General features: G+C 35.9%; 5 protein-coding genes across 5 annotated transcripts; all 5 read right to left on the bottom strand.

Annotated features, from left to right (window-relative positions):
• Positions 1-11,472: 11,472 nt before the first annotated feature.
• Positions 11,473-15,961, bottom strand: LOC130712101 (histone deacetylase 6). Its single transcript, XM_057561940.1, has 6 exons — positions 15,299-15,961; positions 13,439-13,879; positions 13,203-13,345; positions 12,538-12,628; positions 12,336-12,457; positions 11,473-11,892 (listed from the first exon to the last, which is right to left on the bottom strand). Exons 1-6 carry the CDS (start codon positions 15,851-15,853, stop codon positions 11,838-11,840), a joined length of 1,407 nt encoding a protein of 468 aa, XP_057417923.1. The 5' UTR covers positions 15,854-15,961; the 3' UTR covers positions 11,473-11,837.
• A 13,116-nt stretch (positions 15,962-29,077) lies between these two features.
• LOC130712878 (uncharacterized) lies at positions 29,078-30,459 on the bottom strand. The gene has a single exon (XM_057562692.1). The coding sequence runs from the start codon at positions 30,206-30,208 to the stop codon at positions 29,237-29,239; it is 972 nt and encodes a 323-aa protein (XP_057418675.1). The 5' UTR covers positions 30,209-30,459; the 3' UTR covers positions 29,078-29,236.
• Positions 30,460-34,234: 3,775 nt separating this feature from the next.
• Positions 34,235-36,115, bottom strand: LOC130712958 (uncharacterized). Its single transcript, XM_057562769.1, has one exon. It carries the CDS (start codon positions 36,113-36,115, stop codon positions 34,235-34,237), a length of 1,881 nt encoding a protein of 626 aa, XP_057418752.1.
• Positions 36,116-43,950: 7,835 nt separating this feature from the next.
• LOC130713561 (histone deacetylase 6-like) lies at positions 43,951-47,185 on the bottom strand. The gene is made up of 2 exons (XM_057563333.1): positions 46,299-47,185; positions 43,951-44,487 (listed from the first exon to the last, which is right to left on the bottom strand). The coding sequence occupies exons 1-2, from the start codon at positions 46,863-46,865 to the stop codon at positions 43,975-43,977; spliced, it is 1,080 nt and encodes a 359-aa protein (XP_057419316.1). The 5' UTR covers positions 46,866-47,185; the 3' UTR covers positions 43,951-43,974.
• A 4,335-nt stretch (positions 47,186-51,520) lies between these two features.
• LOC130712957 (uncharacterized) lies at positions 51,521-51,928 on the bottom strand. Its single transcript, XM_057562767.1, has one exon. The coding sequence runs from the start codon at positions 51,926-51,928 to the stop codon at positions 51,521-51,523; it is 408 nt and encodes a 135-aa protein (XP_057418750.1).
• Between the last annotated feature and the right edge of the window lie 20,161 nt (positions 51,929-72,089).

Raw genomic sequence — 72,089 nt, 5'->3', positions numbered from 1 at the left:
CAAAGTATATCACCTTACCATCAGAGAACAATTTATACACAAACATGTCATCACCATTTCACACAAAATAAATTTATCGAAAAATCACCACAGGCTCCAGATTAAGAAAAACTTAATTGCGTTGTGAAAGGAATGCATCTAACCTTTGAATTGTGTCCTCAATTAGTTTGACAGGCTCTTTAAAGTAAGGACTTTGACCAAAGCTTTAGCACGGTTAAGCTCAATCTGAATAGATTGCAAGAGAGAAAAAACAAAATGGTTAGAAACTCAGGGAGAGTGAATGATACCTATAGAGAGATTGCAAGGTTGATCGGACGAAGGAAACTGGTTATTCTACTCTACACTAAAACAATTTGTATCTTAGAAAAACAAAATGAATACAATTCAATGATAACCCATTGAAGTACAAAAATCAATTTTCTTAAATTAGAAGTACTACACTCTGCAATTGAAGTGCACAAATCAAATGGAGAGGGAAAATTGCTTTTCACTTTACAAGGATCACCTATGATCAGTGAAAAAGATGTTTCACTTAAAATCTATATAGTAGGATAGCAGACTAGCCGACCCCAAAACACTATAGTAGGATAGCAGTTAGATGGCTGCTATACAAAATATTAATAGGCACAGAATTATTTAGCACACATTTAAATGCTCAAAAACAGATAATTGCACAAAACCAAATACAACCAGGGATATGGGATGGAAATAGAACTATGAGCAGGAAACTAGTTGAAACTAAGATAATAATGAATGAAAACATGTGAAAAAAAACTAGCTCACCAACAAGGTAAACTTGACACTTCATTTTCCATGTGCTAAGAAACCATGAATCTTGTATTATCCTTCCTCACGATATCAGGTTGTTCATGTTCACCAAGTAAAAATAATCAATATGATTAAAAAATTCAGATAATAAATGTAAAAAGTCCATTAGAAAGGATAGCTAATACTTGAACCAGAAATAGTTACATTAATCATCATTCATGAGTAGTGAGGTAGGTACATGATTGGGCAGAGATAAGTAATTTAATCTTTCCTATAGTACTCACAAGTGCTTTCATGGAACCAGCCTTCTTGTGATGTTGAGATCCTGGACATTTTTCACAATAGACAAACTAATCGTAGAAATTCATTACCCTCAATGTCAAGTTCATCTTTGGTCAACGCATAAGCCGACGCTAGGTTCAACACCACATGCTCTTAAAGAAGAACCAATATGCAGAACCGCATCATAAACTTCCTAATATGTGAAAACATATGGTCCTAACTATATACCAAGAATAAAAAGCAATTTCCTTGTCTTCTTGACATGCACACACAATAAAATGAATTTCCATAACATACCTTTCCATAAATAATTTAACGCCATCCAAACATATGGTTCTGGAACACTTTTTGACAGCCACACTGCAATTATGAAAGAATACAATGGACTGAGTTGAAATTTTATAACTAGTAGATAATTGAATGCATCAACATAAAGTTGTTTTGAAAACTTATTTGGACACTTAATTAGATATTTGGTTAAATATAGAAAAATAACTGATGAACGGCTTGTTAGCCTTTTTCTAATTTTTTTAATTAGCTTGATTACTTAAGGTTTCCATGAATATTACCTTCCACATTCCTCCATTACTTCAGGTTTTCTCTGATCTAGATAAGTATGGCGATAACTATGAACCTCTAAAACACTCAAACATCATAATGAGTCTTAAAAAATGCAAAGGAAGAAATAATCACAATTTCATATTCTAACTACAAAATACTAACTTCACTTTTCAATTTCATAAGAGATTTGCATCTATGAATCCGTTTAGAAAAAGCACAAATCACATGGATATTGGGTTACAAATTACAATCATATATGAAAAACCATATGGAGTTCAACTGCTACATAAGAAATTGAATATAATCAGGAACCAATCCACAAATACAAAATCAGAAGAAACAATCGATCTGGAATCTAATTGAAAGTAAAATTGAATATAATACAATCGAGGTAACCTAAAATCAATTGCTAAAATTGAATCTAATCAGAAATTGAAATGGAAAGCTACTAAGAATTTAACAATCAAAATCAATTGATAACCAAAACCACTCAGTAGAATTGAATCTCAAAGCAACAATCGATTTCATGATTACAGGGATTAGCAAAAATCATGTGAACCTTACCTTCCAAATTCCAATGCGAGAAAGCTGAATGAAGGTAGAGAGCCTCATGGGGGAAGAGTGAGCAAGACGAAAATCTAGGGCGAGAACTGAGTCCAAAACGAGAAGAAATGGTTTCAGAGGAAAAAAAAGTTCGCACGATCTCGCCTGAGTGAGTCTTTTGACTGTAATCTCTAAATGCCGGTACAGAAGAAATTATTACGAACATTCTCTACTTAACCGAATTTTATTAATTTAGTGATTAGGTTAGCGACAATAAGGTCATTGCCGCTATATAATTGTCGCTGAAAGCAATTTTTGTTGTAGTGTATATGGGAATTTCATCTCTCCAATAAATGGTGAGAGCAAATGGCCAAAACAGAGTCAGGGAACAATGCTACCTCATGTGGGGCCCTGGAAAACCTAAAAACATTGAGGGGGAACCTGGTGAAGAAGCAGAACCAACCATAATAGGCAAATGGGGATCATCCTAAACTTGTTGTATGTGCAATAAGAAAGGGCATAGCCAAAGAAGTCTCCATTTGCCTAAACCACCACCACCTACCCTTGAGGCCACCGCTTAGGAGAATCCTCCATAGATTGAGAATCTTTCACAGGTAAAGATTGTTTAACAATTAGATTAAAGAAACTCTATGGTTCTTAAAGATTTCAGGTGTGATTAAAACTATCCTCATCTCCATGAATTTGACAAGTGTTTGGATTTTCCACTACAGAAACTGGATGTGCAAGTGGATCTGCGTCTACTACTCCACCTCCAGCAGGTAATTCACAGCCTTCATACCCAACTTCCAGAACCAGATCTGGTGCTCAACCACCACCAATTGCGACTTCACAGCCTGCAGTTGCATCCAGAACCATATTTGCAGTTGCTGCTCCACTTTCAGCTTCACAACCTTCAGTTGCTGCTACCACTAAGATGACTATTGTCCCAACCTCAAAGCCTGCACTCCCAGCTTCACAATCTTCAGTTGCTGCTACCACCAGGAGGACTATTGTCCTAACCTCAGCCTGCAGTCCCAGCTTCTCAACCTTCAATTGCTGCTACCACCAGGAGGACTATTGTCCTAGCTTCACAACCTCATTTCCAGTTTCAAAGCCTTCCATTGTTGCTACCACTAGAAGGACTATTGCCAAAGCTTCCCGACCTGCAGTCCCAACTTCAAAGCCTGCAGTTGCAACCACAAGAAGGTCTGCAACCCAATCTTCACAGTCTGTAGCTGGACCTGTCTAAGAGGCAAGAAACAGATGTTGATACAATGAGGTAGACCATTGAGTTGTGAATACTAGTCAACATGGTGCAAGTGGATCTTCTACAGGAGGGAATCAAGCACATGAGAAGAAAAAGCTTATGACAAGTGCAAAATAGAAATAAAGGAATCTTGACTTCACATGGTTAGTGCAAAACAAAGAGAAACAAGTGGACCTGACTTTTTTTGTAATAGCTTTTAGTGGGGAATAGCTTTTAATCAATTAGTGTGGGGGACCATCACTAAGTTAATGTAATGACATGGGTACTATATTTACTATTGTTTTATGATTCTGCAATGATATTGGTACTTTCAATTTGATTCTTCTTGGTTTGTGGTTCATGTTTTGTCTTGTGGTATTTGATGTGCTATATTGATGTGGTTCTTTTCAATTGTTCAAGTATTGTTAAGTCATTCCTTTATATCAATCATATAACTCCCACAAAAAAGTGACAAAAACATATTTCAATTGATGTTAGCAACAACCACATATGATTCAATTACTTCACAAAGGCAAAATGCATTCATTACAGAGGTAAGAATTGAAAACAGTTCAACAGCAAATACATTACATTGCATTGCATTTGCATTCATTACAGACCTAACAATACACTCCATGCCTAGAAGTACTTTTCTAAAGCTACACCCCAACTTAATACAAAAACTATCCACATCATATTGATCTTCAATCTTTCATTTTTAAGTTTCATCTTCAACTTGGTAATCTTCTTATCCTTCATCTCATCCATGTCTTCCCTCACCTTGGCAAGCTCCTCCTACATTATTCCATCCATGTCTTTCCTCAACTTGGCAATCTTCTTGTCCATCATGTTATTCATGTCTTCCATCAACTTGACTCCTTCAATCAAGTTCGAAGATTCTTCAAGACCATCTTCAACACAACCTATGTCCCACTCAAAGAAACCACATGTGCCCTTCTCCTAAACACATATGATTCAATCATTAGAAGGGAAATGCGAAATCATACTAAATAGTTTCACAACAGACATACCTTCCAATTAAGACACCTCCAAAAGAGTTTTCATGGGTTTTTCTCGCTATTGGATTTGTACAAAATAGCCTCCTTCCCACAGCCACAAGTTTTTGATGTAAATGGAGTGCACGACGAGGAGGAACGAATAGTGAACCTAGACTTCATGGGTGAAACGCGATTATGGGAGTTCATCATCTCCAAATCGCACATGTTCGGGTCTGCACTTTGCGTTTCGAGTCCTCTTCTTCCTCTCGCCTCTGCACTTCGCGCTTACTTCTGCCTCGCGTCTCGCCTCTCCATACCGTGTTTCGGGTATTCTTCTTCTTCCTTCTCCTCTCCTCTGTTGTTCGAGAGATCTTCTTCTTCCTCCTTCCCTTTTCTCTGCAATTAGGGATTATGGTTCCAATTTCCCCTCTCATTAATCACTTTTTATCTGATTTCACAAATAAAAATAAAAGTAATTAATTATTATCTGAGATGGATAAATAAGAAAGCCACTTGAAAATGTTGAATGAGCTAAATTCGTGCTAGATCATGATTAAACACACTTTGAATTCAATTTGATTAAAAAATTTGAGGGATGACATTTCAAAGAAAAAATTTCCAGATACCCAATCAATATATATTAGAAAAGAATAACTTCAAGCATGACGTGTCTCTCTCACAGGCCAAGTTAGTGACGTGTCGCTCCCAGATTAATTCTCACCTAATATTTTACATGTAAGCTCTTTCTCCTTGGTCCCACTTGCCACATGTGCCCTAATTTTTCCTTACCTTATTTCTCCTTAATAAAAAAATACATTTTTAAATTTTAGATTTGATTAGGATTTAGGTTTTTTATTTCTTGATTTTATCTTAATTTATTTTTGATTTATTTTTAGAGCATTAATTAATTTTTATGGTATTTTTATTGAATTTTCGGATTTTTAATTAATTCCGGATTTTATGAGTTTTTATTGTGATTTGCTAGATTTTGATAGTTTTTATCTATTTTTATTTAGTACATTTTTAAATTTTATATTTGATTAGGATTTATGTTGTTTATTTATGTATTTTATCTTAATTTATATTATTATTTATTTTTAGAGTATTAATTATTTTTTATGGTATTTTTATTGAATTTTCGGATTTTTAATTAATTCCGGATTTTATGAGTTTTTATTGTGATTTGCTAGATTTTGATAGTTTTTATCTATATTTATCTCCACTGAACGGAACCACCCCCACAAAATCGTCTCATCTCTCAACGGAACCACTTTGCCATCGACTTGCAATAGCATCCCTCCGATTTGCTGCCTTGGACTGATTGAGAAGGTTGCAGATGGAGGTTTCAAATTATTTTCTTCCTTTGCTTGCATAATATGTTATGGTTTTTTTCAATTTTATTTTACTTTACCTTTAACTTTCATTCACTCATGTTTGACTTCAAGGTCAATTTGTTCATCACTTGCCATGCTAATTTCAAATTCTTTTCTTCAGGTTTTTTTTATAGATATTCCACCAAAAGAGATTCTTTGGAAGCCATGGATTGTGAGTCCATTTTATATTCTATATGGAATTTTGCAATATTTTGATTTGTTTTTTATGTTTTCTGATTCGCCTTTGTATGTGATTCTATTTTATTCGTTTTTCTTAATTTGCATCTAAAATTTGTGTCCTATGTTATAGGAGGTGAAACATTGATCTGTGTATGTTTTGATTAACCTAATCATTGTCAGTGAAGTGGATTGAGGGAGTGAAAGAATTGAGGGGAGAGAAAGGAGAAGTTGTAGATTTTTTTCCTTGCAACTTTTTTATTTGGTAATTTTTTCTTTTTGCCAGCTTCTTGCAACGAGGAAATTAATTATTATTGTTGGTGCTTGCCGTTACAACTACAGAACTACATATCATGGATGAGATTTTACTGCTTATCTTTGTTCGCTCAAGCTATACTATTGAGGTTAGACTTTTAAAACTGGTGCTATCCTTTCTAATATGCTAAACGCCTAAACCAATGTTCTAACAATAAATTGATTTCCTTGGCTTCCCTGGAAACATTTGACATGAATTTATCCGTAGGTACAGAACGACAATGAGGTGCATACCTCTTTCTGACTACACTCTCTGATTCTCAGCTAGCTGAAGATGAAACATGATTGATGACTCAAGATCTTATCTTGCTCTCATTTCAAGTAATCACGAAACATGTGAGACCAGTACTCATGGAGGTTTTTCTCAGTCCATTATATGTATATATTCACCAGATAAGAGATAGAGATGTGTGTTTAGTGTTGCACTACTGTGATGCATATGTATATATTCACCAGATAAGAGATAGAGATGTGTGTTTGGTGTTGCACTACTGTGATGCATATATAGTTTTACTGACTTAGTTCATCAATTCTACATCTATCTATCATCATTACATATATTAAAAGTCACTTTTCGAAGGCAATATTAGATTTTATAATTAATCATTGTTCTACTATGGTTCAATCAATCAAACTTTAGTGTGTTTGGAAGTCTTGCTTGCATGAGTGTGTAATTATCACATTACGATTTAGTATCAGCATATGTTTTTGATTTGGTTATTGTACTTTCAACAACAGTGCTACATAAAGCAAAGAGTTGTTTTAGCCGTTCAACAAATATAATGGGTCTAAAATTTCTTGAGGGTTTTTCTTCCATTCATCTTCTTTAGTAGCATGTGATTAGTTTCCCCTAACAAATAGATCTGATTGGTTATGAAAACCACTAGAAGGCCATAGCCAAAAAGTGGCTTCAATTCATTCTTTGGCTTTCATATCTGTCTGCAAATTTGATTGCTATCTTTGCACTATCATAGCTAGATTGATGTTGCACATATTGCTATTATGTTTGGTGGTCTTTAGCCTATCCTACTCTAACATGTCTATCAATCTCACTTCATGAGTTCTTGATTTTCTGTTACTTAGAATGCAGATACGACTGGAAGCTGCTGATTTGGAAGCAAGTTTCATTTGAATTAGCATGAGTTCATATTAATTCATGTTAAAGTTGGACAACAATCAGGAATAGCACCTAGGATTGCTGCTGATTTGGAAGCAAGTTTCATTTGATTTTTTAATTAGAAATAAATATTTTAATGATTTAAATTCAAAATGTGATACATTTTTACTTTATGAAGTGTTTTTTTATGCCAGAGAACAGACTCTGGTTGCAGTGAAAACAAAATTTGCATATGATGTTAGGTACTGTGTGGAATTTGTGAGTGTGTTTGTGGATAATTTATAAAAAAAACGGTGGTGATAGTGAGGTAGAGAAATCTGAGAGAGATTTTGATGTAAATGAAGATTTTTCTTTCTTATGAGATTGGACTTTTAACCCTTATCCACACCATTCGAAATTTCCATTACTATTATTTTCGACACTTATGTCACTGACAAATAATAATTAGATTCTGATGTAATGTATATTCTTTGTAATGGAGAATTAAGTAGTTGTTTTTAAGAGTCTTTTATATATAATTCAGATGGAAACAGTATGCACTCAGCTATCACTTGAGCACTAGAGCAAGTAAAGGGAGCATACTACGAATGCTTTACTATTCTGAATTTTTTTATCGCAGAAATGCTCCGGTAAGTACAACAAGCTCAAAAGCAGAATAGCATGATGAAACTACTAGATATTATTAATGAACCAAACCTTTCAGTTCCAAACTGTCAAGACCTTCGCTAGAAATTTGTTCTAAAGTACGCCCATTAGTACTACTATAAGAGCAAAGCAACATGCTTCTTATATTGGGAGATAGACAAAAGCAGAGGTTGCCTTAATAAGCTTTCTCACCTGGATCAACAGAAAAAGCAACTGAAACTCGATCGATGAAAGTTGGAATGACAAGGTTTACTCTTAAAGTCTTCGGCAGGAGGAGGATACAAGAGATCGACCTTGAAGCAAGCAAGGTATGGTGGGTGTCATCATCTTCATCGATATTACCCACCAGATAGACTTGAGAAAAGACGGCATCCTGAGAGTAAGGAGAAGCTGGATCTAAATGTATTAGAAAGAGCCTAAAATCTTTTATATATAGGAAGAATATTTTACATGAAAATACTTCTACATAAAAATAAATGTTAATAAGATTTCATCAGAGTTTTTTTTTTTGTTACAAGAAAAACATAATATAATATAGTTTGATGTTAATTTTTTACTACATAATAATATAGTCCACTTTAATTTTTTTGTACAAATTATTATAGGACTTAAATTCTCCTACGGGAAGAAATATATTTTAACAAGAAAGTACCTTCATTAAGTATTAATTAATGTATCAAATACAATAACAAATTTCGCGGTACATTCTTTTTTTTTCTAAGATTAAAATGTGTTCTGAATGCTTTATTGGTGATTCTTCATATCTATAATTTGTGTTATTGCCTTTAGGCTCATGAAGAATGTGAAACGACTTCATGTTGATATGGGTCAAACTTAGTTTATTTTATTGTGTAAAAAATGAACTCGCATAATCACGTACATAAAGAATCTTTTCTTTTTTTTTTCATTGTAGATTAAATCAACTATTGTTTATTAGCCATCATTAAACCACATTCCCTAATATGTTTTGCATAATTTGAGATTTGGTTAACCAATTTTTTTATTAGTTATTCAATTGTACGAAGTTCAATCTATGCAACAAGAGTTTTAATTTAAGACTTTTTGTCCACTTTGCTCATCATTTCATACTCTTCTATTTCATCAGTTGTTTATTATATTTTTAATGATCAAGGTATTAATTGACCTATCAAATATAATAGATGTATTCCCCGTGCAATGCGCGGGTAAAAACACTAGTTTAATTTATTTTACAATGTTAGGGACATGACCATATTCTGCCTAATTATTATATATTGAGTTTAATAGATATGCAGTGTGGGTGTAAAACAATTTTACACTGACAATCAATCACAACATGCCACGTAGGAGGAATAATAACTTTCATTTTAAATTTTAATTAAAACAAAGATATATTTTATCATGTGGTGAAATTCAATTAGATGTCTGTGTAAAATCATTTTACCGTGACGGTGCATACCCTTTAATTCTTATATATTTTTGTAGAATTTGTGTAAATTACACGTCCACGCCAACCTTTTCCATTCGCCACTAGATCAAATGGAAAAGTTCAATACAATACCTGTGTATTTGTATGTAATCAATTAGCTAGCGTCCTAGGTATTATTGCCGCGTAATGAAAGCTAAAATGCTTGTTTTCGTGGGCTATATTTTAAAGAAGAAATGTTATCATCAAATGAATAATCCTCTCAAAATAGTTTAATGTATTAGAAATTGGAACGCCGCTTCTCTCTTGATTCCTTGTGCACTTTTTCTTTTTTGGTTACATTTCCTTGTGACATTTCTTTGTAACCTTGTAACATTGTGCTTTAATATATTCTTGCTTTTTATTAAAAAAAAAACTATACATGATAATTAAACCCGAATCCATTGGTTTCTCCAACTACGACCTTGACTTTTATGGAAGAAAGCCGTTGTAATCGAGTTTAGGAAAAAGAGTGAAGCTATATGCTATTTATTTGAAAACTGTGGAATCTTTATGCTCAAAATCCAAATTTCAGTAGTCATTTATTTGAAAACTTCCAAGGGTCGGGAACGGCTATTTAAACACTTCTCGAGTGATAATATCTACAAACGCAAGTTTATGGCTTATCCATATTGCTTACCATCATTTAGCTATTTTTATTTTGTTTCTAGTAACTAACTTCAGTATTAGACACAATATAAAACTTTTTTTAGCAGCATTTATTAATTAATTCCTCTTGGGGTTAGATTAGGGCCTGGACATAAGAGTCTTTTTGACACAATTAATAGTTCAATTCATTTGCAATGAGGCCTCACCCTTGCCTCTTTATGAGTGATTACTTCTTTAATAGCTCATCACATGTATTCTTTACCTTTTTATACGTTTATAGCGCAAGACTATATTACTCAAGCTGCGTTATATACTCATCATCTATACATCACAAGATTCATGGTAACCGAGGCATTTGCTCATGAAACTATCTTTTTTGTATGAGATTAAAGTCTTGAACATAATGAAGATAACTTATTGGCAAGGATGTTAGATCACAATGAAGTATCATATCCCATTTAAGCTGGGCCAATCTATTTTTGGCTTCCATACTTTGGGACTTTGCGTCAAAATGTTATGCTTGCTTTTTGTACTCCAGAGAAGTAAGTCTTGATTAAACTCATATCTGCTCAATGGATACAATCTACTCATTGGAAAACTACATGTGTTCAATGTACTTTATCTTCAATAAATCGTCCGACGTTCAATGCAGGGAGAAGCATATGGTAATATACGGATTAGCCAACTTTTATGTGGGTTATATATTTACTTATACAACTTCTTAGTTGCCTCTACAGCTAATTTTGTTTAAATATACTTATTTATTGTAGAGAAAAAGGATGATGCACCGACGGTGAAAAGTTTTTTTACACCGTCAACCAATCAAATTTCAAGGATGTGCCACGTCAATTAGTGAAATTAAATAAAAAGAGAGATTTTCTCACATCCTTGAAATCTGATTGGTTTACGGTGTAAAAAAACTTTACACTTTAATTTATGTGAAGAGGAATCACTTTTTTAGATTTATATACCTAGCCGACTTCTATCACTGATACCAATAGGGAATGAACAATGACAAGGAAAAGTTTGATCCAGAGGGAGAAGAAAAGGAAAAAAAATTAGAACAAAAAATTCATTGGATTCATCAATCCTCAAAAAAGGATATGATTAAGGTAAAAATATTTTCAGCTGAATAAATCATAATCGTTGAATAGTATGAATAAATTATGATTGTTACTAAATCTAAAATCATAAATGTCAAGATTAATAGTTATTCAATACTCATGTTATGGTCATTTTAAAAGTCAAATGACTTAATATTTTAATCTTGATAATTCGATTAGATAACAATGAAACTAAAGATTCAGGAAGAAACTTTCCCTGCTGTCTTGTGATAAATTAGCAGAAAACTTTGGAGGCACTTCATTCTATCCTTGATAACAATATAACAGAGGTGATGGGCAAAAACTGCAAGTCCCAGTCTTTCTCTCTATAAAAGGGAACCTTCCCAAAAATTACAAGTAGCTTTCATAGCTTGCAGCAGATTACTAAGTTTCAGAAGTATAATGAAAATTATAATTTTCCAGAAACTAAATTCTGGAGCGTTTGAAAAACCTTGGGGGCAATTTGGGCCCAAAACCATGTTTCTCTATGTTACACCTGCGTCGGTGATCAGTGACATTATATTCGCGTTCTCGAGAATTGTTTAATATCTTTTAACTCGATAATTACCACCCTCATAAACGTAATAGTTCATGTTTAAATAGCATAATACAAAGTACAAACATCTTGTGCAGGAACTGGCATTGTTCCATCAACATCAAGATGGTGGATGCACTACTGGCTTCTCTTCTTCCATGTCATTTGAAACATCCCTGCAACAAAACACAACATAATTTTTAGCTTTCACAATAGGAGCCAGATGATTATTAAATTCATTAAACGGCCAAGACTGCTGCACTGTCAAGAACTCAAGATAAAACTACTCAAACTGACTCTAGAGTACTTCTCACTTATCAGGATAGATAGAATCACAGTGGTCACAATCTCATGAACAAGTTACAAACCACATCTTTGTGGACCTTAGACCAGATATTCTAACAAAGATAACCAACTCTCACTAATCTTCAAGTAGAGAGTGGTAGACAGGTAAGTAAAACCCTCCTCAAAGTGATAAGTTCATGATTCAAAACCTTGATAAATATCCACTGCAACTAACCACTATTGGGTGACAAACCTACAATTCACCTACTGAATAAAGGGACTAATAAACTAAATGGATTTTTTATTCAGATTCCAAACAATATATAACCATTACCTCATATGGTCAGTTAATTTTGAGTGCTTGAGGTCATCCTTTTCATCTTCATCAAAATCAGAATCATACTCTTCACCATTCCACTTGCGACACTGTGGTCTTCTATCCATGCCCTCTTCCTCCTGAATCCATACTTAATAAATCAAACAAAAACAAGAGAAAAACAGGAAGACAATAACTGCGACTGTCACTAAGTACCTACCTCCTCTGGCACTTCTGTGGTTGATGGTGTTGTCTGAAAAGGTGCACTGGGAGCATGGGGAAGTCGGGAAATCTGTTCTAGTAAAGTGTTCCTAGAAATAAAGTAAAAAAGAATCCATTTAGCCAGTGCTGGCTCCAAGGGAAATGTAGCAGTTATATTCAGCCGCAAAAGTGACACATGATATGAGAATGAACATAAAATCCCTCAATTAAAAAATAAGACCATACATATGAAGCTCCATGTTGGACAGAACAGAACAGCATTCAGTACCAGAGACCTTCCTTTCCATCTAAAGGACTATCTGTATTTTAAGTACATTAAATAGCAAACTCCCCCCTTCGCCCACAAAGAAGGATTATCTCAGACAATACAATGTCCTCACAATCAACATGAAACAACAATGCCAGATATAAACTATAGATTGTTTATGCAATTATTCATAGTATTCTGAAAATATCATCGATCACAGAAGGGATGACTGATGAGACTTGGCTGCAACATAATGCATTTGAGTAAGCAACAAAATACAATCCATTTCAATAATTACATTCGTAGCTACTTATGACTGTTAATTTATACCATAATTATAATAAATAAATAAATAAATAAGGAGATCAGAATAAACAATTCTAATCCAAACAAAAAGAAATTAATAGTAAAAGCACCTTATTCTTTCCAAATCCTTGGGTGTGTTTAGGTTCTCCATGTTGCTTGGATCAACATGGAGAGTATAATCTGGGCCAAAATACTCATAGTATTCATTGTAAGGCAGCTTGTTATCAGGCTCCACTCCTACTGCTACTGCAGTCTAAAACAAGTAAACAGTATGTGATCAAATAAGAAACGTTAAAACTAATACCAAATCACATTTAGTCCTGCCCAAGAACAGAAAGAAAGAGACCTCATAACACCAACAACGAGCCACATTCCGAATCGTATATCCTCCGCCACCAACAATCATTAGAGGAACATTGAAAGATTTAACGAAACGAAGGCAATCTGCATGACCTTTCACAGACAAGTTGAAGCAACCCAACCTATCACCAGACAAGGAATCAGCTCCACATTGAAGAACAACCGCTTCGGGCTGATAAACCTCCATGACTTTTTGAATGACAGCTTGAAACAGAACACGGAAATTTTCATCATCCATTCCATCATTTAATGGGACATTGAGAGCATAATGCTTTCCTGAGCCCACTCCAATGTCCTTGATGTGTCCAGTGCCGGGGAAAAAGTCCCCAAACTTATGGAAAGATACTGTCATCACTCTATCAGTTGTGTAGAAGGCCTCTTCCACACCATCACCATGGTGAACATCTATGTCAATGTACAGCACACGCTGCCAAGTCATATAGAACAGATAGTGAGAACAATAAATATATGAAAGGAAGAAAACACATGACATGCAGAACAAAAGAAGAACTCACAATACAAGTAATAGTAAGCAGAAACATAAATTTGATTTTCACACAGAACTATGAAAAATTGAAAAGGACAAATGTGCACTGTTAAAGGACTTGAGCCAAAAAAGATGTGGCAAGGATTATGTTGAGAGGAACCAGCCAATGCAGAAGAACAGAACTGATGTTATTCAAGAATATCAATTGAAACTATGATTTGGTTTGCTGAGTAATTCCGCAACACCACTCCCTAATTGTCAATTACAATTATCCCAAAGATGATAATCCTCCTCAACTTTCTATTATTAATAATACTCCCTCCCCTATACTCTACCTATCTCTGTCAATAAACTAACTAAACTATTAATCTGCCCCTGAACATTCACCTTGTCCTCAAGGAGAAGGTAAGTTATCATCAGTTTTCCATATACTGAAGGTGCAAAAGACACACCGGAATCCGGATAAAGCCGAGGTCACCAGTTAGGGCTCGAAGCTGATTGGAGAAATATGGACCTCACCCACTACGCCAATCAGAGTCAATTTGAAATTCAGTCTCTGATTTGTCCTCTCCTCCTTTCCATGTGTGCTTCCACTGACTAAACTACTAACTACTATGGGAACCTACCGCTCCATCTCTCACTAAGGCTGCCACTCCCGTACGATGGTGTCATTGTGGATGGTTCCTCATGCCAAGAATTATGTTCGAAGCACATGAAGGCTCGTGTAGCAGCCAGGGTGACAAAGTTAGCAAAGAAGAAGATGGGGACGAACAAACATCCGCCACCAAAACCACCTGATAATAGTATTGGAGTGGTAAAATGTTGTTGATCACATATCGCAGAAAATAGCAGAAAGCCAAAAATCCGCTATGGAAAGCCCTCTGAGTGGACAATAGCGGATAATGGCAGAGCACTACCCTAAAGCGCCGCTATGTCGGCTATTTGACAATACTGGTGTGGTGGTACAGCTGTGGTAGAGAACTTAATCCCTAGGTCAATGAAGTATCATGGGTGCCCGGCTAGGAACACAAGACACCCCAGAAACTGGGGCTTGTGAAGATGCCTTTTCTTTCTCTTGTGCCAAGCTTAATTCCTTGCCAAGGGGTCCCAAAGTATATATCTGGCAATTTTTACAACAGCATTAACATGTTTGGCAAATTCATTCCAGATTGAACATGATTTTGGGTGGCTGGGAGTATAAATGGGAAGAAATTCAATTAGGGTTAAACCCTGGTTTGCAAACTACAATTCAACAACATAAATTTAAAAAAACAGAGCCTAGGTCTATAATCCACAAGGCAATAAACTATGCATCACAAGCAGAAAAGTAAACAAAATCGCTGTGAAAAAGAGGATTACCCTATGAACTTTGAGAAGCTCGAGGATACCAAGCACAATGTCATTGACATAACAGAAGCCAGAAGCTTCACACTTCTTAGCATGATGCATGCCCCCAGCCCAATTGATAGCAATGTCAGCCTCACCGCGGTTGAGCTTGACGGCGGCGCCGAGGGAGCCACCGGCGGAGGCCTGGCAGTAATTGAAAAGACCATCAAAAATAGGACAATCCTCACCAACGTTGAAGCGCTTAAGCTGGCGGGCGAAGATTGGCTCCGAGAGAGTCTCAGGGGTGACAGAGGCAAGAAACTCGACGTAGTCGTCGGAGTGGAAGCGGCGGATGTCGTCAGGGCCGGCGGGGAAGGGGCGATTGATCTCCATGCGGCGGTGGAGGGAGTAATGGACGATGAGATTGTGGGCCATACGCATCCGGTGGGGTTTCATCGGGTGGCCTTGGCCGTAGTAGTAATCGCCGATCGATGGTTCGTAGAAGTAGGTGACTCTCTTCTTCTTCGCGTCTGGTCCCGATGGAAGGGAAGCACCTTCCTCTATCTTTCTCTCCTCCTCCATAACCATTTCGCTCTTGCTCACTCTCACTCTGCAACAACAACACAAAGCGCCCGAGAATTTGAGAGATCGAATGCGCAAACAAAACCCTGCGTCAGAATTGGGGGGTTTTATATAGTTCAACTATTGGGCCAGTTTTCGTTATAGATTTATAACATCTTAGTTGGATTAAAGAATGGATAATCTAGTTTGGGGGATTTAAGTGGCTTTAATTCAATCATCATCATCAATATCAATATCAATATCAATCAATCAATCAATCAATATATATTAAAAAAAAAAGAACTTTCTAAGACTGATTTAGTGAGATGGCAGCACCAGATTAATTTATTAGGAAAAGTCTCAAGCTTACTTTACTGCATATTTACAGGAATCTCCTGATTTCTCCTTTTTATTCTTTCTCATGATCTATAATATAAAAATAAAATATGTAGTACTGAGATTATAATTCATTAAAATTTTAAAAGATTTTCCATAATTATCTAAGATACTGCATCAGTCATCTCTTCTCCTCCCCTATATATCAATATATATTAGAAAAAAAATTAGATAGCTTCTCTTCTGTTGACACATGTTCCATGATTCCAAAACAAATCTTGAAACCGAATTTTAAAAGATTTGTCTTAATTATCTAACATTTGCCTAGATTACTCCTTACTAAATTTATTTCATCAATCTTGATTTAAATAGGTTATAAATATGTTAATTATTTTGGAGAATTAAAGCAGTTATTATTTGATGGATACGGGAAATATTACTATAATTGATTTGATTGGTTTCCAAATATTTAAGAAAATGAAAGGTTTTAAAAATCATTTCAGAAATAAGAAATTATTCTAGAAAAAAAATGGGGAGAGAGGAATTTAAAAGAATGGATGAGAGGAGAGAGAGCAGCGAATTTGAGGGGGAGGAGGGGGAGAGAAGGACAATTAATGGGGAAAGAAAAAAAAGATATAAGAAAACTGGAAATTTAAAATGTCTGATGAGAGAAAAGAGAGAGGAATGAAATTGGGGAAAAAAGACAATTAAGGGGGAATTAATGAGGAAAAATGAGAGCACATATTGGGAACAACTTTTAAAAAAAATTAAAACATAGATAACTTAGAATTTAGTAAATAATAACTGAAAATGAACTCGCATAATCACGTTCATGATTAATTGATGTATCAAATACGAGTTCAAAAAAAAAAGATGTATCAAATACAACAGACATATTTGGACGGGAAACAAACACTAGTATATTAGAAAAGAAGAACTTCTATCAGACTAATTTGATGAGGTGACAGCTCCTGGTTCAATCTGGAAGAAATATTCTACGTGTCAACTCCTGGTTAATTCTCAAGTGAAAAATTTCACGTGTCAATCCATTAGATAACAACCATGATTATGTTACATATTTAATTTTACAAAAAAAAGTCATTATGTTAAATATTAAAATAAATAAAATCCAACGTGATCATGTTCCATTTATAAGAGATTCACGTCAAGGAAAAAACAAAAAAGATATTCAATGGGTAAATATTTTATATCTTCTTTTATTTTAACTTTTAAATTTCCTTGAAAACAAGCTATTTTAAACAAAAACAAAATCTGTGATAAGTGATTTAAATCAATAATACATCTCATCAGCAAAAACCCTCTTAAAAACCTGCCTACCTCCACCATCTCCTCCATGGAATTCTCATCCCACGACCTCTCCTACCTCGCCCAGCTCCACCACTTCCGGTTCACACACACATCGTCTCTTGACTCAGTTCATTAGCCGCATTTCATACCATAAAAACCCATTTCTCAACCTCCTCTGTCGACTCACCATGTCCACCTTCGACCACCACGTCGCCATCGTGCTCCCCTAGACCTCCGTCGTTACCCCAGGTGCACCATCTCCTCCATGCAATTCTCATCCCATCTCTCCACCGAACGGAACCACCCCCACAGAATCGTCTCATTTCTCCACGGAACCACTTTGCCATCGACTTGCAATCTTCATCCCTCTGCCACATCTTTGCCATCGACTTGCAATCCCCATCCCTTCGATTTGCTGCCTTGGAGTGATTGGGAATGTTGCAGATGGAGGTAATTTCAAATTATTTTCTTCCATTGCTTGAATAGCTAATTGTACTCTGTTTTGGAGTTGTTTCTGTTTGGCTACGATTCGTTGATGTGCTTCTAAGCATATTATGTTATGGTTTTTTCATTTTGTGGTGTTTCATGGTGATACCAAGGGTTCAGGAGCCAAGGGTGGAGATTCATCTGCCAAGAAAGATGTTCAACCGAGTCCTAATGCTCAGGTGATACACGCTCATTCGCACACCCATATCATGTTTGATTGCATTAGTGGAAAAATATGAGTTTAATTTTGATGCACTCACGGGATTTTTAAATTAAATAAAAGAATTGTATTTCTCAAATGTGTATAGAATCAAATAACTTATGATGCTGACATCTTATGTTCTGAAATCCACACCTTGTTCATCAGGGTTCTTTCTCACAAAGTGTTAGTTACACAAATTCTCAGGTAACACTACCGTAAACTGTGCTGGTTTATTATCATCTTATGTATTATTGTTAATTTGTTACTCCAATTATTAGATAGATAGAACCAACCTCTCCAATTAACCAATTTTCAATTAGTATTCACTCAGTTAAAGTTTTGTAGACTGCACAACACAACTCTTTCTTTTATGTTTTTATAGTATGCATGTATTTATTGGAGAAAAAGAGGATAGATTGATGCTCACAAGGATGCTTACTGTGGCTGACATTTTATGTGTGGGTTATGAATCAATTGTGGGTTGGAGTATGATTTTTATCATTGTTTAAGAGTATAGTTTTTTCTATTTATATATAGCATGAAATTTTCCTATTGTTTTATTTCAGTATACTGGCCATGAAAGAAATTCAAAAGTACAACGAAAATCTGTTCTTGAACGGTTAATAGAAATGTTATGTGAGGAGGCATTGTCATAGCATGTTTGGATCAACTTCTCTTTAAGAATACTAACAAGTAATTGTTTTATCATTGTTCTGAAGCAGGTCACAATGAAGCTGGAAATACAGCCGCAGAAACTGCCATAAGTAAGTTGTAAACATTAGATTTCCTTTATGTTTAATCTTCATTAATTATCTTTTCAAGTTGGTTGTATGAAGCTTGAAGCTTAATAAAAAAAAATTGGACTTGATTCATCAGTTTATTCCCTTGAGTTAGAGTTTACATCCACACTAACAATCATGTTTAAATTGTACTCTTCATGCTATTTAAGTAGATTTGAGTGTCCAAGCAATCATCAACTGAATATTGTAGTGTGTGAATGAATGTCTTTCTTGGAGAGCTTCGACATGACCAAATAGAGTTACAGATTGCTAACGCTTGAGCTGCAGTGGTAATCTTAATGAAAATGACAATTTGGACAATTTAGTATCTATTAATATAGTCAACCTGAACATACACAGGCGAGACAAAAGCTCAACAATGCTTAGAAATGGAGCAGAGAATCCAAGCATAACATAGTGGTATAATCGGTGACCGAATGAGAAACTGGAAAGGAAGTTTGTGTGGAATAAAGCCAGATTGTGTTCTGCAATTCAAGAAGTCAGGGTAAAGGAGAAGGTTCACATTAACATTGTCCCCATTGGAGGTTCACCTTTATTTTATTCTCATTAAATACTATGTTCACTTTTATTTGTTCTACTCTGTGCCTGGGTTGATTTCTCTAATTGCTTTGTCAAGATTTTTATTCTCTGCACAAGCTAATTTTTCTTTTTATGTCTATATGTAGCATACACACTGTCTATTACATGACAACTTACAACTTTAATATCTTATGCAGTCAATAAATTGTATTTTTCTCAATGAGTCATGGTCTGGTGCTTGCTTGGTAAACTTCAGAGAGAGAAAAGAGGGATGTTTTGTTAATTTCATTGTTGATGTATAATTAGTGTGAATGGTTCTTAGAAGAGCATTTATGCTGGAAAATTTTAGATTGCTTTTAGATATAGTTATAATCTTTTTTTCATTTTTCTTTACTCTCTTAATAGCGTAAGTTTTTTTTTATCTTTTTTGCATGACTCTGATTTGCTAGTGTTTTTTCTCTATGTTGGTTTTACAACAAAGGTTGATGTTAATGTTCTTTGGACTCCCAATCTAGGCACAGTCTTAATAAATTGAATTAAATCTTAACACCTTTTAAATTGCAGACAAAATTTGCAGCAATTTATGTATTTGTTTCACTATGGAAACTGATGCAATATATAATATAATATATGTTACTGAACCTAAGCAAGTGCGCAAATTTGAAAAGGCAATACACAAACACATATGGGAGGCAATATTGATCAAATTGAGCAAATGAAATACCAGGTATTGCTTCTACATACTAGGCAAGCTTGACACAGAACAAGCTGAGCTCAAACAATGGTTACAAATTACTCTTAAAGTGTTGTATAATGTGGGCTGGAAATTGGATGAGATGATTTTGATTAAAGAAAAGTTAACAAATTGCAACTGATATTTTGTTTAATGAAGTTGTGTTATCTTCATGTCTTATTTCAAGTACCATTGAAGTAGAAAGTACCTGCCCAATCTGCCCAATTGTGGGTTGGACATATGTATGATTTATATAATTGCTTCAAGAGTATGTGATGATATACTGTCATAGCATGTTTGGATCAACTTCTCTTTGAAAATACTAACAAGTAATTGTTTTATAAATTCTAAGTAGCAGGGCACAATGAAGCTGGAAATCCAGCCCAAAACCTTGCATAATTAATACAACCTTCCATATCTAACAATTAATTGTTTTCCATCTTCTTTAGCTTTCTTACTATTTGTGTTTATAGAGTGAATTCTAGATTCTTAATCTATATCAATCTTCCTTTTGGTAAGCTTTATCCTTGGAAGAAGCATTTGGTTTACAGGTGCTGCTCACTATGATAGATGCACATCTTTTTTAATTTTACATATTTGTTTTCAATGATGAAGCAAGACTATACTTGAATAATTTACTTATCAACTTTTTAAATGACATGATTGCAGGTAGTTTACGAAATGATAAAGAACAAAGACCAGAATCCAACTATTGCAACTATCACACTTTAGACAGTTAATGTTGGCGTTATTTCATGAAGGATATCAAGTTCCAGGACTTGGAAGATAGGAGCATAAAGCTTGAAGACATCATAGCCTAAAAAGACCTCTGTTCTGCTTATTTGCCTGCTATTTCTGTGAGATTCCCATGTAACAATAACCCTCGTGTATTAGACATGCTTTTACAGTTATGATTATTTTAACACTCACTTGCTCTAATTAATACGCCTATTGTTCTCTATAGCAAAAAATCTTATTAAGAATTGTTTTAAAAGAAAGTAATGAAAAGTGTTTTTCCAAAGGTTTTGATTTTTCCAAAGTAATTAACATGCCTATTTTTTTTTTTATTTTTCCAAGTTTTTCTGTAGAAGTTGGCAGGTTATCTGCACTTTCATCTCAATATCACTAACACCTCAAACTATTTTTATATATTCTCATTTCTCAACGCATTTAAAAGTCTACTTTCAATTTTTTCATTTCACTTTTAACAATAATATATTATTATTATCGAAGTTATAAATATCTAAATTAATATGATTAGATTAAAATAAGTTAATAAAAATCATAACACAGAACTATCATTTACAAGAAATTACTTTAATATTATATTTATTATTTTTTAAAAATTTAAGAGAATATATATGTGTGTGTATAGAAATGTCTGGCCGCGATTAGAAAACAATAATATTTATATAACCTATATTATTTATATTTAAATTACAAGATTAAAAGCTCTCACTAGGATAAATTTTTTTTGTACATCGAAAAGATAAATTGCACCCGCCAGGAATCGATCCATGGACCTTCCTTACCCAACCCATATGTCTTCCAACTCCTACCACTTGAGCTATCCTACGAGCACTGGGAGAAATATTTTACATGAAGGTAATTCTACATAAAAATTAATATAATTTTTTTTTTAATAAGATTTCATCAATTTATAATATAGTTTTACGTTAATTTTGCACTACATAGAAATATAGTTCACTTTCATTTTATTTTATACAAATTACAGGGGTAAAACTTCTACGGGAAGGAAAAATTAAAAAAAAAAACTTTCTTAAATCTAATAAAAAATAAATTTTCATATAATTTAGGTATATTTTTCATAATTTTTAAAATAGTCTTAGGTAGTTAGGTGTAAACTATATAAAAGTTTGTGAAATTTTGGAGATTGTGTGATATTTGTTGTGGTTTTTTTTAGTGCTTATATTTTTTTAGTTTCTTAATTCTTACGGCTAAAAAAATTGCAAATATTGATTTTAGTATATCAATTTTGTTATACATATTTATTACGTACTTAAATAATAAATTTCTTTCCAATGTACCATAAAAAAAATAAAGCAAAATTCACTGTGCGTTAATTTGACGTGCAACGCACGGGTAAAAACCACTAGTTGTTCTCAAAATAAAAACTGTTATTAATATTTACAAGGTACATTGTATGAACTTTTAATGGATAATGAGATTGGTTGTTGGTGTGAATTTTGTCACTCGGTTCAGTATTTCTTTTTTATGATTATGAGAATCATATTTGCAGCTCGAGTGTTGTTCTCGCGTTGCAAATCTCTAAAGGTTCCCAGCTTTGATAAGCTCTTCAATCTTCTTCTTAGACATGCAGAGATTATATGTATTGTAACCTACGACCTTGTGGTCCAACAGTTATAATTGTGACCCATATTAGCTGTTGGACGAATGGCTAGACGTGAAAACTTTAACATGTATCGAGGACTTGACTCGCGTAGATTGAGCGACGTATATTATTCTTCTCCCGTTTTTTTCTTGATATAAAATGAGCTTCTTGGCATCACCTTTCAGGTTTGGTTGGCCGAAATTTGGGCTAAGAATTTTCGAGAAAATACTAAGACATTGTTAATCAACTATGGAGGATGTGTCGTTAATCACGTCATAATAGACTTCGTATAAGTTGCCAAAAATATTTTGCACTTCACCACATTTATTTCTCTATTGACTATCATCTTGGTGTTGAAAATCATCAAATGTTTTTTACGATATGTCATACCATCATAAGCATCAAACACCAACGATTTCAACTATCCAAGAATACCGTTTTGGCAATCTCGTTTGAAAAGGTTGAAAATCTATAACCACCTCAACCAGCCGGCCTACTTTTTTCCTCTGTTCACGTTTTCTAGTCATATACGGGACCAAATTCTTGAACAATTGGTTATGTGGATGCAACTCATCCAAATTATTTGTTATGCCGCAAAGCACTTCTACATGAACTCCTCCTTCCCCTCATGAACCCGAACCTCCTAATTATCATTGTTCAAGTCATCGTTGTTTCATGCCATCAGCATCCTTACTCTTTTTGGTTGAAATATAGTGTTACTTTATGACTTGAAAAAGTTTTGTCAGGCTAAACTCGGTCAAAAATATCTAACTCAACCTTAGGATACAAAGATAAACATATATTTCTTCTAACATCCTTATATTGTAATGTCCTACCTTTTTTATAATTTCATAATAGTATGAAATTATTCCTTTTATGGATCCAAATGTTGTTATTTCTGTAATTTTTATAATCAGTAGGCCGACAATTTATAAAAGAGAGCAATATCTTCTTCATGCTACCAAGTCAATAACTGAGATGTAATTAATTGTTACTATTGTGATTTAGTCGGTCGAAATAACATCTCAATGCCATGTATAAATTGATTACCAAGACAATTTCAATTTTCTATATTTATGCAAATTTAGTAGAAAATTATAATATTTGACAAAATCACGATAAGATTGATATTGACCTTGAAAATTCACAAATTTCTTTATCCTTCATTTTTCATTTTTTGATATGTTAATTCGGAAAAATTAAGGGTTCGTTTGGTGGTTAGGATAGAATATGATACTTAACATATTATGTTTTAATCTAGTGTTTGTTGGCCCAGTTAGATGAGATAACTTATCATTTTGTCTTATCATATCCTACTTGTTTAATTAAAAAATATCCTTTACCCTAGTTCTCATCTCCCCTTCGTGAGACTTCCTCTAACTTCATGCCACAACAGCCTCCATTGACCATCGTGTTCATCCTCGCAAATAACATCACGACCATTGAGGGTGAGGAGTGATTATCGGTGCAGCGATGCACAGACAAGGAGCGACTTCTGGAAGACTTCTAGACAGAGGGACAGATGAATGAACCGATCTTGCATCCGAACAAGAGGTGTTTCGAGACTGTATATGTATAGCCTATACAGTTGAGGAGAGCATACAAGATTTGATTGGTGTTACTCATAACAACAAGATGCATCTTCTTTTCGAGAGTCCAGCTCATAAAAAATCCAAGGTTAAGTGTGATTGCCTTGCAGTAATATTGGGATGAGTGACCTTCTTTGAGAATTTTTCTCAGGAAGCACGTGAGTGAGGAGAAAACGTGATGGATAGAATCGTGTTGTTACCGTGAGTCCCTATGTTTTCGAGAGCCCAGCTCATAAAAAATTCAAGGTTAAGTGTGCTTGCCTTGCAGTAATATTGAGATGGGTGATCTTCTGGAAAGTTTTCTCGGGAAGCAAGTGAGTGGGGACAAAACATGATGAAAAGACTCGTGTTGTTACCGTGAGTCCCCATGTTTACGTATGCCATGTTTATACTTGTTCTTTCTAGAAGGTTAAGAATAATTGATGTCTTGATAACAGGGATAAATATGAATCAAAATCAACATCGAGCGCTAACATACTTGATCACAGAAGCAATGTTTTTTTAGAAGGCAGTCAGTTGTTATGCACAATGGTTTTGTCAGAATAATTGTCTTAGGCAACACCCAATAGTGTATAAGGTTTTACAGGAGAGATATTACAAAGATTGATCAACAGAGATGATGTGACATGTATTTATCAACTTCACATGTAGATTAGATCCTTTAATTTATTATGTGTCCTTATTCGTAGTAAAGGTAAATTGAAAGATGGTGGATTAGCCCATGTCGAGGAACAAGTGGCTATGTTTCTACACATATTGACACATCAGTCAAAGAATTGTGTCATAATGTTTCTATTTAAGTTGTCTGGAGAAATAGTTAGTAGATAACAAGTTGAATAGCATCGCACAATGCACGAGTCACTTTTTACAACACCAAATCATCTCTTCGAAGATTGCTTAGATGAAAGATGGAAATTGTTTAAGGTGTGGTGTTATCCTATTATGTTTAATATACGACTTCATTGTTAATTGTCTTTGGACCACTAGACAGAACACACATTGAAGTTGATGTTCCATCGATAGATAAACCAAGATATCACAATCGAAAATGGGGTATATTTACCAGTGTCCTAGGTGTATGTGCTAGATGTATGAGGTTTATATATGTGTTACTTGGATGAGAAGGATCCGCATCAGACTCAATCAGACTCAAGTATATTATGAGATGCCATTTCTAGGAGGAATGGTTTAGAAATTAAAGCCTGACACATCTTGATCATATTAATACAATTGAGACAATGGGGGAGTGATTTGATTGGAGAAAAAATTTAACTAAAAAATGTGGAATGAATGAGTTGCTACTAGAAATAGGAATTATGACATTTATTTGTTAGAATATTTGGTACTATATTTTGGAATTTGAGTTATTGCGTTGGTCTATTTTTTATAAGCATTGCGTTGGTCTATGACATACCTTTGCCTTGGTTACCTTGGTTTTTTTTTTGTTACAGAAGGAAAATCTTGGTTACTTTGGTTTATGTAGTTTTTTTTTTTTTTTGAAAACGAAATGGATATTACTAATAGAAGCGCTTGAGCCAATAGCAAACCAAGCGAGAACCAAGTACAACCTGAACTGAAAACTCGAAAGACCTATGAACAAGTTGGCCGAACAAAATAAACCCACCACCATCCCACAAAATGGCATAAAGGAAATCCCAAGATAGAGCCTCATTAAAACCTTGCTAGGCAAAACCCAATGGGAAAAAAGCCTAGCAAGGAAAAAGAGTACTACAACCTTGAGATAGCCATTCTGTACCTGAGTTCAATGATATTACATCCTTTAACTGAATGCATTAAAACAAATACTCAAGAACTAAGGCGTCCACTAGAAGCCCAAGCACGAACAGGTTCATCCCCAAGTATCCATTACGACCTCAACCTTATTAATCAACAAAACCAGCAACAGCATGTGTAAAAGACCTTCCATTTTCGCACCAGCAGCAACAAGCAACAGCAGTTTTAATTTGACAGCAACATCATTTGCTTTATATCAGCAGCAACAGCATATTTCAGCAGCAACAGCAACATCAATTTTAATTTGACAGCAACAGCATGTGTTTTATAACAGCAGCAACAGCATATTTCAGCAGCAACAGCAACAACAATTTTAATTTGACAGCAACAACATTTATTTTATAACAGCAGCAACAACATATTTCAGCAGCAACAGCAACAGCAGTTTTAATTTGACAACAACAGCAACATCACTTTCCGTAACAGCAACAACAACAGGTCCACAGCAGTAAAAATCATCTCAGCAGCAACATCACTTTTTTGTAACAGCAACATCAACAGGTCCACAACATCATTTTCGTTATTTCAGCAACAGCAGGAGCCAAAAATAGCAACATTATCTGTTTGTCTTCTAGCAGCAGCAGCAACACTAGTGATTCTACGAATTACTCAGCACCTATGCATCAAGGTTCCACATTCCCTTGACAAACTGACCCTGCATAAATTGAGAATAAAACAAAAAAGATTTGCTGCATAAGTCTCTCAATGTTAGGGACAATATACACATAATTCCTCTTGCCTAACACACCCCGACTTAGCCAAATAATCAGCTTGGACATTTGCCTCCCTATAGATATGATTAACCTCTCGACAACCAGCCTCACGACGTAGCATATCAACCGAATGTAAGTCTGGTAGTAAATTCCAAGGCCTGCAAGAAAGCTTATTCACCCACCCCACCGCAAGAGACGAATCGCTTTCTACCATCACCCCACACAAACCAAACTCATTACAGAATTCTAAGGCCCTTCTTATTGCCTTGATCTCAGGTTCATGGGTGAAAAAATAGCCTAAGCCTCACAAATGCAACACCGAAATCAGATCACACCTCACCAAGAAAAGGAAATCCTTCCAACTAACATATAAGAGAAAATTTCCTCAAAACATATCAATATCCGCCCGTGGTAAAGCAAAGAAGTGCAGCAACTGGACTCCCTGAAAATTTGCATTCCCGGTTAATGAAGAATCTGATCATTATTAAATATCAAAATCAAAATATATATAAGTAACCTTCACTTTGTCTATACATTAAAAAAATATTAATTAGTCATTATTAACATTTTTTTTGGTGCATCGTTATTAACATTTATAGTATTTAATATATTAATTAATAATTTTAAAACTTTCATTTTTCATATTTAAAAATAAATATTAAAATTATTTAAATTTTTATTATTAATAAAAACTTGTGAACAAATTACAAATAATAATAAGTAAAAGTGAAATTGACTTAAAATAATAAAAAATCAATTATTTATTAATGACCTTATATTTTATTCGATATATTAATTACTAATTTTTTATAACTTAATTTCTCACATTATTTATTATATAAAAATAATTAATTTTTTTCTATAAATATAGATTTAGAAATAATTTCAAAAATATTAATTCTAATAATGCCAAAATATAATTTAAAAAAAAAATAGGCTTAAATATGTTGGAGGCCCCTATAAAATAGGGGTCCTTTGGTTTAAGCCCCTACAAAATTTTTTCTTGGGAATAAGCCCCTAATGAGAAAATAATATATAGTGATAAGCCCCTGCCGTCAACTTCCGTTAAAAAATATATGAGTCAACAAACGGAGCTGACGTGGACCTTTGCCACCTCATCAAGTGGGCCCACAAGCTGTTGACGTGGAAATGAGAAGAGAAATATGAAAATGTCAAATGTGGGATTTGAACCCAAGACCTAGAGCATAATGGGCAACATCCTTCCCACTAGGCTTCAAGCTGCATCTCTAATACAAGTGCAAAATTTGATATATATATATCTCATTTAAACTGACAATTTTTTTTAAAAACACCATAATCAGGATTCGAACACCATACATGGAGGATCATACTCAATGTCCTTACAATTGAGCCACTGGCTCATTTTGTTATTCATGCGCACAACAATATATATATATATATATATATATATATATATATTATGTAAAAAAAAGAACAAGAATTCAACCCCACTTAAATCATAAAAAACTATTATTTTGTTCTTTCAGTATATATACTCATTAGTACTTAAAAGAAGTCAATATATGAACTCTAATAAATTTGTAAGATTTAACTTTTTTACGTTTTAAAGTTTTGTAAATATGTTTTTCTATTTACATTTAATATTTTATTTTGTTTCAAATTGATACATTATATTTTTTTGAACTCCAATTGATACATTATATAAGAGCGTATAAGAGCCTAAAAATGTAATTTTTAGAACTACCACATCAAATTTATTTAGCATTATCAGTTTGTTTTTAAATATATATTTAGTTTTGCGCTAAAAATACATGCATAAATTAGGCATTGACTTAGTGGTTAGAGCCTCCTCCATGAACCTCTATGTTTTGGGTTCAAATCATGCTTAGGACATTTTTAAATTTTTGGTTGAAATATTAGCAGCTTCAGTTTAAATAAGATATATATTAAATTTTGCACTTATACTAATGATGCAGCTTGTAGCCTAGTGGGAAGGATGTTGCCCATTATGCTCTAGGTCTTGTGTTCAAATCCCACATTTGGCATTTTCATATTTCTCTTCTCATTTCCACGTCAGCAGCTTGTGGGCCCACTTGATGAGGTGGCAAAGGTCCACGTCAGCTCCGTTTGCTGACTCATATATTTTTTAACGGAAGTTGACGACAGGGGCTTATCACTATATATTATTTTCTCATTAGGGGCTTATTCCCAAGAAAAAATTTTGTAGGGGCTTAAACCAAAGGACCCCTATTTTATAGGGGCCCCCAACATATTTAAGCCAAAAAAATAATATATTTAATTTAAATTAAAGGTTAATTATGTCACCAAATAGGCTCTTATCCTCTTTATCCAATTTTCCCATCCTACACTATATCTTGATCACCAAATAAACTCTCGGATTCTAGTTAAACCCTACAAAATTGTGTAAAATTCAAATACCCTTCAAGTGCATACTTTACTTTATGAACCTTGCTTACAATTGGAGTAGTTTACATTACAATCACCATATCCTTCTTCCTTCAACACCAAGGGTTGAAAAATACATTTCACAGAGGAATAAACACAAACACTTGGCGAGCAACATCATGAGAGTGTTCACCCAGAAAATGTTGTCCATAAATCAACATAATATCTCAAAGGAGGCTGAAGAGCATTCTTCCATGCATCACCTTGAGGCAAATTCCCAGTGAGAGCAAGAGAACTATCATCCTTCCGATTCCCAAGTCCAAGAACAAAAAGCTTCTCCCCAAACACCACCTTCATCGCCTTCAACGTCTCCTCCATCACAACCTTCCCATCCCGGAGCCGATTCTCCGCCTCCACACAGCTCCCTCCAACATTCACCATAATCCTCCCGCCTTTCCTCAAACAGCTCCTCAGCCTCTCCCACGTCGCAACCTCCTGAAGCTCCGGTAACAAGCTCCCCTTCGCGAACAAATCCACCATGATCCCGGAGAATCCCTCCGGGACACTCGCCGCCAGAGCGTCCCCGACGTAGATAAACAGCCTCCGCTTGTGCTCCCTCTCGAGCTTTGCCAGGTTGAAATACTCCCGCGCGACCTGGATCACGGAGGGGTCGAGCTCCCAGCCGTGGACCACCGCGTCGGGGTAAAGCTCGAGGAGGAGACGTGCGGCGGAGCCTGCGCCGAAGCCGAGGACGGCGATGGGGCCGGGCGGGAGGAGAGGTGGGAGCGTGGCGAAGACGTCGAAGTAGGTGTTGGTGAGCGGCTTGAAGAGGAAGGAGATGCTGTGGATGTTTCCGGGGGCGTCGAGGAGGAGGAGGCGGGAGCCGCGGAAGGGGTGGTCGGCTTTTCGGGAAACTTCGAGGACGCGGATGTAGTTGTGTCGGGACTTGAACTTGGCGAGGATTTTGACGTCTTCTACGGGGATGCCATCTTCTTGGGTTTTGTTGGGTTGGGGAGAGGAGGATTTTGGTGGTGGTGGTTGTGAGGTTTTGAGGGAGATGAAGGAGATTCTTCTGGTTGTGGTGGGTTGGTGTTGGAGGTTTGGGATTGGATTGTGGAAGAATGTTTGCGTTTGGAGGGAAGAAGAGAGCATCGTCCACATTCTATGTTTTGATTTCTGGCTGCACTAGAGAAGATTGCTGTGTCGTGTTGTTTTTATATAGGTTTTGGAAGGGGGGGAAATGTGTGCACAGTGTGACTGACATCTAATCCAATATAAGAAAAAAAAAACATAGAATTGAAATATGTGATGTGTAATATGAAAGAAAAAAAAATATGAAGAGAAAATATGTAGAAAAGCCATGGAAGAAAAGTTCTTCAAAATCATTGGATACATCATACATGCCTAGCTTTGTGGAATTTGACTAGGGGAGCCTCTAATGGGTAAGGTAATGATTTTGATAAATTGACACTTTTTTCATCTTATTTTCATTAACTTTTTCTTTATATTTATTTATCTTTTCTTTTCTTATTATATATAAGACATCATATCATTTATTTCTCTCATTTCTATTTTATCTCTATTTGAGCCTCTCTTTTCATATTTCTTTGACCGCCACAAATAGCGCCATGCCACCATCCCTACTCCATCGCGAGTTCCCCTTGGCCAAACTTAACTTCTCTTCTCTGAACCACCATACAAACTGCGAAGCTACCATTTCCAGTACATTCATTGCATGTCGTAAATCCCACACCATCAAATCAGAGCCCTCTCACCTCTCTCCTAGATTTGCAATCTCCATCTATGCATTTTTTTGTGTTGTTCGTATTCAGTTGACAAGACTCAGTCAAGCATAATTGTCATTCTTGTCCTCCATGGCACAGGATCCATGGGCAAGACCATTCCACAACCTTAGCTCGCAGAGCAACCCCAGTGTCGGTAAATCTCTCATTGCAGAGCCATGCCTGCCATGGTAGCGGGGGAGGGGGGGTATGAGTCCAGCTTATCTTTTCTTCTCTACTTTCACCCCCCCCCCCCCACTTGTCTTTTCCTCTCTGTATTTGTGCTGCATCCTCACCACACAGCGTCGCCGGAGAGAAAGTCCGTCTTGCCCGCTGCAAAGACATTGCTCTTACACTCGCCATTGTGTTTGATAGTTGCTGGCCACTTGCCTGCCGCACCTATGCACCGTTAATTTATTCGTGCACCCTCAAATCCACCCAATTCGACCCAAAAATGAAGATTTTGCTTACACACATGGGCATGTATACACTGAAGACGGAAGAACGAGATAAGAAGAAAACAAAAGAAAGCAAGAGATTAAGGTGAGCTTGCAAATTAGGGTGTTGAAAAATAGCTCGATTGACTGTTACTGTGTTACAATCCCTTTCCCTCAAGGGGCATAATGTGATCAGGGACACTATATTTGCATTCTCTAGATTAGAATCCTTTTATATTTTATAACACAAAGCAATGACAACCCCTTAAAGGGAATATTTCATGTTAAACATTATAATACAAACACCTTGTGCTTAAAGAACTTGCTGTGTTTTATCAACATCAAGATGATGGATGCACTTCTGGCTTCTCTTCTTCCATGTCATTCGCGACATCCCTGCAGCAAAGAGAGCATATATCTTAGCTTAAAAAGAGCCATATGAACAGTATAATCATTCCACACAGCCAAAAGAATGCTGCATTAACTAGATAAAACTTCCACTCAAACTGACTCTAGAGTATTTATCAGGACAAACGGAGTCACAAATGTCACAATCTCCTAAACAAACCCATATTCTTTGTGAACTTTTGACCAGATATCCTCACCAAGATAACTGTCACTAATCTTCAAGTCAGAGTAGGAGATAGGTAAGTAAAGCTCTCCCCACAAAGTGATACTTTCAAGCTTTGAATCCTTGATATACTTCTACTCCAACTAACTACTGTTGGGTGACAAACCCACAGTTTACCTCTTAAATAAAGTGACTGATAAACTACATGGATTTCTGTTCAGCTTCCAAATAGTATATGACCATTACCTCGTATGGGCAGTGAAGTTTGAGCACTTAGCAATAGGCTTTTCATCTTCATCGTAATCTGAATCATAATCTTCACCATTCCATTTGGGTCGTTTTGGTCTTTTATCCATGTCCTCTTCCGCCTGAATCCATACTTAATAAATCAAACTAAAATAAGAAGCAGGAAAACTGCAATTGTTACTGAGTGCCTACCTCCTCTAGAGCTTCTGTGGTTGATGGTGTAGTCTGAAAAGGTGCACTGGGAGCATGGGGAAGTCGGGAAATCTGTTCTAGTAACGTGTTCCTAGAAATTTAATAAAAATAAACCCATTTAAGCCACTGCATGCTCCAGGATAACGGTAGCAGCTATATTCAGCAGCAAAAGTAACACATGACATGAGAATGAACTGTTGGGGGAGACAGGGGAGCCCATGGGCTGAGGAGAAAGACACCAAGAGATATCGACACCACATCTTAACCCAAAACCTTAAGGCATTAGGTTTATGGGTCACATGTCTTATAAAGTCTTCTCCTCACCCAAACTTAACCAATGTGGGACTCCAACTCCGCACTTGAATTCTCAACATGAACAGCATTTCCCTCATTCAAAAATGTGATCATACATATGAAGCTCCATGTCAGACAGAACAGAAAAAGCATTCAATACATCATGACCTTCCTCTCTATCTAAAGGATTAGCCACATTTCAAGTACAATAACTAACCATTCCCCCCTTCCCTCACAACAAAGGGTATGTTGCCGTGCTAGATATGTTATGTCAAGACAATACAATGTTCTTACAATCAGCATGAAAACAGCAATTCCAGATATAAACTATAGATTGTCTGTGCAACTATTCATAACATTCTGAAAACAACAGCACTCACAGAAGGGATGAAACTTGGGTGCAACAAAATGAAATGCATTGTGAAATTCGTATTCACCTAGGACAGATGTGATGCACAATGTTGCAACAATGTGTAGCACAACAAAACACAATCAGAGTATTAAAAATAAACAAACAGTTAAACAGACAAACACAAGAAGTTGTTAACCCAGTTCGGTGAACATCACCTACGTCTGGAGGATACCAATCCAGGAGTCAATTCACTATCAAATAATAGCTCACAGGTCACATGAAAGTCCCTCCTATACCTAAGTACTCCCCCTTAGTATAGAGCCTTTTTTATGTCCACCACTATTACACAAGTGAATCTAGCTTGGCCCTTCTCCTCTAAGCTATGAGAAAACTTTCTCTAACCCCTAATGACCACTGCCACAGCGATCAAGTCATGTTTATCAATAAACAAGTTTGATGAGATTACAACTCAACTAAACAAATCAACTTAGTACTTTGATGAACGAAAGCACTAAGTTGGTACAAAACTCACAAGAGGACTCACAAATAAAAACCCTAAGATCAGTATGTAGCACTCTGAATCCGTATCCAGCTAGGGTTTATAAGTTCCTTTATATAGACGTTCAGTTGAGGCTTGGATCTTCAATGGGCTGAACGTCATAGAGTCCACTAACACGCTTCTTGGAAAGAATCTTCAAGGAATCAAATCTTACCAGAATAAAATAACAGAACCAAGTAAAACAGAATTCAAACTTTGAGATAGACTTGGTTCACACGTTATCAATCTTGTTACTTCAGCCAAGATTAAAACAAACACGCCTTCAGAAGATAAAACGCACAGCATAGAATAAATCTTCTGAATCCCATACAATCAGCAACCTCACAACAAACTTGACTTTAACAACTGAACCAACAACATATGAAATTCCACCATGTTGCTCCAGATGTTGGAACATATGGTTGCACATCATGGTTTGAGCAAAATGCAGCCAATCAAAAGAACTACAATCTCCCCCTTTGGCAAATTTTTGCTAAAACATGATCAGAAAGTCAAACAATGCAAAAACAACAATACTCATCCATTAACACAAAACAGCACACAGCATATGATGAATTGAACACACTACTGAGTCGGAAAACAGAGCACCATACTTAGTCTGAAACTCAAAAACACTCAACAACAGCAACAACAGCACAAACACAAGCAACAGTACCATTCTCCCCCTTATTAGCAGAATTTGTCAAAGGGTGCAGAGAGCCAGCAGAAGCCAACAAAATATTACAACCAGATTGAATGAAGAATGAACAAATACACTAATCACTAGCATTAGTGTCATCATCAGAAGTACCAGCATCATTTTGATCATTAGCAGCAGCATTGTCGTCAAGAGGCCTCTTGCCTTTAGTCAACTGCAGAATGAGAGTGTCCACATTCTTCTTCCTCAATGTACAACTAGTAATTGTGTCCTGAAGCATCTTAGACACCGCAATAAGCGCAGCAATATGAGTCTCAGGAGTCTTCTGAGAGGAAGTACCCTCCCCCTGAGTCATCTCAGCCAAACCAGCAACATCAGAAACATGGGCACCAGCTAGCAGCCTGTAATCAATAGTGAGTAGACTAGCCTTCTTGCTAGGAACCTCATCAACAAGGAGAATTTGAGGATGTTGACTCAAGATAATCCCACAAAGTAAACACTGAAACCCAATAGGGAGCTTGACAGCAAAGGTGTCAGCATGCTTCATAGTTTGAGCAAAGACATATTCACCAAAATCAAACTGAACCTTAGTACCAATCAGATAAATTAATTTTGCCAAACCTGAAGAAATATCTGAGTTGTGGGTGGTAGGAGCCCAATTTGCAGCACCAATGCGATTCAAGATAGCATACTTCACACTCAAATGAGTAGAAGACAACAAGCCTTTGACAGGCCATTCCATAACCTGACCAGCCGTGAGTTCATTAGTGATAGCACTCAAGGACAGCTCTTCATTTCTTGTGGCAATAGTGCTCCTTCCCAAATACTGATTAATGATCTCAGGTGAAAAATGTACACACCTACCACGCACAAAAACTTTCCTGAAATCAGGATGCCCAGACTCAGTGCAATTTGTAGTCACATTCACAATAAATTCTCGCGCCAACTTGTCATAGCAGCCACCAATCTCAGTAACAGTTTTCAACAACCCAGCAGTCTCAATAAGTTCCATAATTTCTTGGCAATGCAAAATCTCACCAGTCAATTCCCTCTCTTGAGCAATCCTGCGCTGATAAACATACTTCCACTTACCAACACTTTCTTCAGAGTGAAAGGAAATGTTATCTAAAGGAGCAGCAGGCACATTTTCTGGAATTCGTTTCCCAATCTTGCGCTTTCGAGCAGCAGAACCAGTGTCTGACTTATCCAACTCCACAGTTGGAGTCTCATCAACAACAGGAGTAGCATTATCTTTGTGAACCTTTCTCTTGACATTATGTACAACAGGAGTATCATCATCAAGAATAATGACCTTCTTGCGCTTCTTGTTCTCACTCAAACCCAAACCTAACTTCTTGCCAGAGGAACGCGTAGAGTACTTACGAACAACAGTCATATTTTGCCTCTTTGAAGCAACAGAAGCAGAAGCACCAAGGGTGTTGATCAACACCTCATCAGATTCTGAGTTTTCAATGACATCCTGAACACCCTCGACATGCATACCTTTATCAACAAAGGAAGTAGAGTTGGGAACCATTACCTCTTCCTCAAGATGATCAGAATCCTTGTTGCAATCAGTATCAACACCGTGGCTTGATTGATTGTTGCTTGGTGATGGAACAATTGGATCTACATATGCATGTAAAACTTCCTTGAGAGGAGTTTCCAACACTTCAGTGATACGAAGATCAGCAACATCATCACCTGTACTTGGGTTGATTTCAGCCTCGGAATTCACTCCCTGGGTAGCCTCAGAGCTTCTCGTTACCATCTTCTTCTTTGCTTTGGACGCATCTGACTTGGATCGTGCCTTTTTCCCTTTCTTCTTGCTCGGATCAGACGATGGTTGAGGAATACCTTGAGCAATTGCGATTTCAGAGGTATGAGGAGAGGATTTTGAAACCCTTGAAGATTTTGGGGTTTTGGATTTCAAACCCATTACCTTTACCCCGTAAGCATTCATCTCAGGAGTGAGTTTCTTGCTAGAGTCTTGACTCATGGTGAAGAGGACACAAAGAAGGAAACACGGGTCTTCAAGAAAAGGATGGATGGTTTTGGAGTGAGTTTCAGAGATTTGAAGTTGTGCAGTGGAGGTTGCAGGAGAGGTTATCAAGAAACAATGGAAATTCCTGATTAAGCGTGCCTCAAAAGTAATGACAAAATAGCCGTTGGCACACCAAAATCCCTTTAATTGCTATAATTCCTCAAATAAGCAGATACCCAATAACTGTCTCAATTTTTCAAACTGTGTGGCATCCAGAGCTTTGGTAAAAATATCTGCTAACTGCTTTTCAGTTGAGACATGCTCCAAAGTAACACTACCATCTTCAACTAACTTCCTGATGAAATGATGACGAATATCAATATGTTTTGTTCTGCTATGCTGAATTGGATTTTTGGATATGTTGATAGCACTTAAATTGTCACAAAACAATGTCATAACATCTTGTTGCACATTATACTCCTTTAACATTTGTTTCATCCACATCAACTGAGTGCAACTGCTTCCAGCAGCTATATATTCAGCTTCTGCCGTAGAGAGAGAGACACAATTTTGCTTTTTACTGAACCAAGAGATTAGATTGTTTTCAAGAAAGAAACATCCACCTGATGTGCTCTTCCTGTCATCAGCACTTCCAGCCCAATCTGCATCACAGTAACCTGTTAGCCCTGAATTAGTGTTGTGAGAGTACAGAATGCCATAATCACTTGTACCACTGATATACTTAATGATCCTTTTCACTTGAATGAGATGACTAGTCTTTGGTTCTGCTTGATACCTAGCACAAACTCCAACTGCAAAAGTAATATCTGGTCTGCTGGCAGTGAGATACAAAAGACTTCCAATCATGCTTCTATATAAACTAGGATCCACATCAGTACCTTTCTCATCCTTTGTCAGCTTGATATGAGTTGCAGCAGGTGTTCTTTTGTGACCAGCATTCTCAAGACCAAACTTCTTAACAATCCCCTTAGCATACTTACTTTGTGTGATGAATAAGGTATCTTCCATCTGTTTTACCTGAAGTCCCAGAAAGTAAGTTAATTCACCTACAAGACTCATTTCAAACTCAGATTTCATTTGTTCAACAAATTGTTCCACCATCTGGTTCGACATGCCACCAAACACAATATCATCAACATAAATTTGAGCTACCATAAGTTCACCGCCATTTTTCTTAACAAACAAGGTCTTGTCAATGCCACCTTTGTCATAACCATTGTTGATAAGAAATTCTGTTAATCTTTCATACCATGCTCTAGGTGCTTGTTTTAAGCCATACAGAGCCTTTTTCAATCTGTACACATGATCTGGAAAGCTTGGATCTACAAACCCTTTAGGTTGTTCCACATAGACTTCTTCATTCAAGTAACCATTCAAGAATGCACTCTTGACATCCATCTGATATAATCTGAATTTCAGCAAACATGCTACTCCCAACAGCAACCTGATAGATTCAAGACGAGCAACAGGAGCAAAAGTTTCATAAAAGTCTATTCCTTCTATTTGAGAGTATCCCTGAGCAACTAGACGAGATTTGTTCCTTGTCACATTACCACTTTCATCAGACTTGTTCCTGAATATCCACTTAGTTCCCACAACATTTGCATCATCAGGTCTTGGAACCAATTCCCACACTTCATTCCTCTTGAACTGTCCCAGTTCCTCTTGCATGGATTGAATCCAGAACTCATTAGTCAGAGCTTCTTTGACATTCTTTGGTTCTACTTTTGATATGAAGCATGCATTAGAAACTAGATCCCTTGACCTTGTAATAACCCCATCATTCAGATCACCAATGATATTTTCCTTTGGATGTATCTTCTGAACTCTAATAGAGGGTTCTTTGGTAGCTAAAGGCGGTTGAGAGACAGTGTTTTCTTGTTCATTTGGGAATTGAATTGCTGGCTCATCTGGTTCCACATTTGTACACTCATATGGTAGATCATCTTCATCATGAGCTTGTCCCGTTCTCTCATTGGATGTATCATCAACAACTACATTAATGGATTCCATCATGACTTTCGTACGAATATTATAAACTCTGTATGCTCTGCTGTTTCCAGAATACCCCAGAAATATTCCAACTTCACTTTTAGGATCCAGTTTTCTCCTGTGTTCTCTATCAGACAGAATGTAACACTTGCTGCCAAATACATGGAAATACTTCACTGTAGGTTTTTTCCCTTTCCATAGTTCATACTGAGTGACTGTATCTCCTTGACGAATAGTGACACGATTGTGAATATAGCAGGCAGTGTTGATGGCCTCAGCCCAAAAATGATATGGTAGATTTTTAGCATGCAACATAGCTCTGGCAGATTCTTGCAATGTTCTGTTCTTCCTTTCAACCACTCCGTTTTGCTGAGGAGTGATAGGAGCAGAGAATTCATGTTTGATTCCTTCAGAGGAGCAGAACTCAGAAAATTGACCATTCTCAAATTCTTTTCCATGATCACTTCTTATTTTAACAATCCCACTCCCTTTTTCCCTTTGCACTTGGAGACATAGTTCTTTGAACACTTCAAAGGTGTCTGACTTCTCCTTCAGAAATTCTACCCAAGTGAATCTGGAAAAATCATCTACACAGACAAAAACATACCTTTTTCCTCCCAGACTTTCCACTTGCATTGGCCCCATCAAATCCATGTGCAGTAGTTCGAGTACTTTTGATGTAGTCAGATGTTGTAGCTTCTGGTGGGACATTTTGACTTGCTTCCCAATCTGACATTCACCACAAACCTTTCCTTCTTGAATTTTCAACTTTGGTATTCCTCTAACTGCTTCCTCAGCAACAATTCTTTTCATACTCTTAAGATTCAGATGACCTAACTTTTGGTGCCAGATTCTAACTTCATCTTCCTTAGACATCAAACATCGAGCAGACAAGAATGTTGTTTCAGAGGTCCACATGTAGCAGTTGTCCTTTGATCTAGCTCCTCTCATTAGCACATCCTTGTTCTTATTTTTGACAACACACCCAGATTGTTTGAACACCACCTTCAAGCCTTGGTCACAAAGTTGACTTATGCTGATCAAGTTTGCAGTTAATCCTTCAACTAACAGAACATCGTCAAGGTTTGGAGATCCTGTGTCAGACAATTTTCCAATTCCTCTGATCTTTCCTTTGGCTCCATCACCGAAAGTAACAAAGCTCTTAGCATGTGGTTTCATTTTCTCAAGATAACTCTTCACTCCTGTCATGTGTCTGGAACATCCACTATCGAAGTACCAGTCTTCTTTTGATGATGCACGCAGAGAGGTGTGAGCAATGAGAGCAGTAGCATTAACCTTAGGCTTCCACCTGCTTTTGCCTGGACTTTTCTTTTCATACTCTCGTGATACATCTTGAAGTATAGGATATCCATAAAGCTTAAAGCAATATGGTCTAATGTGACCAAATCTCCCACAATAATGACATCTCCAAGTTGAATTTTGATAGTTCCTGACTTGAGCATACGAATGTGTAACTGATTGCTGGGGCCTGCGGTTCCACATTTTAACATTTGATTGCCTTCCAATCTGCACATGTTCCTTGGTCATGTTCTGGCTTGCCTTGTTAACAGCACGATAATCAAATCCTATCCCAGTCTTATCACCTGCACTTTTTCCAACATCAAGAATTTCATCCAGAATATCAGTGCTTTTACTCATCATGCGAATGGACTTGGTCATTCCTTCCATTTTTGAGTTCAATAAGGCCACTTCTTCAGTTAGCTTCTTCTTCTCAGCTTGAAGCTCAAAGACTTGCTTCTTTTGTTGCTGACCGTAGATACATGCTTCTTTCCACTTAGTGTAGAGAAGCTTATAGGCTTCAGCAAGTTCCTCATCAGAGATCTCCTTGTCACTGTCCCCATCATCTGAATCACATCTAACCATGAATGAAGTTACTCTGTTTGCTGTTACATCTTCACCTTCTGTATCAGATTCATCATCAGACCAAGTGGTGACCATCCCTTTCTTTTGTTTCTTCAAATAGGTGGCACATTCAGCCCTGATGTGGCCAAAACCTTCACATTCATGATATTGAACCCCTCGGCCATTTCCTGTCTTGTCTTCATCTTTCACTTTTCTTTGAAATTGCTGATTCTTGAAGTTGTCAAGCCGTTTGTCTTGCACATTTGGCCTCGATCGCTTATCCAGCCTCTTCAAAACCTTGTTGAATTTTCTTCCCAGAAAAGCTATGGCTTCTGATATACTTTCACCAGTTTCATTATCAGACATATCATCATCTAAATCTGTGCTTGAGACAAGAGCAATGCTTTTATTTCTTTTCTCAGGTCTATCATTCTGAGTCATTTCAAAAGTCATCAAGGATCCAATATGCTCATCCACCTTGATACTGCTTATGTCTTGAGCTTCTTCAATAGCAGTTACTTTCATGTCAAACTTCTTAGGAAGAGATCTGAGAATCTTTCTCACGAGCTTCTCCTCTGACATTTGTTCTCCCAAAGCAAAAGAGGAGTTTGCCATATCACGCAGTCTCATATGAAAATCAGAGATGGTCTCATCTTCCTTCATCTTTAAGTTCTCAAACTGAGTTGTTAGAATCTGAAGCCTTGACATTCTAACTCTGGAAGTCCCCTCATGAGCAGTCTTGAGAATCTCCCAAGCATCCTTTGCCACAGTGCAAGTGTTGATCAATCGGAACATGTTTTTATCCACTCCATTGAATATAGCATTTAGCGCTTTAGAGTTACCCAACGCCTCCTCATCCTCTTCTTTGTTCCATTCATCCTCAGGTTTCAACTCACCAACAGATGACCCTTCCTTGGGTATGTTCACCGGATGTTTCCAACCTTTGACAATAGCCTTCCAGGTCTTGCTATCAATTGATTTGAGAAACGCAATCATACGAGCCTTCCAGTAGTCGTAGTTGGTGCCATCCAGAATAGGTGGTCTATTCACAGAGCCACCTTCCTTTGAGTTGTCCATTTGAACCGAATCTGTCTTCCCTGGAGCTCACCCAACCAGAACAGGGTGCCTGCTCTGATGTCAATTGAAATTCGTATTCACCTAGGACAGATGTGATGCACAATGTTGCAACAATGTGTAGCACAACAAAACACAATCAGAGTATTAAAAATAAACAAACAGTTAAACAGACAAACACAAGAAGTTGTTAACCCAGTTCGGTGAACATCACCTACGTCTGGAGGATACCAATCCAGGAGTCAATTCACTATCAAATAATAGCTCACAGGTCACATGAAAGTCCCTCCTATACCTAAGTACTCCCCCTTAGTATAGAGCCTTTTTTATGTCCACCACTATTACACAAGTGAATCTAGCTTAGCCCTTCTCCTCTAAGCTATGAGAAAACTTTCTCTAACCCCTAATGACCACTGCCACAGCGATCAAGTCATGTTTATCAATAAACAAGTTTGATGAGATTACAACTCAACTAAACAAATCAACTTAGTACTTTGATGAACGAAAGCACTAAGTTGGTACAAAACTCACAAGAGGACTCACAAATAAAAACCCTAAGATCAGTATGTAGCACTCTGAATCCGTATCCAGCTAGGGTTTATAAGTTCCTTTATATAGACGTTCACTTGAGGCTTGGATCTTCAATGGGCTGAACGTCATAGAGTCCACTAACACGCTTCTTGGAAAGAATCTTCAAGGAATCAAATCTTACCAGAATAAAATAACAGAACCAAGTAAAACAGAATTCAAACTTTGAGATAGACTTGGTTCACACGTTATCAATCTTGTTACTTCAGCCAAGATTAAAACAAACACGCCTTCAGAAGATAAAACGCACAGCATAGAATAAATCTTCTGAATCCCATACAATCAGCAACCTCACAACAAACTTGACTTTAACAACTGAACCAACAACATATGAAATTCCACCATGTTGCTCCATATGTTGGAACATATGGTTGCACATCATGGTTTGAGCAAAATGCAGCCAATCAAAAGAACTACACATTGGAGTAATTACATTAACAACTATTTATGACTGTTATTTTATGATATAAATAAAAAAAATAAAGTACAAATTAGAATAAACAATTTTAACCAAACAAAAATAAGTTAATAGTAAAAGCACCTTATTCTTTCCATGTCCTCGGGTGTGTTTAGGTTCTCCATGTTGCTTGGATCGACATGAAGAGTATAATCTGGGCCAAAATACTCATAATATTCATTAGGCTTAATCCTCAAATTGGTCCTTGTCTTTGAGTCGCCGTCTGATCTAAGTCCCTCACCGGAAAAATTTGTGCAAAAGGTCCTCATCATTGCAAAACGTATGGAGCAAGTCCTCGCCGGAGACCGGAGCTCCGGCGAGGGATGAAATGGCACGCTGACTGGGCTAAGTGTGCTGACATGGATTTTAAAATAAAAATAAAAATTACACATCAGGAAAATAAATTAATTTAAAAGCCCAAAATTAATTTAAAAACCCAATTTCACCATAAATTTATTAAAGCTAAAAAAACAAAAACTCATTAACTATAATTAAAAACAACAACTTTTTTTCCCAGATAAAAAATCCCTAATCTAGTAATCTGGAACGTTCTCACTCCAGAAACTCATTTCCAGAAATTTTCCAGAAGCCCCTCATTCAGATCCTCTCATCTCAACTTCCTCATGGACATACAATCTAACCCAACAACAACAACAATCGAACTCAGTTTCAATCGAATCCTAACCGCTTTCTCAAGGTCGAAATCAACAGAGGAAGACTCGATTCAATTTGGGGGTGATGAAAGGGTGAACCAAACCCTGGGCTTCCATCCAAGAGCCTTGCCCTTCCAGATCTGCGACTTAGATAAAGATGAAAGGGACCCAAAAGCTCGCTTTTGACGCTCTGAAAAAGCTCAACGTTGTGAAGGGAAGAGGAGAAATTCTGCAACGGACCAGGACGCGAGACGGTATTGCAGGAGCTTCAGGTTCCACTCCCGAGAGAGGGAAAAGAGAGGTTGCAGCTCTTGATCCTCATGAAGGTGAGGATGAATGACGACACCGCAAAGAGGAGGCGGCGGTGGCGCACAGATCCAGGGAAGACGATGATGGTAACGCTGGTTTCCATGGCTATGCAGATCCCTCCCTACAAGGTTGTGGATTTGCTTTCTTTTGGGTTTGTTATTGTGAAGATTGTGGGTTTTGTTCATACCATTTTTTCTCTTTATTAAATTAACAGTGCTTCGTGTATGTGTTTTGAGCTCGGTGGGAGGTTCCAAGGGGTGCTGATGCTGTGTTCGTTCCAGCCTTTGAATTGTGGTTGTTTGTTTCTTTGTTTTGTAACTCTCTGTCTTCTATGCTTTCTTTCTTCTTTTTATTGTCTTAGTACTGTACCTGTGTTGCCACCCCACATGAGTTTATTTCAAGATTTTGAATGTGATAAAGATGATGGGATAAAGATGATGAGATAATGAGATGAATGTAGTTGATTATGAGATAATGGGATCAAGATTCTGAATCGGTGATTTAGAATTGAGGTTAATTTTGGGGAAATTGGATTAATTTGGGAGGAATTTTTTTTTAAAATTAAATTAGGGTTAATTTTGTTAATTGATTTTATTTTTATTAATTAAATTAAAATTTCTTATGTGTAATTTATTTTTTATTTTATTTTATTTTTTTAATTCCACGTCAACTTCATTAATCCAGTCAGCGTGCCATTTAATCACTCGCCGGAGCTCCGGGCTCCGGCGAGGACTCGCTCCATACGTTTTGCAATAATGAGGACCTTTTGCACAAATTTTTCCGATGAGGGACTTAGATCAGACGGCGACTCAAAGACAGGGACCAATTTGAGGATTAAGCCTATTCATTATAGGGCAACTTATTATCAGGCTCCACTCCTACTGCTACTGCCGTCTAAACAAAGAAATAGCATGTGACTATATAAGAAACATTAAAAGTAGGAGTACCAAATCACATTTAATCCTGCCCAAGAAGAGAAAGAAAGTGACCTCATAACACCAACAGCGAGCGACATTCCGAATTGTATATCCTCCACCACCCACGACCATGAGAGGAACATTGAAAGATCTAACGAAACGAAGACAATCTGCATGCCCTTTCACTGACAAGTTGAAGAAACCCAACCTATCACCAGACAATGAATCAGCTCCACATTGAAGAACAACTGCTTCTGGTTGGTAAACCTCCATGACTTTTTGAATGATGGTTCGAAACAGACCACGAAAACTTTCATCATCCATTCCATCATTTAATGGGCAATTGATAGCATAATGCTTTCCTGAGCCCACTCCAATGTCTTTAATGTGTCCAGTGCCAGGGAAAAAGTCCCCAAACTTGTGGAAAGATACTGTCATCACTCTATCAGTTGTGTAAAAGGCCTCCTCGACACCATCACCATGGTGAACATCAATGTCAATGTACAGCACACGCTGCCCAGTAACAGGTCAGATGGTAAGAACAATAATTTAATAAAAGGAAGAAAACACATGATATACAGAACAGAACAAGAACTCATATTGCAAGCAATAGTAAGTAGAAACAAAAATTTGTTTTACATACAGAAGAACAACTGAAAATGGTCTTGAGTGTTTGCCAGTTAGAGGTTTATTAGGAATGTATATAGAAGGAGAAAAAGGTTGAGTGAATAGTTGACGATATTGTTAACTATAGCAATTAGGAGAGAATAAGTCTAGAACAGAATTATTAGTAGTACATATCGTTAAATATAGTAATTAGAAGAGAAACATATCAGAGTTATTAGAAGTAGATATTTTTAAGTATAGTAATTAGAAAAGAACCATTCTACTGCGAAATTAGGATTATTAGAAATAGGATGAAATAGAAGAACTAGGAAAAGATAGCTTTATAAACAATTGAAGATAAGAGAGTGAAATTTAAAATGTATTTGTGAGAAAGTTGGGACAAATGGACCAGGCTTAAGTGTATGTTATCTCAAGCCATCAATAGAGAAACTGGAATTTTCCACGTTGAAGTTAATGTGGATCAAAGAACTAGGGTTTTGCCACATTAACTTCAATGTGGATCCACGTTGAGTTCAACAGAAATCTTAACACACAAGCATTCCAGTTCGGCAGTTTATAGTGAGGGATACACGTGTTTAAGTTGCGTCGGCTAAGTGTCCAAGCTGATAGAAATTAATTTTTCATAGGTCACCTGATGAGTAGCGTCTCACACATGTCATACAAGTGTTAGTGTCAAAATAGTGCCCAACGGACACCTCGAGAAGGAGAAGTGCCTGTGCTTCATAGCTAGAACGGAATTGTTCCAAAATATAATTAAGATTATTAGGAATAGGACAACATATGAGAATTAGGAAACGATAGTACGTTATAAATAATAGAAGATAAGAGAGATACTATCAATGTATTTGTGAGAAACTGGATCCTTAGGGCAAGGAGGTATAAAGCCTCAAAGATCTGCAGTGCTTTAATCAGAGAATATTTTCCTATTCTTTCTACAAAAGTACTATTTGTTTAACAATTTGGACATACAAAGGTGCAGTGTTGAAGTTGAAACTAAAAGGGAGAAGTGGCAAGGAGTAATCCAATCTTAACTCTAATCATATGTCAAACAAGCATGAAATTACAGCTTCCCAATAAATTATGCCATCAGAATGTTTTCTTTAAGCATAGTTGTCCTGCAGAAATGTTGTAGGAATGTAAGGTCAAAATCAGAAAGGAAATGGGCATGGACCACAGTCTCATTAGGTTAGGAGTTGGATCAGATTTTATTCAACTCCAGTCAGTTTCCATGTTTGGCATATGAAAACAAATGTAGATCAATGTCAGAGTATCCTTTGGCCACCAAATATGATCATTAAAGGAAAAGAGAAACGCACTATAATTCTATAAATGACTCTAACTTAGAAAACACAAAATGGGAGAAAAGGGTGGTCCATACCACTACGGAATGAAAGCCTGGAATGGATTGGTCATTTCAATCCTCTATCTATCTATATTCCCCTTGGTACCAAACACAGAAATTACTTTTCCCACATAATAGAGGACACATAATAAATTGTTATTGTCACCATAGAGTTTTGGCAAAAGTAAAACCATGATCAAGTTGTATATGAACATGATTTAGGATGATTTTGAGTATTTAAAAAAAAAATCCAATGGATTAAATCATGGTTTGCAGACAACAATTCAAAACACAAATACAAATATTAAAGAAAAACAGAGTAAAGACATAGTAAAGTTGTGAAGAAGAGGAGTACCCTGTGAACTTTGAGAAGCTCGAGGATACCAAGAACAATGTCATTAACGTAACAGAAGCCAGAAGCTTCACACTTCTTAGCATGGTGCATGCCCCCAGCCCAATTAATAGCAATGTCAGCTTCACCGCGGTTGAGCTTGACGGCGGCGCCGAGGGAGCCACCAGCGGAGGCCTGGCAGTAATTAAACAGACCATCAAAGATAGGACAGTCATCACCAACATTGAAGCGCTTGAGCTGGCGGGCGAAGATTGGCTCAGAGAGGGTCTCAGGGGTGACAGAGGCAAGGAAGTCAACGTAGTCGTCGGAGTGGAAGCGGCGGATGTCATCAGGGCCGGCGGGGAAGGGGCGGTTGATCTCCATGCGGCGGTGGAGGGAGTAATAGACGATGAGATTGTGGGCCATACGCATACGGTGGGGTTTCATCGGGTGGCCTTGGCCGTAGTAGTAATCACCGATTGATGGTTCGTAGAAGTAGGTGACTCTTCTCTTCTTTGCGTCTGGTCCTGATGGAAGTGAAGCACCTTCGTCTATGTTGTTGTTGTTCTTCTCCTCCTCTTCCATGCCCATTTTGGTGCTACTGCTACCACTCTGTGAGACTCAGCTGAAACAATGGGTGCTTGAAAATGACAGAGATCCAATACACGAAAGAAATCACGTTAATTTGTGGCGGGCTGATACTGCTACGCAGTTGGAAAGTTTGTGCTTAGATTTGACACATTGGATTGGATTCCAAGGTGCTGCTTCATTTATGTTTTCACCGGAGAATCAGGCTTCTAAACGTTGGGTCGATGAACCCCAAATTTAAAAGGAAAAGAATTGATTGATAAATAAGACTAGAAGAGTGAAATGACTCAACCTAAGATGAAATATTGAAATGTAAAAGTTCAATAGTCTTGACTCCTGAATCAATCTTAGATTTTGGTTTTCTGACTGTTTTTAACTGCAATTCTGGTAGAAGACTAGAAGGCCAAATTAGCTATAAGGCCCATTTAGATATAAAACTACTTACTTTATTAAATTTTACATTTTTTTATTATGCTATTTCCTTTAATCCACTCTAGAAAGTAGAAAGATATCTTGTGAGGATGTGGTAATGTAGGGACCACCTTGATCTTAGTGTTAGGCTATGTTTGGTACGCATAGCTGATAAGCTAGCCGAAAACTGAAAAGGTAGGTGATAACTGAAAAACTAGTTGAAAGCTGAAAGCTGATAAACTATGTAACTGAGACAGAAGTGTTTGGTAAAACTAGCTTTTTCAAAAGTTGAAATTGTAAAATGACATAAAATGACATACTTGTATAATTTTTTTATATTTTTTTTTGTCTTGTCCAAGGTATCCCCACAGGCGACAGCCGTGAGACTGACCTCTCGCTACACGGTCAGCACACTAAGCGGTAGGGGGCTGACCAAGGAGTTTTTTCTATTCGCAAGAGTTGGGATTCGAACCCCCAACCACTTGCTTAAAGGATGAAGTGATAAACCACTACATCAACCCACTTGGTTAATTTTTTTTTATATATTTAACATTACTTTATTTTCACATTAATACCTATATGATATTAATATTAAAATTATTACAAATATTTTAATTTCACTCAAGTTATTTATCATCTTAAAAATATAATATTAAGTTTTACTTATTTAATTTTCTATATTTTTATTAAATTAAATAGAATAAAAAAAATAATTTGTAATATGTAATATAAAATTATTTGTTTTATTCTAAAGTAGTAATTATTTGTGTGCGAGAACGGTGTACATATGAGACAAGTGTGATAACTAATAAGTAAATAGGTTTAGTAAAAAACATATAAGGCTAAAGGTGGAATTTTAATAAAGTAATAAGGATACAAATGATAATATATTTAATAAGCTATAAGCTTTAAGCTACCTAGGATAGCTCATAGCTTGAAGCTTTAAGTTAATTACTGAAATAAGTTCCTTCACCAAACATTTTTATAGAGCTTTTAAGCTAGTCAAATAAGCTATAAGCTAGCTGAAATGACATGTCAAACATAGCCTTAGTATAAATATTATATTCTCTTTCATTATGAACTAACCAGAAAATTAGTTTTGTCCCCAAGGGTAGCTCAAGTGGTAAGAGCTAGAGACATAAGGGTTGTGCGTGATGAAAGGTGAAGGGTTCAGGGTTCGAACCCTGAGGGTGACTAATTTACTAACATTACTAACAACTATCATTTACCTATAAAAAAAACCAGAAAATTGAAGTATTTTATCTTTCTTCTTTATTTTCTTAGCTTAGCTTTTAGGGTTCTTAGTGTTCTTCCTTTATAGGAATTAACTTCCTATCAAATACACAACATTAGTCTTTTTATTTTTTATTTTTACAGTCACAACAATAGTTACTAAGAATTAATATTCAAAATATATTAAAACTAAAATTTGGAATGTAATTTTAAGAACTATATATTTCAGAATTAGTTCCAATTTTGGAAGTTAGTTTCTAATAGAGTTTTTGTTTTTTTTAATTTTACATATTATTTTGATCGCTATAAGTCACACATGTCGATTGAATGTCGACATGCTCATAAATCATTTCTAAAGCTTAATTGATCATGTGGTCCCCTAATTTCATTTATAAGTGACTTTAGTCACTTAACATTTTAATTGTTACCAATTAAGTTAATTACTCTATCATTGCTATTCTATTTAAGCTCTCATATTCTCATCTTTGAAAAAAAAAAAAAAAACTTGCAAACTGCATAACAAATTATAATTTGAGAAAAAATGCATTGGGTTTGTAAAACAATAAAAGTTTTAGAATTTAGGACAAAAGTTAAAACAACAAAAGAATTAGAAACAGAGGGAGTAATACTCACTTTTTTTATGGTTACATATGGAAGGATAAAACAAAGCTAGACTAGACTAAAGAATAATGGTACATGCAAGTAGCCAAACTAGCACGAGGAAGGCGCCAGACAGTTTTCTGCAAGCCTTCCTAGGAAGCCCGACGAGCTAACATGTCCGCCGATTGGATCCGCTCCCTTGGAACGTGCACAAGAGCCACATAAATATCACATTCCATCATAGTTATACCCTCTCAAGAGCATCCCTAGCACAAAATGTGGAAACTTCAACACCACCATTGAGGATTTCCACTAGTTGCAGACAATTTGATGCGCAAGCCACTCTCTTGTGCCCAAGTTCCCAACTATACTTGAGCCCCATCTCCACTGCAAAAACCTCAGCCATGAAAGCATCTCCATGACAAAAAATTTAGGCAATCCATACCCCATTCGCATCCGCACACTACCGCAACCCATCCTCCTCACCACTGGGTTCCAGCTTTCGTCCACTGCCAAACGCACCACCGTTGCCTCACCAACAGTGCTCACAAGCATCGACGCACGACCCCGAGAGCAAACCATGACCATCGCCTAGGTTTATCGATGGCCACTGCCTCCATCGCTGCACATCTAATAAAATCTTTCGAGTCACATAGCTGATATCAACACTCACTAATTAAAATATTAAATTTCAACAAAAAAATAAAAATCTCAATTTCCCGCCTCTATAAAATCTAATCTCATCTCATACCCATCAAATGTAACAATTTTTCACAAACTTTTTTGAAATTTTTTTACTTTTAAAATTGCATTAATATCACAACTGTAAAACAAATTGTTCTATAATTATTATTATGACGCTCTAAGTTTCAAAAATCAAAGAAAACCGAGAGATTGAGTAATTTTAATAAAAATGATATTAATACTCTTTTTAATATATGTGTCGAAACCTTAAAGTGACACATAATAAGGAACTGATGAAGTAATGTTCTCCTCACAATCAGCAACTTAATTTAAGCTATTTTGTCATATTGTAATGCTTAGCTTGGGACTACTTTTTTTTTAATCAAGCTTGGGCCTAGTTAGCCTTGCTATATGAAGCTGAGCCCCTTTGACAAAAAAAAATCCTCCTCTTCCTTGTTTTTCTTCTTATTATTTATTATTTTGATGTATCCCTACAAGGTCCGAACATTGATTCAGGCCTATTTGCAGTCAAAAAATTTCAAAGTTTGTCCCCAAAGCCAAGGTAATAATGGAGACATAGAAGCAGACTCATAAGAAAGGGATACACTCTAGATTAAGGCTTCCTGCTAAGTGCTAACTACATACTATTGCGGTACAATTGGTCATAACTCATGAGGAACTTTGAGGCTCATTGATGATTTTGTTGATTGAGGATGAACCCAATTTATGGTGTTTTAAAGAGGAGAAACTAGGGCCATGGTTAAGAGCAGACCTCATTGGTAGGCCTAATAACAGAACAAAGCAACTTAGGAAGACCTCAAATGCTCAAAACTTGGGCCATTGATTCAAACTCAACACCTTATATAGACCAAAAATTAGAATATGCTAAACAACGATTTGTTCCTACTTTGCGGTTAGCACAAGTGATAGAGTAAGGAGATATAAGGTATGTTTTTTTTTTTTTTTTTTGTTTACAAGAGGAAAATTAACAGAAAAGAGAAACTAGCTAATTGCGTCTAAATACAGTGACGCATAAACAAAGGTAAAAATGTCTAAAAGGCTTTTCTTACAAGAATATTAAAAAGACTTAATATATTATATAAAATATAATTTTTTATATTTTGAGCTGTAAAATCATTTATCAGTTTTATAATCAAACAATTCTAACATTTCGCTTTTAATGAATAAAAAGGTTAAATCATTTAATTTTTATTGTAACGTTGTTGACCTTAAATATAATTTCAACAACTTTAATTTTGAGAAACTTCTTTCAGCAGTTGCAACTGTTACAAAGATTGTCAATAAAATTTTATATGCAATATAAACATTTTAAAAATAATTAAAATTTATAATACAATTCAATACTTCTATTTATGTGCGAACTTTTTTTGTTAACACTTCTCTTAGTAGTGTTATATTATGATAATATATTAGTTTGCATGTTTTGCTTCCAAATTTGTTTTGATATTATTAGTTTTCAGTTCTGCAATTTTTTTCAAAGGAAGTATAAAGGAGGAACAAAGCCCCAAGTGTTACAAGAAGATTCTACAAATATAAGAGCCCAAAGTAGTTCCAATAAGTCCACGCTTGCCTGTAGAAGAAAACAACACTAACGAAAAACACCGACAAAGCTGACATTAAAGCACATGATGATATATATTTGTTTGCTATTCAACGGGGCCTTTTTAACAAAAAAAAAACCATTTTGGGCCTAATTTTTTTCTGGGGCCTTAGCCAGCCGCCTTTTTTATATAACAGGCTCCACGACCTTGATTCCACTGTTGAAATGGCGTCCCGATCCTACATGCTTCCCGAGCTAGTGCATCCGCTGAATTATTCTTGTCCCGAACAATGTTAACCAAATCAATCTCCTCAAAGGCTACCATAAGCTGACGAACACGCTGGATCTCATCCCGGTTCCAGAAATTTTCTATGTCACTCCCAACTTGCAGAAGGGTGACAAGCTCAGCACAGTCTGACCAACAAACCAGCTTCCTTATTCCCCTCTTCGTTGCAAGCTTCAGGCCCAATTCTAGTGCCAAAACCTCTGCCAGGAAAGGACGTCCCTGATTAAAACTCTGAGAAATTCTGGTTACCCATCTGCCATGCCCATCTCGAGCCACAGCTGCACACCCCATCCTTACGGCGTGAGGATTCCAACTACCATCGACGGAGACGCACGGTGCGGCCTCCGTTGCACTCGCTATTCCATGTTCAGGAGCTGCTGAGTTATTCAAGGTATGGTTGTTTACTTTTCATAAAACAAATTTTTTTTTATTAACTTTTGATGGGGATTATTGAGAAAAATAATTTGAAGCAGTTCATGTTTTTCGTATTTACAACTAAAATTGCGTAACATTTCATAATTGTTTTGTATTTTTGTTTTTAGTTTCTAAATGACATATCTTTTGGTCTAGTGGATGGTTAGCAAGTTAGATGTCTACAAGGAAGAAAACACAAGTTTAAATCTGGCGACATCTATTAAATACCCAAAAAAACCTCTCAAAACATCAGTTCAAGCATTTTTTTTGAAAAATAAGGTTTTCTTTTGAAAATTGTTTTTTTTCAAAAATAAAAATATTTATCTCTGAAAATTGTTTCTAAAACCTAAAAACTCATAAGGAAAATCAAACAAATCCATAAACTTTGTAGGGAAACCTGGGGATTTGAAAGGAACAAAATTACTACCTTCTTTCCCCCTCTCTCAACCCCAAACCCACGGGTAAAGTTTGAGTTTTAACTTCATCATTCTCAACTCTCAGAGTCTTAGATGGATGACTAAGAGTTTGATTATTGATGTGCCTTAATCACTTTGTGAATTATGATTGTAATTTTTTTCATAAAAAAATGAACAAGTGATAAATGGAATTTTACATCAAAAAAAGATAGATGGAGTGTTAGTCAATAAAGTAAAATCACGTGAATTAAGTTTTGCATACTAAAGATGTAACTAGGACACATTATACTGCTGTTGAATATGAAGTTTGGTTATGAATTGGGGACATGAGGAACTTTAGTCAAGGGGGCTTATCTCCTAAGCTGTTTACTTTTTATTAGGCAATGAAAACTATTTTCTTCTCAAGGCACCCTAATTACAACTTTTGACTTGTTTGCTAGTGGGTGCACTTAGAGGGACCCTTCAATCTCTTCATCCCAAGGGTTGAATCTTGTTAATAACTCCAATTTGAAGTTAACTAAGGCAATAATGTGACAAGATGGATCATATATGATTAATATATTCCATGAAACAACCTAGAGGAAAATGAAAAGGCTACGATGTCAATTCTGGAATGGTTCCAAGTGCACCATATAATACATACATAAAGATGAAGGGATGGGTAAATATATTGTGGAGCTACTTTGATGCAAATATCTGTGTTTGTATGTTTGTGTAGGACACCATACACCATTGCACCGTACGCCCTTAAATCCACTTTTGAAGTGCTCTTAAATAAATGCAAAGTGCATATTACAATATTTTTTAAGGTTGTGTTTGTAGTTTAGTTTTGAAGGGTAGGGAGAGGAAGTGAGAGACTTTTGAGAAGCTCTACTTTCTTTGTTTGAGAGATTTTAAAGGAGGGAAGTTTGGCGGTTATTATGAACACCCTCCAATAAGCCTTCAAAGCCCTCATTTAGTTATATTTTTTAGTTTTTCCAAATTGTGAAGTATTGGATAATTTGAAACTTTCAAATATGGGGAAGACTTACCCCTTTATCTTTCTCTTCTCTCCCTTTCTCCTAAAAGCCTCCCCTCCTAGGAAAACTAACAAACAAAGCCTAAAAGAAGTGCAACCACATGTGAAACTGTTCTAACCAGCCTAAATGACCATCTGACCAAATATTATCCTAGGAGCCCTAATTGACTCACAACCAAGTGAATACTGTATTGGTCGTCTAGGAATTGAACTACGATGACTGAAATGAGATTTACCTTATCCCAGTCAACCGAGGAAAATGGAGTCGGCACAATCATTAAACATTTAAAGGCTGTTCAAGCATAACCATTATCTTGAAAGTCCTCCACAAAAGGTTTCACTAAGGTCCAAAGCCTCAATTACATGTCACATTGTGCTCTATAAATACAACTTTGATTATTTAATTACATAACATTTTTCTAACTCATGGTTCCTCTAAGACTTTGAGCTTTTCTCTCTTTGCTTATATACTGACTTGAGTGTCGGAGTGCCTTCGTAAGGTGCCGAGAACCACTTTCTGTGCCAAAAGATTCATCTAGAATCGTGCTCCTCAAAGAGATTGAGAGAATCTACCTGCTCAAATTCAAGAAGAATAAAACATTCAACAACACTCACTACAAAAAAAAATTCTAATTACCGACAATCAAAAGATGCGAGTAATTGTCAAAAGCCTTCAGTAATAAGACATATCAAATGTTGAACAATGTGATAAAACAAAATAATATTTGTAATTAGACAATTAAATGATTAATATTACATAACGATTGCTATTGTTGATTACTGGAATTGATTATACAAGTCTTCTAATTATTATAAATATGTTCAAATTATTTTCATTATGACAACATCAAATTCATGTTCAGATTCAAAATTCTCAAATTTCATCTCTTGTTTACTTTTAATTAGTTGTTTCTCTATTTGTCTTTAATTGATCACAACCATTTACATATCCATTATATGCTAACGGGAAACGGGAACATAAAATAGAGAAATCACAGTGATCAAGTTACTAAGCCACATGACCGAATTCAAAACATTCAATGACAAAGCTTGATACCGGTACTCAGCGAGAAATAGAGAACATGTATACATATCTCAATATTAAAATAATTCACGTCAAGAAACAACTGAAAAAGAAGCAAGGGCTTGAATTTAGAATTATCATTTTTTAAAATGATTTTGGTGCTGTTGTGGTGAAATAGTAATGATTCACAAACATCATAACAATGCAAATCACTCTTGGATACCTCACTTTTGTGGCGGTTTTTTACTGCCAAGACACTTTGTAGCGGTCTAAAACCGCAACTTAAGTGGATGTCCAATAGTGAAGTTTACTATTTCAGTGTTCTGCAATCTTTTTTGGTGGTGAAAATAATTCAAACCTTAGTGTCGGCCAGGGATAACGCTAACCATGTAATAGTACACTACACCAAAACAACAACTTAGTGGCCAAAATTTTGCGGCAGTTGGGCCAACCGCCGTCGGTCCCTTTTAAAACTCACTATTTCGCGGCGGATGGCCAACCGCCGTCGCTCCTTTTTTAAAAACGTACTATTGGCGGCGGTTACAACCGCCGCTAACATTACTGGTAAAATTACTCCTTATTATCGACGGTTGCCAAGGGCCGGCCCAAATTTCCCTCAATTGATTTTCCTAAACCCGCGAATGATTTTCAGTTCCCTCCCTAAATTTCATTCACGCTCAATGTGACCCTAAATTTCTCAGTTCTCCCTAAATTTCATTCACGCTCAACTCACCTTCACGCTCCTTCTTCCTCATCGTGATGGCTCACCTTCACGCTCAATGATTTTCAGTTCCGCGAATTGCTTCTCTTTCTCAGTTCTTGCTCACGGTTCTGGTATGTGTGTTCTCTTTCTCACATGTCCTGCATCTCTTTCTCTCAAATTTTCTTAGATTTCTCTCACAAAATATATCCCTAATTCTCCTCTTTTTGAATTTGGGGAACAAGACCCATTATAGTGATTCTGCTTTCTCATCTGCTCCTAACACGAAGGAGGAAAGGCACTGACTCCCCTAGCTTGATTGTTCCACTTGAGAAGGTTAGGGTTTCTCCAATCTCTCTTTTACAAATTCATAGGCAATGTCTGATATATGAATATGCATATGGAGGCTCTTAACTTTTGTGTATGTCCTTGAATTTTTTGCAATGTATGTTCTTAACTTTTGTGTATCTCGTCTTTTTCATTTGCATCCAGCTTCTGATATGAAATGGGTTAGGGTAGTAATGACTTGATTAACTGATTATGAATTTTTCAATTCTGGGAAAATGATGAAGGTTAGCTCACTGAAGTGAGTAGGAAGCTTTAGGTTTTCAGATATGGTGCTACTGAAGTACAATGCTTTGTCAACTGGGAATGTAAAGTAGTAAAGAAGCTCTCCTGAGCTCATAAACTTGTTGAGTTTGCAAGTAACAATTGTAGATTTGACATCTTTGAGTCATGTTCTAGTTAATCTATCTATTCCACTTGATTTGGGATGATCGGGCGTTTAAAAAATGTACTAGGTAAATAAGACGTTATACCATAGCCCTGTCTGTGTCTATTAACCTATGGATTTTTTTTCTATCAAGTTATGTTGTATACAATAGTTTGAGGTGCCTGATGGTTATTCGAGCAACATTTCTAGGTGCATTGACTTGAATACTAATAAGTTGAGTGGAATGCTGAAAAGCCATGACTTTCATATATTGTTGGAGCAGTTATTGCCATTAGCTATGAGATCAACATTGCCTGATGAGGTTACTACAATATTAATGGAGTTCTGCTCATTCTTCAGAAAGTTAAGTGGTAAAGTGTTGAAAGTGGAGGATTTAGACAAATGGCAAGATCAAATCATCCTCACCTTATGCCACATGGAAATGTTATTTCCTCCTTCATTCTTCACAGTGAGTGTTCACTTAGTTGTTCATCTTGTTGAAGAAATTAAGCTTGGAGGTCCTGTCCATTATCGATGGATGTATCCGATAGAAAGGTAAAAATGTGTTACAATATTTTTTTGTTTTTCATTTGGTAAAGTATATGGTTATTAAATCACGTTTCTTTGGGTTAACTTATAGGTACTTAGGACATCTAAAATCCTATGTACGTAATCAAGCAAGGCCAGAGGGCTCCATTGCAGAAGGCTACCTGATGGAAGAGATTCTTACATTTTGTTCAAGATATTTAGATAACATTGAGACAAGATGGAATCGACCTCACCGTGTTGATGATGAGCCTAATCATATACAATCTCAATCACGTGCAGCTGAATTATTTCCTAATGTTGGGAGGCCAGTTGGTAGCTCTTCTAATTACACCCTTACACACATGGAAAAGTTACAAGCTCACAGGCACGTGTTGACAAACTGCCCAGCAGTTGATTCCTATCTTCAGTAAGTTGATCTTTCATTTGGATTGATCACTAAATTTTTCCTTCATGTATCTAACATGATATAAATGAATAGGCAATTTAGAGCTAGTGTACGAAGGCAGTTAAGGAGTGGTGCAAGGAATACTCCTGAGGTTGACAATATAATAGTACTTAATTTCTTAATTGCACATGCATCATATATGCACATAGTTACTGAAATAGAATATGTGGTCTTTGCATCCCCACTTGAACATATGAGCTATGAAGTTGGTGGATATATTTTGGCAAAAGTTTTTCTGGACATGCAATTTTTGTAAATGATTATTTGATTGATCTTGTTGAGGTATCAATGAACAGACCCTTCAAGTCTGATAAATATGTTCTATTCTATTGAAATCCTTTAGTCTTTGTCTATGAATTCTCCTCAATCCTCACCACTTTCAGAATATGTAGGCTTTATTTTAAGTGGCTTTAACACCATAGAACATGATTTTAATGAGGTACAAGGCATAAAACTTAAACACAAAAACTAGTATATATAGCTTTCACTTACCTTATAGTTTCTTTTTAATTTCAGGTTGTTAACTTGGAATCACCGAGAGAAACGAGGCCGTCTTCCTCCTCTAGTCATGTTTGAGGATCAAGGAACATCATCACAAAAGACTATTTAGATTTAGAAATTTTCATGTTATGAACTTCGTAGACCATGTGTGGAAAATACCATTGTGTTTATTTCCTTTTAGTGGAACATGTTATGTTCACTTTGTGGAACATAACTTATATTTTGGATTTGTGTTAAGCACTCTTAGCTTCATTGTGAAAAATATTTGGTGGTTGAATGAATTTTCTTTGCCACAACATTTTCCCTTTGTTAATTAATTTAATATGCAACGAAAATTATAAAGCAGGTTAAAAAAAAACAGGAAAAGGAAAAAAAAAGGAAAAATAACGTTAATTTTCTGGAGTTTTACCGGCGGTTGCAACTGCCGCTAGGTCTACAAAGAATAGATAACTTGTTTTATGTTACCGGCGGTTGGGACCGCCGCAACATCCAAGTTTACATCTGTTGAAGGAAGGTACTTGGCGGCGGTTACAAGCGCCCCTAAATATTCAAGTTCTTTTGCGGCGGTTCAAACCGTCGTTAATAGCATTAAACCAGTTCTTTTGGCGACGGTTATAACCGCCGCAAACTATTTAACGGCAGATTGCGTGGCGGTTGACCCAACCGCCGGTAAATTTGTCCGCGACGCTCAACTTGCCGGCGGATGGCCAACCGCCGGGAGTTATTTTTAGCGGCGGTTTTAACCGCCGTCGGTCCTACTTTTAACCGCCGCCAAAACCCTGTTTTCTTGTAGTGGTACCGCCGGCCTATATACAATCGACGCTTACTATTACAATTTAGTGTAGCTAGGTAATGACAATTAGTTTGTTGCGTCACATTAGAGTCAGCTTAACTATCGCTAAACTTACCGTCGACCAACACAACCGACATTAAGTGTTAGTTTCGAGTTGTTTAACATCAAGTCGATGCGAATTTGTGCTTTGCAGCCTACACTGCGTCCAAAAATTGCTGCCACACGTCACTGAAGGAAGAAAAAGAACTTTAGTGTCCTTGATGGTCATTTTAGGAGTCGTCTTAGCGACAAGAAAAGTTCTATTCTAGTCCAGCTTTCTTTTATTTGTGGCTCGGTTGTATTTTAATGAAGACAGGGAAAAGTTTAAAGGCCAGACAAAGGGCCTAATCATTTGGGAGAAGGATGAAGGGAAAGAAATGGTTTTCCAACGCTTTACTTTCACTATCATTTTGTGATCATCATCACTTGAAAAGGAAGCTTTATAGCAATTGGTCTACTTGGGACTGTTTGAAAATGACAACAATGCGTTGTTGTATTATAGGTAGTACCTATAGTTTCCAATCACATTTGTTTTGGGGTGTATGATTCTCTCTCCAAACAGAGAATTAATAAAAAAAAACAAAAACAAAAACAAAAACAAAAAGGAATTCTTTCTAAATTTATTTTCATAAAGTTGTGTGTCTGTATGTGTGTGAATTTAAATAATTATATGCAATTTTAAATAATAGAGTTAAACTAGTACTTGAACGTGTTTGTTCATATATGAATAACTATTTTCTAGCTTTACACATATTTAAGCAAAAGTAATAGGATTAGCATGAAAGTTTATGCGGGTTATGACCTACATAGAATGACAAAGGAAATGATGTTAAATCACATGCCAGCCTCTAAATTTGATTGGAAATGGTGGGCATAGTCAGCAGTGGCAAACAATTTCAAGTACTCAATTTTGTGACAATTTTTTATCACCACACAAGTAGTATGTAGAGAAAAAAAAAAATCACCACAAAAGTGCGTATATTAGAACTTTAGAAGTAATAGCTAGTGTTGTGTGCTTCTGCCAATCTTTTTTGGATTGGAATTAAATGCCATGGCAGCTTCGTCATTTTGGCATTTATGAACACTAAATCAACTAAATAGTACAGCTAGAAGTAATCAAAGTTTATTGGGAAGTTTGTCAACCTCTCTATTGAAAGAATACCCCCATTGTTATTGTACTGGACCTTGTTCTATCATGCTTAACTTAGCAAAATTAAAGGAAATTGGGGTATCATTGAGGGGTGTAATTAAAGGACAGTCCTTCTCGATACTTTTGTTAACGCCCAAAGAAAAGGAAAAATGCAGGGAAAATGGAAAATGAACTTATTGGAGCAATGAAGATCACAATGAACTTATTTTAGATTTCTACCATCACTCAAGTGAAGAAATCTGAGTTGTTCAATGAAGATCATACCAGTGTCATTTTTACACACACTATAATTGGTTTGTTTTTACAAGTCAACACAATTACCTCAATTTGAAGAATCGTATTGATATTTTAAAAAATAAGAGTGTGTTCATTGTATTCTAATGCATTGGCACTTATTCGACAAGGAAGTTGATATTAATCTAGAAAGAACCTTGCTTTCCAAATGTAAAAAAGAAAAAAGAATGAACCATCATTTAATTTCGACCCCTTAAAGATATATGGCCACTCACTTTAATCTCTTGAAAGAAAAAAAATTACTTTTTCATCTCTCATCTAATTATATCTTAAAATATCGGGTCCGATATTTTAGTCCCTAAAATTTACATTTCATCTCTCAAAGAGTCAAAAATGAAAAAAAAAATGATATCATTATTCCTAATACATTATTCTAAATTCATCATACATATTGTCTTAAAATTATAAGAAAAATAACAAAAATACTTTTAGGGAAAATAAAAATTGTGATGTTGATACTTTCAAAGATAAAGTCATGGCTTATTATATTATCTAATATCATATTACTTATTTTTAAATTATAATATAAATTATGATCTGAAATATTAGAATTCAGTGAATTATTAATTTAGTTTTGAAATTTTAATTACATATTGAAATATCAATATTTGATTATTTTTTATCAAAATTAACCTATGCATATAAAGTTATAAATATAATAGTCTAGTTGATTGAATTATATTGAATATTTGATTATATTTAAAAAAATAGATGTATATCTTTTAATTAATGTCATGTTTATTTTTTCAAAAGCAAAAGTTTTATTGAATTAACAGTGAGTCGAGAAAAGTTCTCTTGGCAAAGAACAAAGTACAGCGCCAATTGTAACACCCCGATTTTGGGGGTCACTTTAGTAACCCAAAGACAAAATAAAGCGAAAAAACAGATATTTTTTCGTTTTGTTTTAAATAAAAGACTTATCGAAATAAAGACTCAACCCAAAAACGATGAACATAACTAATGTACACTATATATACAGCCCCCGCTATAAGTAAAAGTCAACGTCACGAGTAACCTCCACTAACAGAAAGAGTAAGTCAGCCCAAAACGGCCTCTGCAAGACCTCCTAAGTCCGACCAACTCCATATGATCCTCATGAAAGAGAACCACACAAAAAGCTATAAGTCGGGGACCTACCCTGCCCCAAAATGAGAAATGAAAATCAGAGCTACGACACATACTCCTACTCTAACCACCCGGGAAAGCGTGTCTCAACACTCCTCCTCCTCCTCCTCCTCCTCGCTGGCATAGTCATCGTCAGAGTCAAAATCCAGAATGATCAACTCGCTATCCACATCTATGATCTCTCTCCTCTCAAATCGAGACACCAACCTAGACACCCCTGTCTCCGCATCCACCACTCTGACGATCACGTGGATCAATGGTGCCACGCGATAACCACGGGAGGAAGCAGATGACCTGAAGCGAATGGCAGTAGCAGTGTCAGGCTCATCCTCAGGCTCAAAAGGCCTAGAAGAAGAAGCGTCATCGGAACGGTCAACGACGGCGGGAGAGCTCGATCCAGACGATGCTCCACCAGCAGGCTCATCCTCAGAGGGATCCTCGTCGTCAGACGACGGTGGTGGTGGTGGTGGCACTCCAGTACTGGGTCCACAATGCACAGTGGGTGGCAGGTTAAAGCTCACCGAGTAACGTCATAACAATCATTTGGTCAGATGCTCAAACTCATCGATCTGATCCTCCATGATCCTCCCCATGTAAATAGCCCGGTGACTGGCGGGGTCAGTCACCCATGCGGCTGAGGTATCCTAGTCTAACATCTCATATCAGGTCCCCCCGAAGGGTGAACCAACGTGAACCAATCCGCCATCGACATCTGGCAGCAGGCGTACGATCACACAAACACAAGCATACAAACAAAGCAAGCGCGAGGGTCAACTCACAGAATAGTATATATATTACAAACGACATGTAAAGTATACGGGAATAGATACTTAGGTTCAATAGGCTTCATAGCATGTAAGTATCATATTCTCAAATTAAATAACAATAGATAAATAATGAAAACTCAACCAGTTATCAAGAAACATAACAATATTCAACAATATGAAATCAACAAGTAAGAAATGCATGATGAGATGTATGTCATGCTGCAAGAAATGCTCCGGAATAGATGGGCACCAACGAGTCAGTTCTAACACCGGCCTAGTGTTTAACCATTTCTAATCGAGCTTCTCTTACACCAAACAAATGTAGTCAGATCAGCCGTAACCCGCAGGTCTGCCATTTCAGTCTGCTACTAAGAACCACACGCAATGTTCTTATGTGAAAACCCGGGTCTTATGACCATTTTGGGATTCACCGAGGTCTGACATCCCATCATGTATTAACCTCAATATGTATGAATGATGCAATCTGATTAGCCAACCAACGTACCGACCTCACCCGTCACGTCGTCACGTGTTCTAGCTAACATATTGTCTCTAAAAATGCCCTAAGGTAAATGTCGATTCTGTGACAAAAGACAATTAATATAAAAAGAGTGCAATCACCCTTGATGACTTCTCGAGTCATCTAACTCATCCAATTTTGATGGTAAAATACGGCTCAGCGAGCAAAATAGTACCAATGTACTTGGGGCTTATCCTTTAAATAGCGAAACAACAAAACTGCTCATCGAGCAAAAGAGTACCAATGTACTTAGAAACTTATAGTTTCCTGAATTATCCTTTAGATTGCCTCACAATAAAACTACTAATCGAGCAAAGTGCCAAAGCACATAGGGTTCTCCCCCAAAACTTGGATTCAGCGACACTTCTCATTTTCCAAAACATGTTTTCAAGCCCTAAGCTTTCTTCAGAGATTGTTATCGTTATTTTAAGTGTTCGGATGTTGATTAGTGTATTATGAATTTTCCTTGTGAAATAATTTCCATTTCTATTCTCTAATTCTATAAGTTTAAAAGATCCCATCAACCCAAATGATTCCATGAGAAGGTCTCGATCCATTAAAACAAGAAGGGCCCGAACCTCGGTTCGTCCCATCAAACATTCTCCCAAAATCTCGTCACTAGTATGGCATAACTCTCCTGTTTCCCTACACTCTGACGTATAACAAATATATGTATAATTGCACAACATAGTTAGTACAATCCAACAAAACATGACACATATATCAACACATCATATGATTAGCCACTTAGCACGTAGCATGTGAATCAATCAATAACGATAACCAAGCAATAACACATATGTCAGTCGAATCCCCACAAATCGGAGACACACGTCTCTATTGATTAACAACGGCCTAAGCCTCAGAAAACCTTTTCCAGGTCACATAATCAATCATAAGCATAAACAATAAACAAGTCAAATTTATCGACACCTAAGTCATTAACTAGCAAGGTAAGTTGCCCTCACCTCTAGGTTTTCCAGCTTTACACAACAATGTTTCTCCACTTACTTTTCCTAAAGCTCCAATGATTTCCTCTGTCGAACCTTTGAGCAAAACATAGCAGAATTCAACCAAAACAAGTCAAAATTAACCAAACAATATTCACTAACGTTAGACGAAGCATTATAAGCTCCAGAGTACGATAACCTAACACAAGAAGACGAGTTTTCGCGAAAAGAGAAATTTTCCTCCCTCTTGGAGGTGATCTTGGCCGTGCACATCAAGAATGTGTTCCGGCGCTTTTTCTTCGATCAAACTTGATTCCTAGGTTATCATGGGTCATATCTAGGGTAAATTAAAGCTCGGAAAAATTATCGGGTCGAAAACTAAAATAGGGACAATTTGGTCAAGGTTTTTAGCTCAGAAATTCAAACTTGGAATTTTGAAAAATAAATTTGATGAGGTTGTTACTAACGACGTTTATGACCCTACTGACGCTAAGCTCAGTCGAGAGTTTTTTATTCAAAGAGCGAAACCTCAGCATAAAAATGGGTATTTGAGTAGTTTTGAATATCTACGACGATCCGACGAGAATCGGCGGAGTATTTGTGATGTATAAATGGTAGGGATGAAGTTTAGAAAGAAGAATCGAGTTATTTGGACAGTTTTACAAAAAGCTCAAAACTTTGAGCATTGAAAGACATGTAGAAAAGCGACAGAATTGACGATCATAGGTTAGAAGTAGTATCCATACCTCAATGCCTACGTATAGCAACTGACAGTGCGACGATCGGTCAAGAAACGACGAAAATCTTCTTCTCCCTCTTCCTCCTTCAAGCTCGCGGGTTTGGTGGGCAATGGTGACGAAGATTTTTATTTTTCATGTTATTTATAGGAAATGGAAAACGCGAGAAAATGAAAATTTCGCGATTCTGATTTTTCCTGTACATTCCTCTGTGAATTATAAGTCAGAATCTGGCGACAGAATTCCATAATTCAAAACAGGTTTCTTGGAATTAAAGTAATCGATTCAATAACGGTATAAATCGATTTATCCCAAAAAACTACTTTTTGCAGTTGGCGTCAGGTGAAGAAACTTCCTTTTGAAGAAAGGTTGGAAACATCGAAGGAAATAAGTCATCGCGTATGGAAACTTCGTTAGAAGCTGCGAATAGAAAAAGTCTTCATCGAGGGTTCATTTTAAGGTTCTTGAGTCGTCAGAATCTTAGTTTCGGCAAACTTCCGAGAATTGAAATCGATCGTGCGTACAATCCAGGGTTTCGTGTTGAAACACTTGTCATGGAAAGGAATAAGAGCAATTCTTATATTCCTATGAAGATTTTTGAATTTCGCTTCTACAGTGCTTTAAGAGCAGATTAGCCCTTTACTAACGCTTTCACCCTAAGGCGGAAGTGAATAAGGCTCGTGCTATAACCTATAGCGACTATAGTACTATTCTTAGTCATTTCCTGAACTTTCTCTTTCATTAAGTCATCAAAATCAGTGAACACTCGTTCAGGTTTCCTTCACGATACATCGAACCTAATCGTAAATAGGAATTTATTTATTTAATTATATAATTAAAATTTAGGGCCTCACACCAACAAAACAAGCAAAAAAACAAAAAAAAAAACATATACCATGCCATGCATGATAACAAAGATCCCTACCAAAGAAAAAAACAAAGAAACGCAAAAATGCAAGACCTACCAACACCTAGCCATAGTTTCAGGAGTGATAACAACGACCTTGGGGGGAAACTGCAGCACATCATCGACCTCTTCCTCAACCACCCGTGCCACACATATGCTCTAATTCAGTCGAACCGACATAGCATACAACAAGATCATAGCAAAAACCATTATCATCACAACCTAGAAAACAATATATGGACGAAACGTACCCCAATTTTAGGCGTGACAACAACTTCATGGCCAACTTCAGCAGTATTAACCACCGAAGGACCACCCACGCTCTAACTCGAACATATATCTCCCATACAATGAGAACAAAGCAAGAGTCATTGTCATCACAGCCTAGAAATCCAAAGGTTGATGTGTTATCCGGGTTCCAAAACCCATGCATACTTCGAGTGCAACAAACTTCTTCCACATGTGCTATTGTTTGATTTGTTGAGAACCTATAAATAAACATAAGAACAGAGACTCGAATAGAAATAGAGTTGGGAACAGGAACATATAGGTGGAAGAGGGATAAGCGGTGGCGGCTCAAAGGCCACGAAGAAGCATTAACGGCGACAGTCGAAATAAAGCGGTGGTCCTGTTATAAAAAATGCATAGGGTTCATTTTTTTAGGAAATAAAGAAATCAAAGGGGGTTTGGAGTTGATATTAAACTAACTACTCCCTTTGTTTCACAAAGATTGTTGTTTAAGTGACACAAAGACTAAGATGACAATTATTGATAGTATAATATTACTACAGTACCCTTATTTAATTTTACAAGTATTATGTGCAACAATTAAATTCTACTTGGATAGAGAAGAATGTAGTTAACAGAGAATAGTTCTAGTTGGTTGATATAAGATGTGATAAATGAGAAAAAATTTATTAAATGAGGGTATATGTAAAAAAATAGGAAAAAATTAAATGCATTGATTTTTTAACAACAAACATTTTAAAATATTGAAAGAAGATTCAAAACAACAATCTTTGTGGAATTGTGGAATGGAGGGAGTATTACTTATTGTCTTATTCCATTGTAAAAAAAAAACTAAGTCGTACTAGCTCTTTTAAATTATTATCAATTATGAATCATAATTTATGATGAAGTACTTTTCCTAAACCACCTTGAGAGGAAATATATTTAAAGCACTAATCAATGTCTTCTAGTTATTTAATTCTACACAAGTTTGTTTATTTGTTCCCTGGTTTGGTGCATTGGACACGCATTTCATATACCATAACAATCTCATGTTTCAATCCCTTGGAATGATATGCATAGGGTTCATATTTAGAATGAAATTGAAATTAATATGAAATGGATTGAAATGGATACGGGAGAGATGTGGATGAAAAGGCAATGTTCTTAAACACCTTGAAGTCTCTTCAATGATTCCTCCATTCAATTTTCTTACCAAACTCTTTTCTGTGCTTTAAATGCCAGGAAACTAAGAAATCAACTCCTATTCATACGTTTTATTTGTTATAGTTCATCCTTGTGGAGAACCAATACATTTTGGACGTGCGTGATTAATAGTAATGAATAAACGTAGGGGAGTAGGATTTGGACCACCATCGCTTTACCAAGCGCATGCACTTGGATCAAATAATAGATAGTAATATTAACTTAAAAAAAAAAAATAGTAATATTAACTTAAACGTGTTTTTTGGTCCTGCAAAATTTCCACAATTCGGTTTTGATCATCCACTTTCTAAATGCACCACTTGCGTACTCACAACTTAGAAAAAATTAATTCCCAGTGTTGACTCATGTTCGGGTGTAAAAGTATCCAACCTGAATGAGTGACTATAATCAAAGCTTGTTATCTTTTGGAAGGGAAGGTTCGCGCGTCTGGCTTGTCTCTCCTTCTTCTTGTATTCAATACAATGATCGAGGGCATCAAAGGTGGATATATGTAAGAGATCTCTAACGTTCAAATCAGTAAAGTTGAGAGAGAATAATGATTAGGGAAGAAAAAAGTAAATATCTAAGAGATGTCTCTCATTCTAATATTTAATTATTTATACTCAGAATTGTTGTAAACACGAAGAGAATCATGCAAGTGTGTGCGATATAATAAGGTAAGAATTACCATGATTAATTGGTGATCTTTTTCAAAAAAACACAATGACGGGTGATCATAATCCCTTAATTACGAGGTACCTAGCTCTCTGATTTGGCCAGGAGCCTATCATGTTACTCAATAACAGTTTCCCCAACTCCCCAAGTATTCTAGGCATGAGGACACTTCGGCTGCCAAGTTAGTCTCTCTTCTGAAGTGATTAGGATGATTCAACCTTGTTTAGCTTCGAGGTTAGAAAAGGGTCGTATATATGTGATTTGGGATGAGCATGATAGATTTGAAGTCTATTGTTTGGGGTTAACATGGATAGTTCAATATGACCAAAAGCGTCTGTATTTTTGAATGGGCGGGTCGTCCAAGGTCCTTAGAATGAGAAGCGTCACGTCTTATCATGTAATATAATGACTGTTTGGAAGTTCCTCTTTTTAATTGGAGGGAATTGATTCGACGTGATTACCAAAATGTTGAGTAATTATGATGGAACACAATGTAAAAAGGTAGCATTTCCTCTTGTTTGTGGGGTGAAAGGTCATATTTGCCGTTGGTTAGAAGAGCAGGTCTTTAAAGAGATAATATTATATATGTTGCAAGATTTTCTTACGATCTCACTATTTGAACGTTAGTGTCGTGGACACCTATCTAGCACACATGTTTTGTAGTAGTTTTTAACCGTCACAAGCTACAAAATAAAAAATAATATAAAACATGACTATGACAGAATGAAATTAATTACCACAAATTTCGTGTATAAAAACATACGTTGAAATTTGTGCCAAATTTTAGACCATCATAATCTTATATTTTTTTCTTAGTGCACAATTTTTTACGGCAAAAAAACACCTCGTACAAAATATATATGTTGTATAAGTGTATTGTAAGCGGAGATTAAGGTCAAGGATGACATCCACAACTTTGCTAGAAGAATACATTTTCTATAGTGGCGCTATCCATGGTGGTCAATCTCTAGAGATTACCTAATCTTGTGAAGGGGAGGTAATCTCGTAAGAGATTAACTTATGCAAAAATAATACTTTTAAGACTATAATAATAATTAAGTCACACTAATAGTACTAAAAATTATCTAAATTATCCAACAATGACAATTAAAATAATGCATAAAATTACCAAATATCCAAACCTAAGATACATAAGTCATAACAAGTAAACAAAACATCAATACAAGTTATGATAAACTTAAAACAAGAACAAATAAGTCACTAGTCATCCAAATTTAAAATCCTACAACACCGTCGAATTTAGAACAACTAGAATCATCATCTCCATCATCACCATCAAGTTCTTCCTCATTTGAGATAGACTAATTAGACCCTCCAGCATTAGGATCAAGAACCAAATTCTCAATGTTGTCTTGAACTAATTCAATGATGTTCACAATATCATCATGACCATCAATACCATTCTCCTCTACATCTACCTCTTTAGTTATCCATTCATCATCAGATTGAATTTCATCAAAAGGAAGAGGAAGCCGGGTCAAAGGAGGAGGAAGTTGCGCTGGTGGTCGCGCGAGAGGATGAGTGAAGGTTGCGCACGCAGAGATGAGAGAAGAAGTGGAAAGAACGACAAAGTTGAGTTGCAAGAACGATAGAGATGAGTGAAAACCCTAAAATTTGTGGGTTAAATGACTGAAATAGCCTTAGACAAAACATTTTTTGACATTTTTAACAAAACAAGCTAATCTCGTAATCTCGCGATATTACACGAGATTAAGAGATATCTCGAGATATCAGCCGAGATTTGAAAAAACAGTTATTACCCCCCTCTAGTTTCGTTTTTGGTACGTGATATCGTAATCTCATAAGAAATTAAGAGATATCTCTAGAGATTGACAACAAGGACGCTATCTACAATTTATTTTAAACTAATTATCTTAAAAACTTAACCTCTTTAGTAAAACTCAGAATGAGTATTATATCTCTAACGTAATAAAAATTATTTATATCCCCAATTTCCATATTTTTCACTTCTCGTCACTACTATACCAGTCATGCTTTTCCATGTTGTGCACATCTGTGTCGGTGACAATGATGGTTAGTAACGTCTATGAAGCAGCCTCCAATAACTGAGATTGATCACTTGAGAGAGATAGCTACTTAGCTAGCTCATTTAATTAGTTTCTGCAATTTCAATATTTAACAAATATTTTAAAATTAATAATTTTTTTAGTTTTTCAGAACAACTATATTTGCTTTTGTAGTCAGCCCACTACCGCTTAGTGCGCTGATCGTGGGGCGAGGGATTAGTCTCACGGCTGTCGGCTGTGGAATACCTTGGTCAAAACCAAAAAAAAGTCATTAATGGATATGTACCAAAACAAAAAGTCATTAATGGAATGATAAATCAAAAGAAAATTTATAAGTTTAAATTATTTCTGTGCACAAACTAAATATAAAATTTGTGACTTTAATTTAAACTATTTCATTTGCGATAATTATTGAAATTGAACTTAAAGTTTTTTTTTTTGAAATGGAAATTGAACTTAAAGTTCTAAGCCATTGAAAATTGTAATTATAAAGAAAAATCACACAATATTCTACATAGATTATATATGTTTTTAAATAATGATCAATTATTCATAATAATAATAATATAAAGGTCACTTTCAAAAAAAAATTAAAAGAAAATCAATCGCGCCATCTTGTCCAGGTTCACATTTTTATTTGGTTGTTTCAAATCTTTGAAGAGTGACTTAATTATTAGTATAGTAAATTGGTCAATGCGTTCACGATTCCATTTAACTTATATGATGGAAAATACATAACTTTCTTTTAATTAAGAGAAAAAGTTTGATGCACCGATACACCGTCAACCAATCAGATTTCAAGGATGTGACATGTCAATTAAAGAAATTAAATGAAACTTCATTTAATTTCTTTAATTGACATGTCACATCCTTAAAATCTGATTGGTTGACGGTGTAAAAAAACTTTACACCGTCGGTGCATCAAAATTAAACTCTATAATTAAATAATAGTGATGAGCTTTATTTTTTGACGAAAAATGATATTGAGCTTTCTACTCCATATCAGATTTCAAATAAAAAAATTATACTCCATATCATAAGTACTATCACATTCGTTTAAAAGATGTTTACATCAAATTCATTATTGTAGTGTGATTAAATTTTATAAGTACAATTTATCATTTAATGCGATTAATTTATGAAACCTCTTGCTAGCTATGTGGTTGAGTATCAGTGTTGTTTTGGTTGCATTGATTGAATTAGATGGAATTGTCAGATTGCAAACAGTAACTCAATTGATTATATAATGGAGTTTAAACAGTTAAATTGATTCAATGTGAATACGAAATGTCACCAATTATTTGCTTCGTCATATTCTAACTATACATTGTTAAGTATATAACATTAAATCTAGAGTCAATACTGTGGGACATTAATAAAGTTTTTTATTTTATTTCGCCTTTGCATCTCATGGCTTAACTAAGAGCATCTCCAATAAAAATCTTAAATTGAGATCTTAAAATAAGATCCAGATCTTATTAGATTTTACCTTTGAAGGTATCCTACATGGCATAAGATCTTAACAAAAGCTAAGATCTGTATCTTAGCTCGCTACTCTCAAAAGTGGGATCTAAATAAAATAATATTTGTTTCTCTCTTATTCTATACTTATACTAGAATCAAAATATAATGTTAATATATTGTATTGTGGGTCCAACTAAAAGTAAAGTAATATCTCAAACCATTTGAGCAAAATGTGCATCGGGACATTATGATAGTCTTAAATCCTATATGACAATCAAGCCCACAATAAGTGAGTTAAGCCCCAAAATAAGATCCCTTGTTGGAAATGCTCTAAACGTAACGTAATTGATAATTGTCGATGAAATAGCAACCCAGTATATATGTTTCTGATTTGAACAAAATTGATTCTAGAGATGTAAAAATTAAATGAGCTAGGTCAACAACCCATCCGACCAAAAGTATATATGGATTGAGCCTAAAATTCAAGTTTGATATCTATTTGGTTCGGCCTAACCCGACTCGAAATTTGATTAGTCTGTTTCAGCCTAACCAGTGTTTGATGGGTTGGTTCAGGTTTTTCTTTTATTTAATTTTTTATTAATTATAAACATGTTAAAATACATATAAAAATAAAATGATCAGAGTAATAACAAAAATTTATTTATTATTTTATTTTTATGTGTTTATGTTAAAAAAATGAATTTCTTACCTTTAATATTTTCAAAAAATAAAAGTGATTATTTTAAATAAAGTTATGGCCCATGGGCTAGTCCATTTGCCTCGTAGCTCTTGGAGGGTTGGGTTGGCAAATCAGTAGTCCGCATCAAATCTAGCCCAACTCAACGGGGCCCGAAAATGTATTGGTCTATTGCAAGCTAGGTCGGTGTCTATCGTGGAAGGTAACTATATGGTGTAAAATTTGTGTCATAACAAATTTCGCTATAACTTTTTAAATAAGCATGACTACTAGTTGTGGGGATAACGTGGTCAAGAGAAAAAAAGTACAGGGAGTACTCCAATGTCCAAACTATATACAATATTTTTGCCACAACATATTACATCCTACATTTTGTTCGGAGCTACAAGATGAAATCTTCACATTTGCAGAAATACACTCATAATAAACATAAAATTAAATAATAGACAAATAAATAAATACCTCACAATTGTAACGTGGTTCGATATACCTTGCATAATCCATTATCTTATTAAAATATTTTATTTCCGAAGTGCAATTTTAATTTTTAAAGGATAAAATCGCAAACCTCTCAATTCAATTCAATTCAATGACAAATTACAAACACTCATAATACAATTAAAGGTCAGAATTGTGAATCCTTACAACGAAACTCAACTGCCCAAGCCCAATAAAACCAACGACCTAGTGTTGTTGTGTGAGTAAAACTCAACCTAACTCTCATTATTTCACATTGCTCGATGTGAGACTTGGATGAGTACTGTTAAGATAAGCTATGCAAAGAAAATAGGGAGTAGAAGAAGAAGTAAATAGGAGAAACAGAAGTCCTCTAGCTATGGTTTACATTGTGAATAATTGATATTGATTAAAGATAAAATACTCTCTCATATTTATAGTAATGAGTATACTCCAATTCCTGTTAAATCAGGAAACAAATACATCTAAATTATTCTACAATAAGACCAAAATAAGATACTCAAAGAAATGATTAAGATATTATGAGATAAATTTTTCATATTCTAACACTCCCCCTCAATCTCAAGCTAACTTAGCATAAGCTTGTTACACATATA

This window comes from Lotus japonicus, chromosome 4, assembly GCF_012489685.1.
Source record: "Lotus japonicus ecotype B-129 chromosome 4, LjGifu_v1.2".
Lineage (NCBI taxonomy): Eukaryota > Viridiplantae > Streptophyta > Magnoliopsida > Fabales > Fabaceae > Lotus > Lotus japonicus.
This window is presented reverse-complemented; position numbering and strand designations above follow the sequence as displayed.

Excerpts from the sequence above, each read along its gene's own strand:
- LOC130712878 (XM_057562692.1), bottom strand. The coding sequence starts at position 30,208 with ATGTGGACGATGCTCTCTTCTTCCCTCCAAACGCAAACATTCTTCCAC.
- LOC130712958 (XM_057562769.1), bottom strand. The coding sequence starts at position 36,115 with ATGAGTCAAGACTCTAGCAAGAAACTCACTCCTGAGATGAATGCTTAC.
- LOC130712957 (XM_057562767.1), bottom strand. The coding sequence starts at position 51,928 with ATGGGGTGTGCAGCTGTGGCTCGAGATGGGCATGGCAGATGGGTAACC.
- LOC130713561 (XM_057563333.1), bottom strand. The coding sequence starts at position 46,865 with ATGGGCATGGAAGAGGAGGAGAAGAACAACAACAACATAGACGAAGGT. Across the intron at positions 44,488-46,298 it reads AGCTTCTCAAAGTTCACAGG|CGTGTGCTGTACATTGACAT; the intron begins GTACTCCTCTTC and ends GTTACTGGGCAG.
- LOC130712101 (XM_057561940.1), bottom strand. The coding sequence starts at position 15,853 with ATGGTTATGGAGGAGGAGAGAAAGATAGAGGAAGGTGCTTCCCTTCCA. Across the intron at positions 13,346-13,438 it reads CTCGTTGTTGGTGTTATGAG|ACTGCAGTAGCAGTAGGAGT; the intron begins GTCTCTTTCTTT and ends TACTTGTTTTAG. Across the intron at positions 12,629-13,202 it reads AAGGATTTGGAAAGAATAAG|GAACACTTTACTAGAACAGA; the intron begins GTGCTTTTACTA and ends CTTTATTTCTAG.